This window comes from Oncorhynchus mykiss, chromosome 7, assembly GCF_013265735.2.
Source record: "Oncorhynchus mykiss isolate Arlee chromosome 7, USDA_OmykA_1.1, whole genome shotgun sequence".
NCBI classification, from domain to species: domain Eukaryota; kingdom Metazoa; phylum Chordata; class Actinopteri; order Salmoniformes; family Salmonidae; genus Oncorhynchus; species Oncorhynchus mykiss.
This window is the reverse complement of record NC_048571.1, coordinates 16,060,281-16,130,746: the sequence shown is the minus strand read 5'-3', so window position 1 is coordinate 16,130,746 and position 70,466 is coordinate 16,060,281. Positions and strand designations below refer to the sequence as shown.

The following is a 70,466-nucleotide window of genomic DNA, read 5'->3' as shown; positions in this document are numbered from 1 at the left end:
GAATAAATGAGATCTCCTGGCTAATGACAACCTGAATAAATGAGATCTCCTGGCTAATGACAACCTGAATAAAGGAGATCCGGTTGTTTCCCAGGTGAAGTAGATCCAGACTGGAAAAATTCCAGAAATCTGACTTATAGATCCGCTGGATGAGGTTGCCGCTGAGGTACAGCTTCCGTCCGTTGAGGGGGCGTGGCATGAGCTGGGACACGTTGTTGAAGCCACTCTCCTTACAGTTGACTGTCAATCCTAGGTCTGGAACAATTATACTGAATCAACTTTATTTGTTCAGCTCTTTTCATACAATTCAGCCCAAAGTGTTTTGCATTGAGCACATACAGTATGCAAAGCTAGTCTCAGCAGTATGACATTATCAGACACAGTGGGGCAACTTCCTGTTTACAGACAACCACATAAATCACATTTGTCCCCTGTGCATAGTGCCATGATTGTCCCTGTTAGTTTGTGTCCCTTGTGGCTTGCCCACATTGAGAATAGCACAATAGTAGCAGTCTTGGCAAATTCAAATCTTGCTGTTGTTTATATCTGTTATCAGGAAGTCACCCTGCTGTGTGTGATGTCATACTGCTGAGCCAAAGAAGTCCCATCCAAACTGTACCTGAGATGTGGAGGTTACAGGTGCACCCCAGAGGACATATGATGGGGATGGGGGGGCGAGTCTGGTACCCTGCGATGGGAGGGGGCTGGTTGGGGAGGAGGCTACGCTGGGTGGGGGGCGTCCTGGAGGGCCGGGGACGCTTAGTGGGCCGAGGGGACCTCTCTCTCCCCCTCCGCTCCGCCGATGATGAAGTTGACGAAGATGAGGTATGTGTGTTCTGATGGTGAACCATGGAGGACGGCTTGGTGGGTCTGGGCCTCCCAGAGTTGGGGTTCGCTTTTGGGTTAGAGGGCGGATGCTGAGGAGGCTGTACCCCTCCGTGCTTCTCCCTCTCTCCCTCCTTCTCCCCCTCTCCCTCCACCTCCCCGGCACACAGTTCTTTGCGTGGTATCTCCCTCAGGTCTTTCCCGTGCAGGTGGAAGGGGTATTCGCAGGTGATGTCCCCCACCACTGCGGTGTAGGGGATGTGTCCCAGCCAGGTCTGCAGCTGGACAGCCTCACAGCCACAGATCCAGGGGTTCTCCTCCAGCTGGAGCTCCATCAGGCTGCGGCCCACGTACTCCAGGGTCCCGGCGTAGGCCAGGCTCTTCAGACGGTTCCCCCGCAGGTCCAGGTGGGTCAGAGACACAGATCTGGGGGTGGAAGGGATCATTACGGCTGGGGTCAATTCCATTTCAATTCAGGAATGAAATTTCCACACTGCGAAAAATTGGAATTGGAATTGGTGATCATGTTATTGAAGAATAAGGAACATGACTGATGCATGTTATAGATGTGATTGAAAACAACTTTTTCAGACAGTTACCTTGGTCAGAGCGAGAAACAGACCCATGATGTGGACATAGTGCAGGGTTATTAAGCAGGTAGATACCTGAAGAGGTGAGGAGGCAGAGCAGGGATCAGGTTGTCGTTGAGGATGAGCACTCGTAATTTAAGCAGGTAGCGTAGCGCCCCGCTGTCGATGCGTTTGATGACGTTGTAGTCGGCCTGTAGGTAGAGGGGATAGAGGGAAAGTCAAAGTGTTCAAATGTGACATTTTGACACAAACAGGAACTCATCAGGCTCAGGAGATCACACATAACTTATTGATTATCGTTGTCACAGTAAGTATGGATGTAGACTAATCACAGTGATTATTGATGAGGATTGACCACAGTGTTTATTGATGGTTCTAATGGGTAGTAATGATGTCAGGCCTACCTGCAGGTACTCCAGTGCCTCCAGGCCAGAGAAGGTGTCGTTGCGGAAAACCTCCAGCTTGTTCTCGTGGAGGTAGAGGCGTCTCAGTGTCCCCAGACCATGAAACGCCCCGGCACGGATGTCCTGCAGCGCGTTGTTGCCTAGGTTTATCGCCACGGCATTGCTATGGTGCAGGAAGCCGTTGCTATAGAGACGCCTCAAGGAGTTCCTCTGCAGGTTGAGCTTGAAGGGGCGGAGCCAAGACTGGGACACCTGATTGGTTGATTGATTGGTTGGTTGGTTGACTTTATTTAATCGTATACAAATACACATATGCCAAAACAGAAACAGTACATTTAGTGCAGTAATGCAGTACAGTGCAGAACAGGGTTGTTTATTAATATACTACTGCAGTATGTATATTATAAAATGAGGTACATTAGATTAAGCTAATGCAGTGCAGTCACCTGGCTGGCGTTAGTGAAGCCACGCCCATCACAGTGCACGTGTAACACTCCCTCTTTGACCTCGCACGTGCACGGCTCGAAGCACGGTTCATCCACCTCCTCCTCCGAGCTGTCCACCATAGGGGTGTGTGTGGAGGTGGGCGTCGGGGTGTGTGTGTGAGTGTGTGTCTGGGTCGGGGTCACACAACCCAGGACCACCACAGACAGCAGGGAGAGCCACAGCATCCTACCTCCTCTGCCTTCAGCCCAGCCCAGGGCAGCGGCACACACCCACCCCTCACCACACTGCATACAGAAACACACACATGGCTACTGTTAAATGGGATCCTATCAGACCCAGCAGAGTGATGCTTATGCATGTCCCTTTGTTTGTGAACTACTGGCACCATCGCGTTAACATTACTGTTCCTGGTTGTACTCTGGTTTCACATCCTGGAACCAACACTTGGACTGGTACCAGAATAAACTTGGTTTTCACATGAGTGAAAATATCATTTTATATCGTATATAGATATATGAGTTATAGTGCTATATTTAAGGGGATGTGGTATATGGCCAATATAACACGGCTAAGGGCTGTTCTTAGGCACAACGCAACGCAGAGTAAATATTATTATAAACTGGGTGGTTCGACCCCTAAATGCTGATTGGCTGACAGCCGTGGTATATCAGACCGTATACCACAGGTATGACAAAACATTTATTTTTACTGCTCTAATTACCTTGGTAACCAGTTTATAATAACAATAAAGCACCTCAGGGATATGTGATATATGGCCATTCTACCACGGCTAAAGGCTGTGCGTTGTGTCATGCGTAAAAACAGCCCTTAGCTGGTATATTGGCCATATACCACACCCCCTCTGACCTTATTGCTTAATTATAATATAATTTACATTTATAGTATATATATTTATATAGGGGTTATAGCACGGTTCAGGATACATACCAGACAGTGACGTGGAAAACACCCATTACATTCATCAACAAGGAACAAACAACAGCAATCCAAGGCCATTATAATACATTAGGTTGATTACCATGATAATACAGCAGATAGCATGAGAGAGGATCTGAAGACCTCTTCGGGACATAAGAGGCTGCTTTAAAATCGTAATGACAGTCAGAGCGATGCTGATGATGACAATAAAATAATAGATTATAAACACAGGGCCGGATGGATGAGAGGAGAAGACTGCACTCGAAAACAAGAGATGCAGTATAATTCTATGCTGTCTTTAACCAGGAAAATGACATCAGGAGAAGGAGTCTCTCTTTGCCTGATTCATGTAACTTGGAGGCCACCATGCAGAAGGTAATGGGCTACTAATCAAAAAACAATAACAATCAGAAGCTACTAGCCAGTTCAATTGCTCCTGCATATAGACAGACAGAGAGCCGTCCTCAGGCTCAATTGCTCCTGCATATAGACAGACACAGAGCCGGCTGGCTACTGGACGAGATTAGTTTAGAAGCAGCTAGCACACACTGAAGAAGGCCATGATAATGAAGGTAAAAAAAGAATAATGAATAATGCAATGATAACAACAACAGCAACTACAACAGCGATAATGTAACAACAAGGACAATGTAATAAATATATAATGATAATGTTACAATAAGGATAATGCAATAAAGTGCAGTGGTAATGTAACAACAAGGACCATGTAACAAAATGTAATGATAATGTAACAATAAGGAGAATGTAATAAAAGGTAATGATGTGAATCAGTGGCTGGGAAAATACTGCAGTACGATAAACAGACAACCTGAGATGAGATGTCAGAGAGAGGTGATTATGGAATGAGAGGAAGAGGACAAGAGGAGAGAAGAGGAGAAGGGGAGTGGAAAAGAAAGGGGGAGAGGAGAGGATGATAGATATGAAAAGAAGACTGGAGAGCAGGGAAAGGAAGATGAGAGACGGGGGAAGAGAAGAAAATAGAAGATTGGAGTGAGGGGGAAATGAGCAGAGGAAGAGAGGGAGCAGAAGAGAGAGAAAAGAAAAGAGAGGACCGGGAAGAGGAGAGGAGGAGCAGAATGTTGTGCTGAAGAGAGAGGATTGATTGCGTAACGATGAGAAACCGTGAGTCAGTCAGTCAAGGCTATCGTGTCGCTTTCTCTCTTGCTCTCTTTCTCTCACACACAGACACACACAGGAGAGCTCCAAGTGAAACGGCTCAAATCTATTGATATTGATTGTATCAAAAGCCTTATTTTACCCTGCACACAATATAAGGAGAGAGAGAGAGAGAGAGAGAGAGAGAGAAATAGGAGAGAGCGAGAGAGAAATAGAAGGAGAGAGAGAGAGAGAGAGAGAAATAGAAGGAGAGAGAGAGAGAGAGAGAGAGTAGAGAGGTTTGTAGAGTGAGTGGATAAATACATGCAGGTTTGTATTCAGTAGATAAATACATGCAGGTTTGTATTCAGTGGATAAATACATGCAGGTTTGTATTGAGGGGATAAATACATGCAGGTTTGTATTCAGTAGATAAATACATGCAGGTTTGTATTCAGTAGATTAATACATGCAGGTTTGTATTCAGTAGAGAAATACATGCAGGTTTGTATTCAGTAGATAAATACATGCAGGTTTGTATTCAGTAGATAAATACATGCAGGTTTGTATTCAGTAGATTAATACATGCAGGTTTGTATTCAGTAGAGAAATACATGCAGGTTTGTATTCAGTAGAGAAATACATGCAGGTTTGTATTGAGGGGATAAATACATGCAGGTTTGTATTGAGGGGATAAATACATGCAGGTTTGTATTGAGGGGATAAATACATGCAGGTTTGTATTCAGTAGATAAATACATGCAGGTTTGTATTGAGGGGATAAATACATGCAGGTTTGTATTCAGTGGATAAATACATGCAGGTTTGTATTGAGGGGATAAATACATGCAGGTTTGTATTCAGTGGATAAATACATGCAGGTTTGTATTGAGGGGATAAATACATGCAGGTTTGTATTCAGTAGATAAATACATGCAGGTTTGTATTGAGGGGATAACTACATGCAGGTTTGTATTCAGTAGATAAATACAGGCAGGTTTGTATTGAGGGGATAAATACATGCAGGTTTGTATTCAGTAGATAAATACATGCAGGTTTGTATTGAGGGGATAAATACATGCAGGTTTGTATTCAGTAGATAAATACATGCAGGTTTGTATTCAGTGGACTCTAGTATCCTTTTCACACTATAATTATGAGGTTAAACAAATTGTGCTGGATCAATATTTAAATAGACACTACTGAAGTATTGCAATTTGGTCCTCATTGGATAATGACTGTCTGACCTACAAGACAACACTGTTTACTTCCTCTAGCCACTTGATTGGCTAATAACTCAGGTCCCTCTCTCTCCTGTCACCCTCTCTCATGTTTCATCTCTCCCTCTCACAGAAATCTATTCAATCCATCCATCCACTCATCTATCCATTCATCTATGCATCCAGAACAGGTGTGGTTAGACCTACTTTGATTTTCTTTCGTGACTCTTCCTTCCTTGTTTCCTTCCTTCCTACCTTCCTCCCCCTGTTCTCCATCCCACGGCCCTGCACCCTGGCGCAAACCAACCAGCAATGACCGCGGCAGCTGCTTACTACAACACATATTCATGTCACATAATCCCAGCGTCTACCTTTCCTCACGAACCCACTGTCCAACCAGGGCCGATACATAGCTCTCCCTGCCTGGCGCAATCCGGACCCTCTTCCCTAGAAACACAACCTACCATCCAAAATCAAGACTATGTTAATAGCTACATCCATACAATAATGTCAATTAGTAACATTACAGGGCACAATTGTAATTAGAGAATTACTGCATGTCCAAATAGTCATTAATATAACCTATCAAGGCACTAAATCCTTGGCACTAACGCAAACCATTTATATTCGCCTTTGTCTGACTCCCGCTTCCCCTCCCACTAGCGCTAAGAACCATACAGCGGCAGTGGGGAGACGGGGTCTTTACTCACTCAGGTCCCGCGAAGAAATCCACGAACAGCCGATGGGAGACTTTATGCGTTGGCTGTCGACATGTCTGTTTGCTTTTCAGATGCACTCTTCCTTCCCTCTCTCCTTGCCTCTCCTGGAGCGGTTGAGGCGGATGGGGGGAGCAGAGGGAACGTGACAGGACTGCAATGTGGATGAGAGAGATAGAGAGAGAGAGAGAGAACCGTAGAAAAAGCGCACCGCTTCCCCTCTCCAGCGCTCAACAGTGCTGCCCGCGGGAACTCAGCTGCGGCGCGGGACTGCCACCGAACACGCGCATAATGCTGCGTGGAATATTTTAGGAGGATGACTTGTCTCTCCGTCTTTGATAACCGGGTAGCCTAATTAAAGTAAAGAAAAAGAAGTAGCCTAAAGGACAATAAAAGAAAGGAGGAATGAGTGGAGTGAAGTGGGAAACTGGGGAAGTATTCGAAGAAGAAGCTGGTTTGGATTTAGTGCCATGCTTAATTCTATTTGAATTATACAGGCCTAAAGAAAACCACAGTAGGCCTATAGGGCTACAGGGTAGGTTACCTACAGGGTATGTATTTGTAAATAAGGGTTTAAACGTTAAAAACGGGTAGGTCTGTAAAAGTGGCCAAATATTCTTCGTTTTGAATTATTCCTCAATCGAGGGCTGTTGACAGATGACACCACGCAGACATTAGGTTACCTACACTGTTGGCCTAGCTATCTACTGTATCTTCACATGTACAGATGTAAATCATCCTACCCAGGCCTTTAGCTTTACCGACAATAATTCATCATCTCATTACTTTATTCATCTCTGCTCATGCCCTTAAGCACCAACAACGGATTTCTAGAGAACCGATGTTTTAGTTACCATGGCGACCCGCGCCAGCCGGCATCCTTGCAGCATCCTTGCACACCTCGGTAGACTGACTTATCTTCTGCTCTTCTACTGTACTGTATACACAGAATCTACTGTATAGACCGTTTGTACACACACACACACGCACACACACACACACACACACACATACACACACACACACGTGTTAATAATAAAAAATGGGAATTGGGCTAGAACAATAATGTGATGGAATGTATGGAGAAAGACTGGCCATAATAGCCAACATCGGACACAGTAACTTCAAAGCAGCTCATTGGCAAGTAAGTTACTGTATTTCATATTGCAGTACACCTACTGTAATCTAAATACAGAATCAAAGCAAGAACTGTGTAATGACACAGTACAATACCGTATAATTGACTGTATTATACAGTAACAAAGTAAATGCTACTGTAATCCAAATGACTGAGTGAATTAATTAAATTCATTGAGGGGAGATGGGGATTCTACATTCACAGTATTTTATTGTAATTGGTGCAAGCAGGTTACAGCATGTCAATGAATATATGGTGTTTTTTATTACTTACACTTCTAGAGGCCAGCTTCCAAACTGGCAGCAACTAAAAGGCCGAACAGACCAACATGACATGGCAGAATGCTCAACCATTAATGGTTTAAGATTGCCAATCCAATCTGTCCCCTATACATTTTAAATTGATGGGGCACTACTACCGCACACCAGTTAAATTGGTACAGCACTCCCACTAACAGGTGCAACAAACATAGCCTCTGACAAGGCACGCCTCAAAATATGTTACTGAGCCAGAACAAAATACCATGTACCCACTAGTGTTCCCCCCAAAAAATTGCGCTCCAAAAATATGGAAATATACTATGAACCGTATTTTACTGTTGATAATGCCAAAAATGACTGTATAAATTACCGTTTTATCTTACAGTATGGGCCTAACAGCACATCACAACATGTACATGCAGGCCTGGCCTACATACCATTATAACCATTTCCAGTTCAATTTCACATTGATCTCAGCTTACATTAATGTGAATTACCTACGGGTAATGGAGTAGTACTTACATCTACCTCTCTCTCTCTCTCTCTCTCTCTCTCTCTCTCTCTCTCTCTCTCTCTCTCTCTCTCTCTCTCTCTCTCTCTCTCTCTCTCTCTGTATATACATATATATATATATATATACAGTGGGGCAAAAAAGTATTTAGTCAGCCACCAATTGTGCAAGTTCTCCCACTTAAAAAGAGGAGAGAGGCCAGTAATTTTCATCATAGGTACACTTCAACTATGACAGACAAAAAGAGGATAAAACATCCAGAAAATCACATTGTAGGATTTTTAATGAATTTATTTGCAAATTATGGTGGAAAATAAGTATTTGGTCACCTACAAACAAGAAAGATTTCTGGCTCTCACAGACTTCTTCTTTAAGAGGCTCCTATGTCCTCCACTCGTTACCTGTATTAATGGCACCTGTTTGAACTTGTTATCAGTATAAAAGACACCTGTCCACAACCTCAAACAGTCACACTCCAAACTCCACTATGGCCAAGACCAAAGAGCTGTCAAAGGACATCAGAAACAAAATTGTAAACCTGCACCAGGCTGGGAAGACTGAATCTGCAATAGGTAAGCAGCTTGGTTTGAAGAAATCAACTGTGGGAGCAATTATTAGGAAATGGAAGACATACAAGACCACTGATAATCTCCCTCGATCTGGGGCTCCACGCAAGATCTCACCCCGTGGGGTCAAAATGATCACAAGAACGGTGAGCAAAAATCCCAGAACCACAAGGGGGGACCTAGTGAATGACCTGCAGAGAGCTGGGACCAAAGTAACAAAGCCTACCATCAGTAACACACTACGCCGCCAGGGACTCAAATCCTGCAGTGCCAGACATGTCACCCTGCTTAAGCCAGTACATGTCCAGGCCCGTCTGAAGTTTGCTAGAGAGCGTTTGGATGATCCAGAAGAAGATTGGGAGAATGTCATATGGTCAGATGAAACCAAAATATAACTTTTTGGTAAAAACTCAACTCGTCGTGTTTGGAGGACAAAGAATGCTGAGTTGCATCCAAAGAACACCATACCTACTGTGAAGCAGTAGGGGGGCTGGAAACATCATGCTTTGGGGCTGTTTTTCTGCAAAGGGACCAGGACGACTGATCCGTGTAAAGGAAAGAATGAATGGGGCCATGTATCATGAGATTTTGAGTGAAAACCTCCTTCCATCAGCAAGGGCATTGAAGATGAAACGTGGCTGGGTCTTTCAGTATGACAATGATCCCAAACACACTGCCCAGGCAACGAAGGAGTGGCTTCGTAAGAAGCATTTCAAGGTCCTGGAGTGGCCTAGCCAGTCTCCAGATCTCAACCCCATAGAACATCTTTGGAGGGAGTTGAAAGTAGAGTCCGTGTTGCCCAGCAACAGCCCCAAAACATCACTGCTCTAGAGGAGATCTGCATGGAGGAATGGGCCAAAATACCAGCAACAGTGTGTGAAAACCTTGTGAAGACTTACAGAAAACGTTTGACCTCTGTCATTGCCAACAAAGGGTATATAACAAAGTATTGAGATAAACTTTTGTTATTGACCAAATACTTATTTTCCACCATAATTTGCAAATAAATTCATTAAAAATCCTACAATGTGATTTTCTGGATTTTTCCTCATTTTGTCTGTCATAGTTGAAGTGTACCTATGATGAAAATTACAGGCCTCTCTCATCATTTTAAGTGGGAGAACTTGCACAATTGGTGGCTGACTAAATAGTTTTCCCCCCACTGTATGTATATATATATATATATATATATATATATATATATATATATATATATATATATAAAGAGAGAGAGAGAGAAAGATCGATAGATAGATAGATGTAAGTACTACTCCATTACCCGTAGGTAATATCTATATATATATGTCTCGCTCTCTCTGTCTCTCTCTCTTGTCTGTCTCTCTCGCTCTCTCTCTCACTATGTCTCTCTCAATCTCTCTCTCTCTCCTGACAGAGATAAAAAAAAATGAGAATCTTTCCTCGTAGATGTTTATCAGAGAGGGAGAGACTGAGGCACTTCCAGTAATGTCAATGTGTGTGTGTGTGTTTGTTTGTGTGTGTGTGTTAGATGATGGTTATAGATTTCAGAGCTCTCAGGTGCATTAGTGTATGATAACAGTTTTCCCACAAAGCTATAATGCACAAACAATGGAAACACACACAAAAACACGTACGCGCACACGCACTTGTACGCATACACATGGTATAGGACCAGATACAGTGCCTTCGGAAAGTATCCAGACCTCTTGACTTTTTCCACATTTTGTTACATTACAGCCTTACTATAAAATTGATTGAATACTTTTTTCCCTCATCAATCTACATACACCCCATAATAACAAAGCGAAAACAAGTTTTTAGAAAAATCTTATTTACATAAGTGTTCAGACCCTTTGCTATGAGACTCGAAATTGAGCTCAGATGCATCCTGTTTCCATTGATCATCCTTGAGATGTTTCTACTTGATTGGAATCCACCATAGGCAAATTCAATTGATTGGACATTATTTGGAAAATAACACACCTGTCTATATAAGGTCCCACAGTTGACAGTGCATGTCAGAGCGAAAACCAAGCCATGAAGTCGAAAGAATTGTCCGTAGAGCTCCAAGACAGGATTGTTTTGATGCACAGATCTGGGGAAGGGTATCAAAACCTTTCTACAGCATTGAAGGTCCCCAACAACACAGTGGCCTCCATCATTCTTAAATGGAAAAAGTTTGGAACCACCAAGACTTTTCCTAGAGCTGGCCGCCCGGCCAAACTGAGCAATCGGGGGAAAAGGGCCTTGGTCAGGGAGGTGACCAAAAAAAATTGTCCATCAAGGAAAACGCTGTCTTGCGCACACCCAACACCTCTCATCACTCCAAGAACATCATCCCCACAGGGAAGCATGGTGTTGGCAGCATCATGCTGTGGGGATGTTTTTCATCAGCAGGGACTGGGAAACTAGTCAGAATGGAAGGAATGATGGATGGAGCTAAATACAGGGAAATTATTGAGGGAAACCTGTTTCAGTCTTCCAGGGATTTGAGACTGGGACAAAGGTTCTGTTTCTGTTTTTTTGTCTTATTTCTTGTTTGTTTCACAATAAAAAATATTTTGCATCTTCATAGTGGTAGGCATGTTGTGTAAATAAAATGATACATTTTAATTCCAGGTTGTAAGGCAAAAAATATGAAGAATGCCAAAGTGGGTGAGTACTTTCGCAAGCCACTGTATTTCTCTGTGAACAATTTAACAACAGACTTTCAGCATTCTTATTTGTATTAGTATTTATTATGGATCCTCATTAGCTGATACGAAGGCAGCAGATACCCTTCCTGGTGTCCAGCAAAAAATTAAGGCAGTAGTATACACTTGTAAGGAACAGATGCTGTGAGACGAAAAGCAGGTACAGGAAGTGAACATTTAATAAATCATGGACATGAAACATACCAGAACAGTGTCTGGACAGGGGAAAAATAAAATAACAATATGATAATAATGCGGACAAAGGGAACAAACTAAGGAACAGACAGATATAGAGGGGGCAATCAACAAAGTGAAGGAGTCCAGGTGAGGCCAATGAGCGCTGATGCACGTAATGATGTTGATAGGTGTGCGTAATGACGGGTAGCCTGGCGCCCTCGAGCGCCAGGGAGGGGAAGCGGTAGCAGGGACAACATTATAATAAAAATGTTAAACATTAAAATACATTTTACAACAGATTTCACAATACATTAAGTCTGTGCCCTCCGGCCACTACTCTACTACGTCACAGAGCACTCAACATGAGAAGGGCACTCAACATGTACTGCACTGACACAAATGACTGATAATTGGCTGAAAGAAATTGTCATGGCTTTACATCTATCATATCATGGGTTGAGAGCTATCTATCCAAAAGAACACAGAGGGGCTTCTTTAATGGAAGCTTCTCTAATGTAAAACATGTAAAGTGTGGTATTCCGCAAGGCAGCTGTCTTGTTCCTTTACTGTTTTCTATTTTTACTAATAATCTACCTCTGGCATTTAACAAAACCTGTGGGTCTATGTTTGCTGATGATTCAACATTATATTGTCAGGAACCACAGCTAGTGAAATCACTGCAACCCTAAACAAAGAGTTAGACTGTAATTTGTCATTGTCAAGGCATATTGGTTCAATTGTTGTATAGATGTTGAGAGGTATGTCTGTGATAAAGAGATTATCAGCATTTTTAGCCACAGTCAACCACAAGTTCTGCAGGCTCTCGTTTGATCTCATTTTTACTATTGTCCGGTGAGGTGGTCAAATGCTGCAAAGAAGGACCTAGAAAAGCTGCAGCTGGCCCAGAACAGAGCAGCATGTCATACCCTTCAATGTACCCAGAGGTCAATGTCAACAATATCCATGGCGGTCTTTTTTGGCTCAAAGCAGAGGAGAGATTTACTGCATCAATAGTTTTTTGTCATATAGGTCAACTGAACAGCAAACCTGATTTAAAAAAACAAATAAAGCAACTCCTCACGGCACAACACCTCTCCCCATGTGACCTAATTTGTATGTGTATGTACTGACATAACTGATAGACACACACACACACACTTTAGTTGTAGTTTTAAAAACATTTGTTTATAAATAAGTCTGTAATGTGTATGTTAATTTTTTAAATATATGTAAATTCTAAAGTATTTTTTTGTTATGTGTTAGACCCCAGGAAGACTAGCTATCGCCGTTGGCGTCACCTAATGGGGATCCTAATAAAAAATAATAAATCATAAAGGGAGCCAACAGAGATGCTAATCAGATACCTCTGTCTATTCTCTGGGGGTAGAGTTGTGCACTGTGTGTGTGAGTGTACTTTTTAGACTGTTGGAGGAGCCTCTAAAATAGGTAGTCTATTTATACTCAGGTACTATCTATGTTAAGAGCTGTCCAGCGCTGAAATTGACTGCATTACCTCTCTTCTCTTCCTCTTTTTTGTTCATTCCTCTGCACCGTTAAACCTGACAAATACCTCTTCTTTCTTTCTTTCTTTCTTTCTTTCTTTCTTTCTTTCTTTCTTTCTTTCTTTCTTTCTTTCTTTCTTTCTTTCTTTCTTTCTTTCTTTCTTTCTTTCTTTTTTTCCCTACTCTCCTCTTCCGTGGACTCCACCCAGCCAGAGACGAGACACTCTGCTCTGGCTTCTACTCACCTCTAGTCTCTTGCATTTGGTTCTGGAAAATAAAAAAACAAACAAACAAACACACACACACACACATACACACACACACACACACACACACACACACACACACACACACACACACACACACAAACACACACACACACACACACACATACACACACACACACACACAAACACACACACACACACACACACACACACACACACACACACACACACACACACACACACACACACACACACACACGCACACACACGCACACACACACACACCAGCTAATGAATTAAACCCCCTGCTTAAATTAGGGTTTTAATCAGTTGCCATGGGAACCTCGGCCCTTTAGAATCTAAAGTCAGACGAAGTACACACATACGCACACATATACACACAGGTAGAAACACACACACACAAAGACAGAGAGACAAATATAATATAAATAAATTGCATAGAATTACATAGACTGTATTTTTGTAAGTATTGTTGAATCTTCCCTGGCCTGGTCCTGCATTAAACAGACTGAAGTCTGTGGTTTCATTAGTCATTATCAGGATATCCAGCACATTATCATTGGTCTTCAGTTTGTTCAGGAGAATGAGAGTCTAATCTGTGTCTCTGCAAACGGCCCAAAAGCAAGGTCATGCCTTAATAAGCAGTCGCTCGTTCAACTGTAGGCCTACAGACGATCAACAGACAAACTCTATCAATATCTGCCCTGTTGTCGCCTACCCCCTAGCGGCTCAACACTGCCACAAGAAGGTTTGGAATTTAGGAAGCAATTCAATAGAACGTATCACTTGTATTCTACTGTATCTGCATCACAATGTACAGTTGCCTACCTCAAGCCTATCCATGGACAAACCAACAAGCGACTGTAACTACCTCGATGCTGATTTTATTACGGTGCAATGAATGAGTGCTGGGAAATATAAACTCATTATGGACTGCTGTAACGCGGGACTGTGGTAAGTATAGGTCCTGCCAGACAACTTGTCGACACTGTCCATTTTGTTGTCGCTGCTAGTGTTACAGTACTTGTTAGTTACAATGTAATAAACAGTCTCGTGTTGCTGCTACAATGTAACCACAATGTGAAGAGTAGAGAAGTTCCCACGTGTGGCGTATTTTTGCCCAATCACGGTCGTTTAAAGTTTCCGTAATCACGCCCCTGGGTGTGTCTGCCTTATTCCGGAGCAATCAAATGTTGCAATGTTGAAATGCTCTTAGCGTTCGACGAATCAAGGCGCTCCTTATAGCAAAATAATCATCCTACCATATGCAGGGGAAACGCTAGGTTCCATCCCTGTGATATCAAGAAGCAAGGTATGGAAACATCGCCGGGACCAACGCTACTTCGTTAGCTGTCAAACTTGACCAAATATAAGATTAATTTCTAGGACATAGAACCAATTTGAAGTATACGTTCCCGTAGTAGAAAAGTTGGGTGGGGTTTGACATGTATTGTGTGAGTCGCTAGCCTAGAAAAGTCTGAGGCTTTTTGACAGACTTGTCGGTCGATCATGGTGAAGTAGCCTATATCTGTGTTACTGTATCTTTCATATTATTGCCATGTTGTAACCGGTGACTCGCTTGCTACAGTTTGCTGCTAGCGATATAAGTTGGCTGACTTGCGGTGCTGACTGAGCCCACATAAAGCCCGCAGTGAGGCGAGTGTATGGCACTTGGGGACTAGGGTTGTTTTTTTTGTAGCTGACACAGCTGAATACGGGGGAACAAACCAGACAGGCGTTGGGTGAATAGATCTATTGTCGCCTCATCACCCCCCCCCCCCCCCCCCCCCCCCATCGCATCTATTGACTGTGTCTGGCATGATAATACTTTTTTGACAGCTGATCAAACTAATACATAGTTGTTTGCTTCGTAGAGTCTTACTTTCAATCACTGTCACTTCTTGACAGATCTGTCATTAAAATTAAATATTTACTCAGTAGCCTAGCTTAAGCAATCATTTTAAATTAAATTAAATCCAGCCCATCACCATTGCTGTCCTTAGAGTGACACGCTGTGTCACAGTGTTGGCCAGTAGAGCAGGGCCATTCAGTTCCAGACCTGCAGGACCCAAACCCCTGTGGTTGTCATCCTTCCCTGCTAATCAGGGACTGACTCAGACCTGGCACACAAGGTGAATGGACTCTCTGCCCGATCAGTGACAAGAATGAACTTCCAAGTAGAGAAGAGTCCCTCCAGACCTGGAGTTGAATAACATGTCTATTGGTTTCCCTGTGTCCTATTCACTGTGGCCCGCTGTTGTCGCCTCACAGTGCCAAAGTGTCTTCGCTATTCAGAATGCCACAGACCAACAAGTCCAGAAGTGCCTCAGCCAGTGGCTCTAGTACCGGACCGGACCGAGGGGAGGAAAGAGAAGAAGAAAGAGAGGAAGCTGAGCCAGGGCCAAAGGTCCAAGTCCAGGAAGCAGGGGATGGAGGAGGAGAGAACACTGGAGACCCAGACATCATCAAGTCCCCTAGTGACCCCAAACAGTACAGGTAACATCAATGTTTACCTTACACACCAATGTGTGTGTGTGAGAGAGAGAAAGAGAATGTGTGTGTGTGTGTGAGAGGGCGACAGAGAGAGACTGTGTGTGTGTGAGAGAGAGAGAGAGAGACCTTTTCTTTCTTTCCATCTGTCTGTTTGTCTGCGAGACTCTGCAGGGTGTCTGGGAGCGTAACAGGTCACACATGTTTACACCACTCCTTGGCCAACAAGACATCCTGCTGTCATTTTAAGCCAACTGAAGCATGCAGTTTCGGAGGGCCAAACTGTGTGTGTGGTTGTGTCAGCATCTTAGAATAAGAAAATAGTGTTTACCTCTGTCTAACCCCTCCCACAGGTACATCGAGCTGACCAATGGGCTTCGAGTTCTGCTAATTTCAGACTTCACTGGTCCCGCCTCTTCTGGAGATGACGAATCAGAGGAGGAGGAGGAACTGGGGGAGGAGGAAGAGGAGGAAGAAGACTCAGGAGAGGAAACAGAGGAAGAGTCTGAAGAAGAGGAGGATGACAAGGACAGTGACTTTGAGGATGACGAGGATGGAGGGAAGAGGAAGAAGGGACACTCAGAGAAACAGGTGAGACCTGAAGAGGAAATAACAGCACATTAGCAGCAATAGTAATAAGGGTGTTGATGATTGTGTGTTTGTTTATGTGTGTGTGTCAGTCTGCAGCAGCGCTGTGTGTGGGTATTGGCAGCTTCAGTGACCCCAATGACCTCCCAGGCCTCGCCCACTTCCTGGAACACAGTGAGTATGATGGCCCTTAAGGATGAGATTGTTTTGTTGTGATAAATCTGGTGCAATGCTGTGTTTGTGACACAAGGGGATATAAAACAGACTCTCCTCTCCCTCTCCTCTCTCTCCTCCCTCTCTTCTCTCCCTCTCCTCTCTCTCCTCTCCCTCTCCTCTCCCTCTCCTCCCTCTCTCCTCTCTCTCCTCCCTCTCTCATCTCCCTCTCCTCTCCTCCCTATCTCCTCTCCTCCCTCTCCTCTCCCTCTCCTCCCTCTCTCCTCCCTCTCTTCTCTCCCTCTCCTCTCTCTCCTCCCTCTCCCTCTCTCCTCTCCCTCTCCTCTCCCTCTCCTCCCTCTCTCCTCTCTCATCTCCCTCTCCTCTCCTCCCTATCTCCTCTCTCTCCTCTCCCTCTCCTCCCTCTCTCCTCTCCCTCTCCTCCCTCTCTCCTCCCCCTCTCCTCCCTCTCTTTTCTCCTCTCCTCCTCTTCTCCTGTAGTGGTGTTCATGGGCAGTGAGAAGTACCCATCAGAGAATGGTTTCGATGCCTTCCTGAAGAAACATGGGGGCAGTGACAACGCCTCCACGGACTGTGAGAGAACCGTCTTCCAGTTTGACATCCAGAGAAAGAAATTCAGAGAGGCTCTAGACAGGTCAGCAACACACCACCATTATAGTCTCTGTGCATTGTCTCTTGATTCGGATTAGTCCATCTGACTCTGTACCTGTCTGTGATTGGCTCTCTCCAGATGGGCCCAGTTTTTCATCTGTCCTCTGATGATCCGAGACGCCATCGACAGGGAGGTGGAAGCTGTCGACTCCGGTGAGAGGCATTCTGGGGGAAAAAAATGTTGACTTTATTCAGACCTTATGCACTGGCTATGTAGTGACCTGCTCTCCCTTCTCTCTTTTATCAGAGTACCAACTGGCCAAGCCGTCTGACTCTCACAGGAAAGAGATGTTGTTTGGGAGTCTAGCGAAGCCAGGTCACCCCATGGGCAAGTTCGGCTGGGGTGAGGACACGCACGTATGCACGCACACACACACACACACAAAAACTACTCTGTGTACTGTGTTGTCATGTGTAAATGAGAGACAGATGTTGTGTTATTGTGGTATGTGACTGGGCTGTTGTCATGGTTTCACCCGGTGGTTGTCATGGTTTCCCCAGGTAATGCCCAGACTCTGAAGACAGAGCCCAGGAAAAAGAAGATCAACGTTTACAAGAGGCTCCGCTCCTTCTGGAAGAGACATTACTCTGCCCACTACATGACCCTGACTGTGCAGTCTAAAGGTGACGCGCACTCACACACACACATACACACACACACGACCTTGCCGCGCAGTCACACATGTAACTCTGTTGTCCTCCTCTGTCGGTGTGTGTGTGTGTGTCTGTGTGTGTGTGTGTGTCTCTGTGTGTGTGTCTGTGTGTGTGTGTGTGTAGAGAAGCTGGACACTCTAGAGGAGTGGGTGAAGGAGATCTTCAGTGGAGTGCCCAACAAGTGAGTCTCAGCTGTACATACAGTGGGGCAAAAAAGTATTTAGTCAGCCACCAATTGTGCAAGTTCTCCCACTTAAAAAGATGAGAGAGGCTTATTTTCCACCATAATTTGCAAATAAATTCATAAAAAATCCTACAATGTGATTTTCTGGACTTTTTTTCTCATTTTGTCTGTCATAGTTGAAGTGTACCTATGATGAAAATTACAGGCCTCTCTCACCTTTTTAAGTGAGAGAACTTGCACAATTGGTGGCTGACTAAATACTTTTTTGCCCCACTGTAAATCCCTCACCTTTCAAATATTATATGGTCATTTAGCGAACACTTACTGAACCCTGTTCCTCAGTGCTCAGCCCAAGCCGGACTTCTCTGAGCTGCTGGATCCCTTTGATACTCCAGCCTTCAACAAGCTGTACAGAGGTAGTAACACCTGCTCTATTGAGCTGACCTGCACAGCCTTCTCTCCTGATCTCCATTAGAGCCATACTGCTTCAGTTCAGCTCACTGAAAACAGGATTTTAAATGGGAATCAATTGTTGGTTCCCAAAAAGATATGCTCACAAGTGTAGTAAGACATAGCTGTGTGTTTCAGTTGTTCCTGTGAGGAAGGTCCATGCTCTGACCATCACATGGTCCCTGCCTCCTCAGGAGAAACACTACAGGTAAGAAACACAACTACATATAATACAGCTACTCCAGATAGTACAGCTATTACAGATAGTACAGCTATTACAGATAGTACAGCTATTACAGATAGTACAGCTATTACAGATAATACAGATCGTACAGCTACTACAGATAATACAGCTATTACAGCTACTACAGATAATACAGCTATTACAGATAATACAGCTACTACAGATAATACAGCTATTACAGATAATACAGCTATTATAGATAATACAGATTGTACAGCTACTCCAGATAATACAGCTACTACAGATAATACAGCTACTACAGATAATACAGCTATTACAGATAATACAGCTATTACAGATAATACAGCTACTACAGATAATACAGCTATTTCAGATAGTACAGCTACTCCAGATAATATAGCTACTACAGATAATACACCTACTACAGATAATACAGCTACTACAGATAGTACAGCTACTACAGATAATACAGCTACTCCAGACAATACAGATAATACAGCTACTACAGTTAATACAGCTACTATAGATAATACAGCTACTACAGATAGTACAGCTACTCCAGATAGTACAGCTACAACATATAATACAGCTATTACAGATAATACAGCGACTCCAGATAATTCAGCGACTCCAGATAATACAGCGACTCCAGATAATACAGCGACTCCAGATAATACAGCTACTACAGATAATACAGCTACTACAGATAATACAGCAACTACAGATAATACAGGTACTACAGATAATACAGCGACTCCAGATGATACAGCGACTCCAGATGATACAGCGACTCCAGATAATACAGCGACTCCAGATAATACAGCTACTACAGATAATACAGCTACTACAGATAATACAGCAACTACAGATAATACAGCTACTACAGATAATACAGCTACTACAGATAATACAGCGACTCCAGATAATATAGCGACTCCAGATAATACAGCGACTCCAGCTATTACAGATAATACAGCTATTACAGATAATACAGCGATTCCAGATAATACAGCGACTCCAGATAATACAGCTACTACAGATAATACAGCGACTCTAGATAATACAGCTATTACAGGTAATACAGCTATTACAGATAATACAGCTATTACAGATAATACAGCTACTCCAGATAATACAGATAATACAGCTACTCCAGATAATACAGCTATTACAGATAATACAGCTACTCCAATTTGTCCAACTGAATGTAGTCAACTGGAATGTGTTTTCCGCATTTAACCCAACCCCTCTGAATCATAGAGGTGAGGGGGGCTACCTTAATCGACATCCACTTCTTCGGCGCCCGGGGAACTGATTTTTCCCATGTCAGCTCAGCGATTCGATCCAGCAACCTTCTGGTTACTGGCCCAACGCTCTAACCTCTAGTATAATAGAGCTACTACAGATAATACAGCTACTACAGATAATACAGCTTCTACAGATAAAACAGCTGCTACAAATAATACAGGTACTACTTATAATACAGATAATACAGCTACTACAGATAATACAGCTTCTACAGATAAAACAGCTGCTACAAATAATACAGGTACTACTTATAATACAGATAATACAGCTACTACAGATAATACAGCTACTACAGATATTACAGGTACTACAGGTAATACAGCTACTCCAGATAATACAGCTATTACAGATAATACAGCTATTACAGATAATACAGGCATTACAGATATTACATATAATACAGCTACTCCAGATAATACAGCTATTACAGATAATACAGCTACTACAGATAATACAGCTACTACAGGTAATACAGCTACTCCAGATAATAGTTATTACAGGTAATACAGCTACTCCAGATAATACAGCTATTACAGCTATTACAGATAATACAGGCATTACAGATATTACATATAATACAGCTACTCCAGACAATACAGGCATTACAGCTATTACAGATAATACAGCTACTCCAGATAATACAGGCATTACAGATATTACATATAATACAGCTACTCCAGATAATACAGCTATTACAGATAATACAGCTATTACAGATAATACAGCTACTCCAGATAATACAGGCATTACAGATATTACATATAATACAGCTACTCCAGATAATACAGCTATTACAGATAATACAGCTATTACAGATAATACAGCTACTGCAGATAGTACAGATATTACAGATAATACAGCTACTATAGATAATACAGATATTACAGATAATACAGCTATTACAGATAATACAGCTACTACAGATAATACAGCTACTACAGATAATACAGCTACTACATATAATACAGCTAATACAGCTACTACAGATAATACAGATATTACAGATAATACAGCTATTACAGATAATACAGGTACTCCAGATAATACAGCTACTCCAGACAATACAGCTATTACAGATAATACAGCTACTCCAGATAATACAGGCATTACAGATATTACATATAATACAGCTACTCCAGATAATACAGCTATTACAGATAATACAGCTACTACATATAATACAGCTACTACAGATAATACAGCTACTACAGATAATACAGCTGCTACAGATAATACAGCTGCTACAGATAATACAGCTGCTACAGATAATACAGCTACTATAGATAGTACAGCTATTACAGATAATACAGCTACTATAGATAATACAGATATTACAGATAATACAGCTATTACAGATAATACAGCTACTACAGATAATACAGCTACTACATATAATACAGCTAATACAGCTACTACAGATAATACAGCTTCTACAGATAAAACAGCTGCTACAAATAATACAGGTACTACTTATAATACAGATAATACAGCTACTACAGATAATACAGCTTCTACAGATAAAACAGCTGCTACAAATAATACAGGTACTACTTATAATACAGATAATACAGCTACTACAGATAATACAGCTACTACAGATATTACAGGTACTACAGGTAATACAGCTACTCCAGATAATACAGCTATTACAGATAATACAGCTATTACAGATAATACAGGCATTACAGATATTACATATAATACAGCTACTCCAGATAATACAGCTATTACAGATAATACAGCTACTACAGATAATACAGCTACTACAGGTAATACAGCTACTCCAGATAATAGTTATTACAGGTAATACAGCTACTCCAGATAATACAGCTATTACAGCTATTACAGATAATACAGGCATTACAGATATTACATATAATACAGCTACTCCAGACAATACAGGCATTACAGCTATTACAGATAATACAGCTACTCCAGATAATACAGGCATTACAGATATTACATATAATACAGCTACTCCAGATAATACAGCTATTACAGATAATACAGCTATTACAGATAATACAGCTACTCCAGATAATACAGGCATTACAGATATTACATATAATACAGCTACTCCAGATAATACAGCTATTACAGATAATACAGCTATTACAGATAATACAGCTACTGCAGATAGTACAGATATTACAGATAATACAGCTACTATAGATAATACAGATATTACAGATAATACAGCTATTACAGATAATACAGCTACTACAGATAATACAGCTACTACAGATAATACAGCTACTACATATAATACAGCTAATACAGCTACTACAGATAATACAGATATTACAGATAATACAGCTATTACAGATAATACAGGTACTCCAGATAATACAGCTACTCCAGACAATACAGCTACTACAGATAATACAGCTACTCCAGATAATACAGGCATTACAGATATTACATATAATACAGCTACTCCAGATAATACAGCTATTACAGATAATACAGCTACTACATATAATACAGCTACTACAGATAATACAGCTACTACAGATAATACAGCTGCTACAGATAATACAGCTGCTACAGATAATACAGCTGCTACAGATAATACAGCTACTATAGATAGTACAGCTATTACAGATAATACAGCTACTATAGATAATACAGATATTACAGATAATACAGCTATTACAGATAATACAGCTACTACAGATAATACAGCTACTACATATAATACAGCTAATACAGCTACTACAGATAATACAGATATTACAGATAATACAGCTATTACAGAAAATACAGGTACTCCAGATAATACAGCTACTCCAGACAATACAGCTACTACAGATAATACAGGCATTACAGATATTACATATAATACAGCTACTCCAGATAATACAGCTATTACATATAATACAGCTACTACAGATAATACAGCTACTACAAATAATACAGCTACTACAGATAATACAGCTGCTACAGATAATACAGCTGCTACAGATAATACAGCTGCTACAGATAATACAGCTGCTACAGATAATACAGCTACTACAGATAATACAGCTACTATAGATAATACAGCTATTACAGATAATACAGATAATACAGCTATTACAGATAATACAGCTACTACAGATAGTACAGCTACTCCAGATAATACAGCTACTCCAGATAATACAGGAATTACAGATATTACAGATAATACAGCTATTACAGATAATACAGCTACTACAGATAATACAGCTACTCCGGATAATACAGCTACTGCAGATAATACAGGAATTACAGCTACAACATATAATACAGCTATTACAGATAGTACAGCTACTACAGATAATACAGCTACTACAGATAATACAGCTACTACAGATATTACATGTAATACAGCTACTACAGACAGTACAGCTACTACAGATAATACAGCTTTATAACAGAGGAACTACAGGAGAGATACTACAGTTGATGATGCACCTCTCTCTCTGCCTCACTCTTTCTGCCTCTCTTCGTCCCCCCACCCCGTTCTCGCTCCACCTCTCTCTCTCTTTCTCAGGGTGAAGCCTCTCCACTACATCTCTTGGCTGATTGGTCATGAGGGCACAGGCAGCATCCTATCAATTCTCAGGAGGAAGTGAGTCAGAACTACAGCATACAGGACTACATAACCCACAATGCACCGTTTTATAGCAATGTTTATGTGGCAACTGTACTTAGGTGCTGAGGTGTGTGTGTGTGTGTGTGTGTGTGTGTGTAGGTGCTGGGCCATGGCTCTGTTTGGAGGGAACAGTGAAACAGGCTTTGACCAGAACTCTACCTACTCCATCTTCTCCATCTCCATCACACTCACTGACCAAGGATTCCAGAACTTCTACCAGGTTGGTACACAGTCATTGACCAAGGATTCCAGAACTTCTACCAGGTTGGTCCACACTCACTGACCAATGATTCCAGAACTTCTACCAGGTTGGTACACAGTCATTGACCAAGGATTCCAGAACTTCTACCAGGTTGGTCCACACTCACTGACCAAGGATTCCAGAACTTCTACCAGGTTGGTCCACACTCACTGACCAAGGATTCCAGAACTTCTACCAGTTTGGTACACACTCACTGACCAAGGATTCCAGAACTTCTACCAGGTTGGTCCACACTCACTGACCAAGGATTCCAGAACTTCTACCAGTTTGGTACACACTCACTGACCAAGGATTCCAGAACTTCTACCAGTTTGGTACACACTCACTGACCAAGGATTCCAGAACTTCTACCAGTTTGGTACACACTCACTGACCAAGGATTCCAGAACTTCTACCAGTTTGGTACACACTCACTGACCAAGGATTCCAGAACTTCTACCAGTTTGGTACACACTCACTCACACATCCATTCAAAGTCCTATTTTCCTGAACCCTAGTTATAACCCTAACCCTAGTTATAACCCTAACCCTAGTTATAACCCTAACCCTAGTTATAACCCTAACCCTAGTTATAAACCTAACCCTAATTATAACCCTAACCCTAGTTATAAACCTAACCCTAGTTATAAACCTAACCCTAAGTATAACCCTAACCCTAGTTATAACCCTAACCCTAGTTATAAACCTAACCCTAGTTATAACCCTAACCCTAGTTATAACCCTAACCCTAGTTATAACCCTAACCCTAGTTATAAACCTAACCCTAGTTATAAACCTAACCCTAATTATAACCCTAACCTTAGTTATAACCCTAACCCTAACCCTAGTTATAAACCTAACCCTAGTTATAACCCTAACCCTAGTTATAAACCTAACCCTAGTTATAACCCTAACCCTAGTTATAAACCTAACCTTGAAGCCTAAAATAGTATTTTTACAAGTGAGGACTGGCACAATTTCCTCACTTCTCTGAATTTTAGTTGGTTTACTATTCTTGTGAGCACTTTTGGTACTCAACAGTATAGTAAAACGTTTGGTACACAGACTATTGGTACACAGTACACACATTATATGTGTTTCTCTACAGGTGGCTCACCTGGTCTTCCAGTACCTCAAGATGCTACAGAGCCTGGGCCCCCAACAAAGGTAGTGTCTGTGTGATTAGGGCTTCGTTATAGGCATGTGAAATGCAGAATATGTGCTTTATTTATACAGTATCTCTCTCTCTCTCTCTATCTCGCTCACTCTCTCTTTCTCTCTCTCCATCTCGCTCGCTCTCTGTCTCTCTCTCTCTCTATCTCTCCCTCTGCCTCTCTCTCTCTCTCTCTCTCTCTCTCTCTCTCTCTCTCTCTCCCTCTCTCTGTGTTTGTAGGATCTATGAGGAGATTCAAAAGATTGAAGCCAATGAGTTTCACTACCAGGAACAGGTAATACTACTAGCATTCTCCTTCTATCTACAAGTACAGGAATGAATGCCAACCAAATGATGCACCCCTGTGTGTTTCAGACGGACCCTATAGAGTATGTGGAGGATATCTGTGAGAACATGCAGCTGTTTCCTAAAGAACACTTCCTCACCGGAGACCAGCTCATGTTCCAGTATTCACCTGAGGTACCGACTGTGTGTGTGTGTTTAGGTGATCGTTGCGGCCCTTTCCTTGCTTACGAAGCTAACCTGGTGTGTGTGTGTATGTGCTGTTTGGAGAAGGTGCTTTCTGTATCCTTAAGTGTCCATGCATACAAATAAATGTTTGAAACCTTCTTGAATGTAATTTGTTGATTCAAATAAAGTATTTCTTGTGTGTGTGTGTGTAGGTGATCAGTGCGGCCCTGTCCTTGCTGACTCCAGACAGATCCAACCTGTTGCTGCTCTCTCCAGAACACGAAGGCCACTGTCCCCTCAGGGAGAAATGGTTTGGGACGCATTACAGCGTAGAAGGTGAGACACACACACACACACACGGGCCTACTACAGTGGCTTCAGAAAGTCTTCATACCCCTTGACTTGTTTCAGCCTGAGTTCAAAAGGGACTAAATATACACTACCGTTCAAAAGTTTGGGGTCACTAGGAAATGTCCTTGTTTTTGAAAGAAAAGCGCATTTTTTGTCCATTATAATAACATCAAATTGATCAGAAATACAGTGTAGACATTGTTAATGTTGTAAATTACTATTGTAGCTGGAAACGGCAGAATTTTTATGGGATATTTACATTGGCGTACAGAGGCCCATAATCAGCAACCGTCACTCATGTGTTCCAATGGCACGTTGTGTTAGCTAATCCAAGTTTATCATTTTAAAAGGCTAATTGATCATTAGAAAACCCTTTTGCAATTATGCTAGCACAGCTGAAAACTGTTGTGATGGTTAAAGAAGTAATAAAACTGTCCTTCTTTAGACTAGTTGAGTATCTGGAGTATCAGCAATTGTGGGTTCGATAACAGGCTTAAAATGGACAGAAACAAAGACCTTTCTTCTGAAACTTGTCAGTCTATTCTTGCTCTGAGAAATTAAGGCTATTCAGAGCTTTGTACACCTGGATTGTACAATATTTACACATGATTCTTTTTAAAGCTCTGTCAAGGTCATTGTTGATCATTGATAGACAGCCATTTTCAGGTCTTGCCATAGATTTTCAAGCCGAGTTAAGTCAAAACTGTAACTAGGCCACTCAGGAAGATTCAATACCGTCTTGGTAAACAACTGTAGTGTATATTTGGCCTTGTGTTTTAGGTTATTGTCCTGCAGAAAGGTGAATTTGTCTCCCGGTATCTGTTGGAAAGCAGACTGAACCAGGTTCCTCTTTGCTTGTGCTTAGATATATTCAGTTTCTTTTTATCCTAGTCATGCCAATGACAAGCATACCAATAACATGATGCAGCCATCACCATGCTTGAAAATATGAAGAGTGGTACTCAGTGATGTGTTGTGTTGGATTTGGCTCAAACATAACACTTTGTGTTCAGGACATAAAGTTTATTTCTTTGCCACATGTTTTTCAGTTTTACTTTAATGCCTTAATGGAAACAGGTAGGCATGTTTTGGATCATTTTTTATTCTGTACAGGCTAGTGTTGTGAAGTAACTACAATGTTGTTTATACATCCTCAGTTTTCTCCTATCACAGCCATTAAACTCTGTAACTGGTTTCCTTCCTCTCTGGCAACTGAGTTAAGAAGGACGCCTGTATCTTTGTAGTGACTGGGTGTATTGATGCACCATTCAAAGTGTAATTAATAACTTCACCATGCTTAAATATATTTAGATATTCAATCTGTTTTTTTTAGTTGTTTTTTTTATCCATTTAACCAGCCCTTCTTTGCTGGGCATTGGAAAACCTCCCTGGTCTTTGTGGTTGAATCTGTGCTTGAAATGTACTGCTCGACTGAGGGACCTTGCAGACCATTGTATGTGTGGGGTACAGAGATGAGGTAGTCATTCAAAAATCATGTTAAACACTATTATTACACACAGACTGAGTCCATGCAACTTATTATGTGACACGTTAAGCACATGTTTACTCTTGATCGTATTTAGGCTTTTAGGGGCCAAATAAGTATTTACTCAAGACATTTCAGCTTTTCATTATTAATTCATTTGTAAAAATGTCTAAAAACATAATTCCACTTTGACGTTATGGGGTATTGTGTGTCGACCAGTGACACAAAATCTCAATGGAATCCATTTTAAATTCAGGCTGTAACACAACAAATCTTGGAAAAGGTCAAGAGGTGTGAATACTTTCAGAAGGCTCTGTATCTGTTTACATTATTAGAGGACCAGATCATGTCAACATGGTCCCAATATGTAGAGAAAGAGAGAGGGTATCCTGATCGTTGTCTCTTCTCTGTCCAGATATCCAGCAGGAGTGGAGAGAGCGCTGGAACGGAGACTTTGAGCACAGCTCTGACCTGCACCTCCCTGTCGAGAACAAGTTCATCGGTTAGTGTGTGTGTGTCTGTGTGTTTCTGTGTTGTGAACATTCCTAATGTGTTTATATTTCGTGTCTTCCTTGTAGCGACTGATTTCAGCCTGAAGCTGTCTGACTGTCCTGATACTGAGCTGCCAGTCAGAGTAACTGCCAACGACCGAGGATGTCTCTGGTACAAGAAGGACAACAAGTTCAACATACCCAAAGGTGTGTGTGTGTGTGTGTGTGTGTTAGGGCTATGACGGTCATGGAATTTTGGATGACGGTAAATTGGCCAGCCAAAGCAATCTCTGTAATAACCGTTTGAATAGTAATACCAGAAATAGAATGGGCGTCCCCATTCAATTCAAAGATGGCATAATGGATGGACTGGCACCCACTGCGAGTGTACCCACAGGAGGGTTTACTCCGCCCAAAATCTGTCTGCGAAAATAAGACCACGAAGTGAGGCATTTTTGGAAAGGAGATCAATGAGAGAGTGTTGAATTTGGTGAACAAACAATGTAATTGCTAAATTGCTACGTGAGGCTTATTTGATCTGATAGACTTTCAGGAATGGTTAGGTTGTTACAAATGCACTGATATAAGTGGACGCATTTGACCAACTTTGAAAAAAAACGACTTTATGTCAGAGTTGTGCCTGTTGTTCAGGTGGGACCATTCTGCCCTCTCATTGGCAAGAATGGTCCCGCCTTCCATCTTTAAGGACATGTATTTCCATTGTTAGAACGGTCACTCCACTATCTTGTCAATATAATTGAAAATCTTTGATTCAACTCAAATGACATTACAAAAAAATACATTTCATTACAAGAGCCACATCAGTTAACATAATGAACATTCTACATTACCATGGATGTTATTGCATCACAATACCATGCAGCCAACCATGAGTTTACCAGTCAAATTGCCAGGGTAAGAGGTTCCAAGCATATAGATCCTCTTAAATGATTATTCTAGTTGATAATTCTATGGTTCCAAGCCCGTTCTTTTCATGTGTGCTGCTGTTTCCTAGGCAACCTGAAGACTGGTTTGCTTCAGCACCTTGCTTGTTTCAACTAGGAGCAACAAAGTTTCATCATGTTGTTTAGAGTACATGTTACTGCAGAAACGGACTCAATTGCACAAATTCCAGGCCGTCCTGTTCGTACCCCAAAAAACAATAATTATGACAGTTATTTTCCCTTCATAATGGTTTTCATCCACACAGTAATTGTGCCAGCCCTAGTGTGTGTGTGTGTGTGTGTGTGTTTCAAAGTAACTTCTTTATAAAACACACAATCTGGCCTCAATGTTCACATATTCTCTTAAAGGAAAATTCCACCCAAAAAACTATTTTGGTATTTGTTTCATTAGTCCATAGTTGATATAGTCACAGTTTATCATTTGCATCATACTGGGTGTGTTTCTGTATTTTGAAAGTTATATATCTTGAAAACATGATTGCTGACATGCAACACATTTTGGGACTATATCAACAAAGGACTAGTGAAACAAATACCAAAATCTTGTTTTTGGGTGGAGTTTTGTCTTAACCTCTATCTGGTACAGCCAGTAGAAAACGGTTCACCCCTCTGAGCCTGGTTCCTCTCTAGGTTTCGTCATAGGTTCCTTCCTTCTAGGGAGTTTTTCCTGGCAACTGTTCTTCTGCTGATCATTTCTTTTTTTGAACCTTTATTTAATGTATAAAGGGCTTTATAAAACATTTGATTTGAGTTACGACAACAGTGAACAATTAAAATGGTCAATAGCTATACTCTTTCATTGATCTGTCATTTCTACTCTCTCTCCGTTGATCTGACATTTCCTCTCTCTTCTTTGCTGATCTGTTGTTTCTACTCTCTCTCCGTTGATCTGATGTTTCCTCTCTCTCCTTTGCTGATCTGTTTCTACTCTCTCTCCTTCAGCGTACATCCGCTTCCATCTCATCTCTCCGGTCATCCAGCAGTCAGCCAAGAAGTAAGTCCAGGGTTTAGTGAGCCATTAGCCAACAATTGTTTCACAGGTAGAGATTGTGCTAAAACTGCTAGCCTCTCGAGAATGCAGCCATAGCTAGGAACTGTTTTACACATTATTTTAATCCTGTTTCTCTCTGCTTATATCCCTCTCTCCAATCTCTCATCCCCAACACCCCTTCCCCCCTCTCTCACTCACTCCCTCCCACCCCTCTCCACCCACCCCTTCCTCTAATTCTCTGCTCTCTCTCCCCCTCCCTAGCCTGGTGTTATTTGACCTGCTAGTGAACATACTGGGTCATAACCTAGCAGAGCCAGCCTACGAGGCTGACGTGGCCCAGCTGGACTACAAGCTGTCAGTAGGAGAACACGGACTGGTTATCAAGGTCAAGGGCTTCAACCACAAACTGCCTGTGAGTTAGACCCAGACACACTGCACCGCGCCACACACACCCCACTCACACATGATGATGATGGTGTTCCCTCCTCTGTAGCTCCTGTTCCATCTGATCCTGGACCATCTGGCTGACTTCTCTGCCTGTCAAGATGTCTTCAATATGTTCTCTGAGCAGCTCAAAAAGGCCTATTTCAACATCCTCATACGACCTGAGAAACTGGGCAAGTACGTCACGCGCGTGTGTGTGTGGGTCTGTTTGTTGGTGTGTGTCCAACCTCACCATTTTCTTCTCTCTCTCTCACCAAACACACACTCTCAGGGACGTGCGGTTGTTGATCCTGGAGCATGGTCGCTGGTCCATGGTAGAGAAGTACCAGGCGCTGGCAGACGGTGGTCTGACTGTAGAACAACTGATGGAGTTCAGCAGAACCTTCAAGACCCAGCTCTATGCAGAGGGACTGGTGCAGGGGAACTTCACTAGCCAGGTGACTGGACCATGAAAACACACACACACACCGTTTCCACCAAACCCTCTTGTATGATTTCTGCCATTTATTAAAGTGGTTTCTGTTTTCCCTGCAGGAGTCAATCCAGTTCCTGCAGTACGTCACTGAGTAAGTTTATACACACACACACACACACACACACACACACACACACACACACACACACACATAACTTTCTTTGCTGTCTGTCTGTCAGTAAGCTGCAGTTCTCCAAGTTGCCAGCAGAGGTCTCTGTGTTGTTCAGAGTGGTGGAGCTGCCTCTGAAACAGCACCTCTGTAAGGTCAAAGCACTAAACAAGGGAGATGCCAACTCAGAGGTCACAGTCTACTACCAGGTACACACACACTGGTACAATTCATCTGTTCATGACTGATTGACTCGCCTCTGACATTCATTCACTCTCTTCCTTTCTCTCTCTCCAGTCTGGTCTGAAAAACCTCAGAGAACACACACTGATGGAGCTGCTGGTGGTGAGTACACCAACAACCATTCATCCTTTAATCCCCTAACCCCTCATCCCTTCTTCCTCTGACCTCTGTGTTGTTGATATTGTTGTGGTTCCAGATGCACATGGAGGAGCCCTGCTTTGACTTCCTCAGGACAAAAGAGACTCTGGGGTCAGTGTCTGTGTTTCACACTTCTCTGTCTCTCTGGTGACTAAATAGACCATGGAACCTCTGGAAAGAGTAGGAGTGTTAACCAGTGTCCCATCCTTCCTCAGTGTCCCAAACCTTCTCCAGTGTCCCAAACCTCCAGCTTCTAATTGGCTCAGTCAACTTAAACCCCTCTCTCAATCTCTCTCCTCCAGGTATCATGTTTATCCAACCTGCAGAAACACATCTGGAGTCCTGGGCTTCTCTGTCACGGTGGAAACACAGGCCACCAAGTTCAAGTGAGATCCTCATACTGACTGTATTGTGCACTGCAGTGATTTTGATGTGGCCTTCCTGAGGCTAGAAGTACTCTCTCTTATGACCTGTAAACGCCTCATAGTAATGACAGTGGGCTCTCTCTCTCTCTCCTCTTTCTTTCCATCTCTTTCAGTACTGAGCTGGTAGAGTTGAAGATAGAGGAGTTTCTGTCTTCCTTTGGAGAGAAGTTGAGTGCTCTGACTGAGAGTGCCTTCAACACACAGGTATGTGTGTGTCTGACTATATATCCAAGTGTACTGAAGTTTACTTGTTAAGCTGAAGGTGTGTGTGTGTGTACAGGTGACTGCGCTGGTCAAGCTAAAGGAGTGTGAGGACACACACCTGGGAGAGGAGGTGGACAGGAACTGGGCTGAGGTCGTTACACAGCAGTATGTCTTCAACAGGCTTCACAGAGAGGTGAGACACACACAGGACAATTCAGTTTTTCTGGTGTGTGCAGAATTTTACATTGCTTGCTGTAGTTTCTGCAGACGTTTCATGTGTGACTGTGTGTGAGTAGATTGAGGCCCTGAAGCAGATGACGAGAGCAGAGCTGGTATCCTGGTATCTGGAGCACCGCGGACACAACTGCAGAAAACTCAGTGTACATGTAAGTGTGTGTGTATAGTTGAGCAGTGTAATCAATGTTTAAGAGCTGTGTGCTCTAACATCGACCTCCCTGCCTAGGTGGTGGGTTTTGGGCCGGAGGAGGGCGACCCCCCAGGAGATGGCAACGGAGAGAGGGATGAGGAAGAGTGTGGCACTTCATCCTATGGTGAAGTGTCCAAACTGACCTTCCTCCCCGCCTCACCCAAGATGGCCGCCGCTACATCCATCATGGACATTCCTTCATTTACCCAGAGCCTTACCCTCTTCCCATACCACAAGATCATCCAATAGACTACCAGTATCTATTTTCTCAATATTTATTTCAAACTCTCTCTCCTTCATTGCCTGACCATAACATCATCTGAATAAACTCAATGATACACAACTTCTTGCTCATTATTATAATATCTCCTACGGCTTTAGACCTGCACCTCTATAAGGTACTACGCATGTTAAGGCAATACAACACTTTCTATAAATACAGTATGGAGAATGCTTTATGGGATGTCCTATCTCTGCATAGTGTATAGCTTATGTAGACTTGCTACAAGTGTTCATAACAGCTTATTGGCAGTCAGCAAGCAGCTCCCTGCAACATTCAGGTAAGGGTCAAACATCATCGAGTCCTGGCCTGTCATATTCAACATGTCTCACTGCAGTCACCCTCCTCTCACACAGCACACGCGGAATCAAAGATGGTATACACACAGTTAAACTAGATTTTTATTCCAACAAACAAACTATTTGCGGCATTTAGAGTTTTGGAATGCCACCGGTAAATCAGTTGGTGCTAGTGACTCATGTGAGTACGCTTTTTAAGCTTCCTGACTGTCACACGGCCTCTCTCCTGTGTGAATACGCTGGTGTGTCTTTAAATTTCCTGACACACTGAACCTCTTCCCACACTGGGAACAGTGATATGGCTTTTCTCCTGTGTGAGTATGTTGGTGCACCTTTAAGTCTACTGATCGATGGAAACTCTTCCCACACTGAGAGCAGGGATACAGCCTCTCTCCTGTGTGAATACGCTGGTGTGTCTTTAAATTTCCTGACACACTGAACCTCTTCCCACACTGGGAACAGTGATATGGCTTTTCTCCTGTGTGAGTACGTTGGTGCACCTTTAAGTCTGATCGATGGAAACTCTTCCCACACTGAGAGCAGGGATACGGCCTCTCTCCTGTGTGAATACGCTGGTGTGTCTTTAAATTTCCTGACACACTGAACCTCTTCCCACACTGGGAACAGTGGTATGGCCTTTCTCCTGTGTGAGTACGTTGGTGCACCTTTAAGTCTCCTGATCGATGGAAACTCTTCCCACACTGAGAGCAGTGGTGAGGTCTTGGCTTCCCTGTGTCTTGGTGTTTCTGGGTGAGGAGTGTGATTGGGGTGCGATCTGGAGTTGTTGAACACCGCTGAGAGCCACTGGGTGGTGCTAGTGTCTCTGATCTAATCCCTCCACTCCTCGGCAGCCTGACGTACTCTTCCCTGTGGCATCTCTTTGCGTGCTTGTAGAGGTAGATCTGAGCCGTGAAGGAGAACGGACAACCAGAGCAGGAAAAGATCTGAGACTGGGACGACTCATTCACACCTGAAAGGAAAGGAGGGAAGGGAGGAGAGAAACGGAAGGGGTGTTCAGAGAGGTCAAAGAGAATAGCAAGCTGGATAGAGAAGCAAATACTGAAAGAAAAAGTCTAATATCATTATATTCCACTTCACTTGAATATAGAGATGGAAAGAGGGGGAATTAAACCGGTAGTTCTAAAGCAGTGGTAGTCTAATATTTCTGGGGGAGACACGTGAAAACACTCACTGGGTGAGCCACCGTAGCCTTCCCAAATTGATTCATATTCATGCTATTTGAAATACTATTAACAAGGAACATGAAGCTATTTGATTCACAATGTTTGGACACTTGGGGGAATCATCTCAATAATTGCACAAAATATGTCAAATCAGATAATGCCAAATTTCAGTCTGAAGGAAGCAGTGGAAGGTACTTAAGTAAAAATACTTTAAAGTACTACTTAAGTAGTTTTGGGGGGTATCTGTACTTTATTTTCCTACTTATATTGTTGACAACTTTTACTTCACTACATTCCTAATGAAAATAATGTACGTTTTACTCCTTATAATTTCCCCTGACACCCAAAAGTACTAGTTACATTTTAAATGCTTAGAAGGACAGGAAAATTGTCTAATTCACACACTTATCAAGAGAACGTCCCTGGTCATCCCTAATAGCTCTGATCTAGCAGACTCACTAAACACACAACACACTTAGTTTGTAAATGATGTTTGAGTGTTGAAGTGTGCCCCTGGCTCTCCATAAAAACATTTCAAAAACAAGGATATCCTGCAGTCTGGTTTGCTTAATATAAAGACTTTTAAATGATTTATACTTTTACTTTACATACTTAAGTATATTTTAGCAATTACATTTACGGTTGATACTTATGTATATTTAAAACCAAATACTTTTTGACTTTTACTCAAGTAGTAATTTACTGGGTGACTTTCACTTTTACTTTAGTCATTTTTTACTTTTACTCAAGTATGACAATTGGGTACTTTTTCCACAGCTGGAAGGAAGTATGTTTTGGGGTGATTGAAATGCATCAAAGGTATTGGAAAGTTCAGGAAAACATTAGGGTTGATCATTAAGCAATCTGTGGAGAACCCATTTATTTCCACTAGTCAATCTGTGCAGATACGTTCACATCACTCCACCTTCTTACAAGGCCTGCACAGCCTGTGTGTGCCATAGATGGAAACAGACGATACGTGTTGCTGAGAATCTTAGCTTTCAGGCATGGGGTCATAGTTGCTAATAGCGGCAACCATTAAAAAGCAAGAGACAAATTTGTAGGAAGAAAACTACGTTACCTCTGTTTGACCCAGCCACTATAGCGGATATAGAAGATTACTCACGTAACCACAGTTCTATGAAGTAAGCTGTGCATTCAGCTGACTGAGGGAAATACATTCATTACTGCACAATGACTGCCTGTTCTAGAGGGAAGAGGAAAGGGAATAGGGAGAGAACAATGACTGCCTGTTCTAGAGGGAAGAGGAAAGGGAATAGGGAGAGAACAATGACTGCCTGTTCTAGAGGGAAGAGGAAAGGGAATAGGGAGAGAGAAAGCCCAAAAGTACCTCTAGCGGAGCTCTTTCTGTCCCAGAGGAAGTCGAAGATGATGCCCAGGTCTCTGGCGTACTCCTCTCCGTACCAAACCAACAGCTCCTCTCCAACAGCTATAGGCTTACAGCAGCGGTACAGAATCCCTCCTCTGTACTGGAAAGCCACCAGATTCTGCTCTTCCTCATTACGGGCACAGTTCACATACCTGACAGAGAGAGGAGGAGTCGTAAGAGAGAGGGAAGGTGTTTTATTAGGATCCCCATTAACTGTTGCAAAAGCAGCAGCTACTCTTCCTGGGGTCCACACAAAACATGATACAGAACATTAATAGACAACAGCTCAAGGACAGAACTACATACATACATTTTTTAAAGTGGGAGACAATAAGAATTAAATCAATTCAGGCCAACTCAACATCATCAAACCAGATGAAAACACAGGAGGATAGAAAGATGGAGAGAGAGAGAGAGAGAGGGGTGGATGGAGAGAGAGAGAGAGAGAGGGGTGGATGGAGAGAGAGAGAGAGAGAGGGGTGGATGGAGAGAGAGAGAGAGAGAGGGGTGGATGGAGAGAGAGAGAGAGAGAGGGGTGGATGGAGAGAGAGAGAGAGAGAGAGGGGTGGATGGAGAGAGAGAGAGAGAGAGAGGGGTGGATGGAGAGAGAGAGAGAGAGAGAGGGGTGGATGGAGAGAGAGAGAGAGAGAGAGGGGTGGATGGAGAGAGAGAGAGAGAGAGAGGGGTGGATGGAGAGAGAGAGAGAGAGAGGGGTGGATGGAGAGAGAGAGGTGGATGGAGAGAGAGAGAGAGAGAGGGGTGGATGGAGAGAGAGAGGTGGATGGAGAGAGAGAGAGAGAGAGGGGTGGATGGAGAGAGAGAGAGAGAGAGAGGGGTGGATGGAGAGAGAGAGAGAGAGAGAGAGGGGTGGATGGAGAGAGAGAGAGAGAGAGAGAGGGGTGGATGGAGAGAGAGAGAGAGAGAGAGAGGGGTGGATGGAGAGAGAGAGAGAGAGAGAGGGGTGGATGGAGAGAGAGAGAGAGAGAGAGAGGGGTGGATGGAGAGAGAGAGAGAGAGAGGGGTGGATGGAGAGAGAGAGAGAGAGAGAGAGGGGTGGATGGAGAGAGAGAGAGGTGGATGGAGAGAGAGAGAGAGGTGGATGGAGAGAGAGAGAGAGAGGGGTGGATGGAGAGAGAGAGAGAGGGGTGGATGGAGAGAGAGAGAGAGGGGTGGATGGAGAGAGAGAGAGGGGTGGATGGAGAGAGAGAGAGAGGGGTGGATGGAGAGAGAGAGAGGGGTGGATGGAGAGAGAGAGAGAGAGAGGGGTGGATGGAGAGAGAGAGAGAGAGAGGGGTGGATGGAGAGAGAGAGAGAGAGAGGGGTGGATGGAGAGAGAGAGAGAGGGGTGGATGGAGAGAGAGAGAGGGGTGGATAGAGAGAGAGAGAGAGAGAGGTGGATGGAGAGAGAGAGAGAGAGAGGGGTGGATGGAGAGAGAGAGAGAGAGAGGGGTGGATGGAGAGAGAGAGAGAGAGAGAGAGGGGTGGATGGAGAGAGAGAGAGAGAGAGAGGGGTGGATGGAGAGAGAGAGAGAGAGAGAGGGGTGGATGGAGAGAGAGAGAGAGAGGGGTGGATGGAGAGAGAGAGAGAGAGGGGTGGATGGAGAGAGAGAGAGAGAGGGGTGGATGGAGAGAGAGAGAGAGAGGGGTGGATGGAGAGAGAGAGAGAGAGGGGTGGATGGAGAGAGAGAGAGAGAGGGGTGGATGGAGAGAGAGAGAGAGAGGGGTGGATGGAGAGAGAGAGAGAGAGGGGTGGATGGAGAGAGAGAGAGAGAGGGGTGGATGGAGAGAGAGAGAGAGGGGTGGATGGAGAGAGAGAGAGAGAGAGAGAGGGGTGGATGGAGAGAGAGAGAGAGAGAGAGAGAGGGGTGGATGGAGAGAGAGAGAGGTGGATGGAGAGAGAGAGAGAGAGGGGTGGATGGAGAGAGAGAGAGAGGGGTGGATGGAGAGAGAGAGAGAGAGAGAGGGGTGGATGGAGAGAGAGAGAGAGAGAGGTGGATGGAGAGAGAGAGCGAGAGAGAGGGGTGGATGGAGAGAGAGAGAGAGGGGTGGATGGAGAGAGAGAGAGGGGTGGATGGAGAGAGAGAGAGAGAGAGGGGTGGATGGAGAGAGAGAGAGAGAGAGAGAGGGGTGGATGGAGAGAGAGAGAGAGAGAGAGAGAGGGGTGGATGGAGAGAGAGAGAGAGAGAGAGGGGTGGATGGAGAGAGAGAGAGAGAGAGAGGGGTGGATGGAGAGAGAGAGAGAGAGAGGGGTGGATGGAGAGAGAGAGATGGGTGGATGGAGAGAGAGAGATGGGTGGATGGAGAGAGAGATGGATGGAGAGAGAGATGGATGGAGAGAGAGAGCGAGGTGGATGGAGAGAGAGAATGGAGAGAGAGAGAGAGAGGGGTGGATGGAGAGAGGGAGAGAGGGGGGTGGATGGAGAGAGGGAGAGAGGGGGGTGGATGGAGAGAGAGAGAGAGAGGGGGGTGGATGGAGAGAGAGAGAGAGGGGGGTGGATGGAGAGAGAGAGGGGGGGTGGATGGAGAGAGAGAGGGGGGGTGGATGGAGAGAGAGAGAGAGAGGGGGATGGATGGAGAGAGAGAGAGAGAGAGAGATGGATGGAGAGAGAGAGAGATGGATGGAGAGAGAGAGAGGGGTGGATGGAGAGAGAGAGAGAGGTGGATGGAGAGAGAGAGAGAGAGAGGGGTGGAGAGAGAGAGAGAGAGGGGTGGATGGAGAGAGAGGGGTGGATAGAGAGAGAGAGAGGGGTGGATGGAGAGAGAGAGAGGTGGATGGAGAGAGAGAGAGAGAGGTGGATGGAGAGAGAGAGAGAGAGGTGGATGGAGAGAGAGAGAGAGGGGTGGATGGAGAGAGAGAGAGAGAGAGAGGGGTGGATGGAGAGAGAGAGGGGTGGATGGAGAGAGAGAGAGAGGGGTGGATGGAGAGAGAGAGAGAGGGGTGGATGGAGAGAGAGAGAGAGGGGTGGATGGAGAGAGAGAGAGAGGGGTGGATGGAGAGAGAGAGAGAGGGGTGGATGGAGAGAGAGAGAGAGGGGTGGATGGAGAGAGAGAGGGGTGGATGGAGAGAGAGAGGGGTGGATGGAGAGAGAGAGAGAGGGGTGGATGGGGAGAGAGAGAGAGAGAGAGGGGTGGATGGAGAGAGAGAGAGAGAGAGAGGGGTGGATGAGAGAGAGAGAGGGGTGGATGAGAGAGAGAGAGAGAGAGAGAGATGGGTGGATGGAGAGAGAGATGGATGGAGAGAGAGAGAGAGAGATGGGTGGATGGAGAGAGAGATGGATGGAGAGAGAGAGAGAGCGAGGTGGATGGAGAGAGAGAGCGAGGTGGATGGAGAGAGAGAGAGCGAGGTGGATGGAGAGAGAGAGAGCGAGGTGGATGGAGAGAGAGAGAGCGAGGTGGATGGAGAGAGAGAGAGCGAGGTGGATGGAGAGAGAGAGAGAGGTGGATGGAGAGAGAGAGAGAGGTGGATGGAGAGAGAGAGAGAGGTGGATGGAGAGAGAGAGAGAGGTGGATGGAGAAGGAGAGAGAGGTGGATGGAGAGAGAGAGAGAGGTGGATGGAGAGAGAGAGAGGTGGATGGAGAGAGAGAGAGAGGTGGATGGAGAGAGAGGTGGATGGAGAGAGAGAGAGGTGGACAGTTCCGGAGTTCCAAATTGAGCAGCTGCTGAAAAATGAGCTCCTGTATATATTGAGATTTAAATGGTTTTTTAGAGTGAAGTACATCGAAAAAATCAAAAGAAAACTGCAAGACTCAATAGAAGACAATACAAGCAACAAACCAAAAAGACAGGATTTTGAAAAAGTAACTATTTTTCATAAAATTATACAGTTATCTTAGCTAGCTGAATTGTTAGCTGAATTGTTTACATGTTGCTAAGCAGTTGCTAGGGACTCTCCTGGAAGAAGCTAGCTAGCTTACAAAGAATAACAAAAAAAATATCTAGTTAACAGAAGAAAGGAAGACAAAATAAGGACAAAATAAGGACAGAAGAGAAAGGAAAAGAAAAAAGGACAACAAAGTGAAACAGTCCTCTGAAGAAACAAGAGAGCATTATACAAGAAACAGCACTTCTATTGCAACATTGTAGCCAACATCACCAGCGTTGCTATGGAAATTGTTTACCCACCAGACATCCAAACAGAGAAAGCTAAGAAAAGTTTCAAAGGTTTGTTGATGGGACAGAACCATGAATGCCTGTTTGCAGATCTTACCAGTTACAAAACAAGAGCAAATTTAATTTTTAATACCAATCGAGGGAACATATGGAAAAAGGTTATTTGCAACCATTTCCCTTTCTCAAAAAAGAGGGGCATCAGCCAAGGATGTCAGATCAGCATTTTTGAAGAAGCTGACCAGAGCAACACATATCAAACAGTAAACTTATATAATAATGGAACTGTATTGATACAAGGCAATGATTCAAGCCTCCAGGCTTTTGAGAATAGGTTTGCTACCCTAAAAGAAGACGCTGACATCATCTCAGAAAATGAGGAAAAAGTCAAGGAGGGAGATGGAGAAAAGCAGACCCCAATGGTCTCTGTGACCCAGCAGGAAGCCCTCAACGTCCCTTTACCTACCTCACCTGCAGCAGACAGAGTCAAGGACATGACAATTTCAATAAGAACACCTGCTATGCAACGTTTCCACAACACCCTCTCTCTAGTCGAAGCAGAGGTCATAGAACTCAGAGAGAAGAAGCTTCAAGAGGAGGACACTGTCCAGAAACTCAAAGAAGAGATGAAACAGTTCAGGGAGGAGAGCAGAGCATCCATAGCTAAATTAGAAAGCAGAATGGACAAGCTGAGTCAGACAAATGATGACCTCAGAGACCATCTGAGCACAACTAGAAAGGAGCTCGAACAAAAAGAGAGGTACATTGACACCCTCAACCGGCAGAGAGTCATTGTGTCCTCTGCATCTAGAAAACATGTCCACCAGCTTGGTACAACACAAGCAGAACCTGAGACCAGCATGGCCTCCACTACACAGCCGGATGACACTGCACCAGCCTACCAGTCTGCTCCAGCCCAGGTCAACCTACCAGCCTCTCAGTCTGCTCCAGCCCAGGTCAACCTACCAGCCTCCCAGTCTGCTCCAGCCCAGGTCAGAATACCAGCCTCCCAGTCTGCTCCAGCCCAGGTTAACCTACCAGCCTCCCAGTCTGCTCCAGCCCAGGTCAACCTACCAGCCTCCCAGTCTGCTCCAGCCCAGGTCAGAATACCAGCCTCCCAGTCTGCTCCAGCCCAGGTTAACCTACCAGCCTCCCAGTCTGCTCCAGCCCAGGTCAGAATACCAGCCTCCCAGTCTGCTCCACCCAGACAATCACCCACAACTGCAATTCTAATTGATTCAAATGGGAAGTTCTTAGTCCAGGAAAGATTATTCCCTAGACACCAGGTGTATAAGTTCTGGTGTCCTACAACTGAGAGTGCAATGCAGCTACTCAGTCAGACCAGGATTGACACCCCTGACAACATCATCATCCACACTGGCACAAACGACCTTCATGCCAAAGGTGAAAATGTATCTGGGGCAGTGAGAAGAGTGGCAGAACGGGCACAGGCTATGTTCCCAACAACCAATATAGTTGTGTCCACCCTCCTACCAAGAAAAGACTTCCCAGAAAAGTTGATCGACAAAATAAATCAACAGATCACTGTGGACTGTGCCTCACTGCTCAACGTCAGAACGGCTCACCACCCCACTCTAACATGTCAACACTTATATGATAATATACATCTTGATCAGGACAGTATCAGAACCTTTGCCAAGGACCTAAAAGATGCAACACTTGGCAGGGACCCACACACCCATCACCCCAGCAACAAAGGTCCCACGCCCCACCTTCTGAAACAACAGTACCTCCACCATCCCGAGGAGAAAAGAGCCAGACATGGCTTATTACAGCACAGCTCTACTAGACCAGGCCCAACACAGCACAGCTCTACTAGACCAGGCCCAACACAGCACAGCTCTACTAGACCCGGCCCATCACAACACAGCTCTACTAGACCTGGCCCATCACAACAAAGCTCTACTAGACCTGGCCCATCACAACACAGCTCTACTAGACCTGGCCCATCACAACACAGCTCTACTAGACCTGGCCCATCACAACAAAGCTCTACTAGACCCGGCCCATCACAACACAGCTCTACTAGACCCGGCCCATCACAACACAGCTCTACTAGACCCGGCCCATCACAACGCAGCTCTACTAGACCCGGCCCATCACAACACAGCTCTACTAGACCTGTCCCATCACAACACAGCTCTACTAGACCCAGCCCATCACAACACAGCTCTGACCACTACTCCAGGGTCGGTCAGAACACTGCCCTTCAGGGAAGTAGACCACATGATGCAGTCCACACCATGTATCAATTAGATCGTCAGCCTACATATGCTGAGGTAACCTCTGGCAGAAGACCCCTAGAACAATCAGAGATAGGAGAGGTGCGCCAACTACTGCAACTAATATGCAGACTACTGAGCTAGACAGTCCCTTTAATTCACACACGGGCACGCGCGCGCACACACACACACACACAAACACACAGGGTTGCAGATTGCACATAACATAAGTACAATGCAATCTTATTCCATTCTTATTCATTTGTTTACAAATATTCCTAAATGTATTGACACCGGTATTATAATAATTATTATATGTAATGGTGTGTGTGTGTGTGTGTGTGTGTGTGCGTGTGTGTGTATGTATGTATGTATGTGTATGTGCATGTATATATATATATGTATGTGTATGTGTATATGTATGTATATATATATATATGTATGTATGTATGTGTGTGTGTGTGTATGTATGTGTGTGTGTGTGTGTGTATGTATGTATGTATGTATGTGTGTATATGTATGTGTATGTATATATGTGTATGTATGTGTATGTGTATGTATATATATATGTATATATATATATGTATGTGTATGTATATATGTATGTATATGTGTATGTATGTATGTATATATATATGTATATGTGTATATATGTGTGTATATATATATATATATACATATTTTATTTTTTTTGTTTTTTTCGATGTACTTTACTCAAACCAGTGAATATCACTTATTATAAATGAGATCATTAACTATCAGCTCTTGGAATATCCAGGGCCTATACTCTTCACATTTTGGTTATAAAACAACTAATCCAGAATTGATTAAAAACATCAAGGGACAGGACATCATAATCCTACTGGAAACATGGTGTCGTGGAGACATAGATACTCAGTGTCCCTCAGGCTATAGAGAAAGTTTACTACCATCAATCAAACATAAAAATGTTAAACGGGGCCGAGACTCAGGTGGAATCATCATTTGGCATAAGCAGGACTTAGCACTGAATGAAATGAAAAAAGGTACCACTCACATTTGGCTAAAACTTAACAAAGGTACAATCTATTGTGACAATGATGTATACATATGTGCAGCTTATGCTCCTCCTTCAGATTCATCATATTATGATGATCAGTTTTTTGACAATCTCCAGACAGAAATCATTACATTTCAGGCGCAGGGTAAAGTGCTTCTTTGTGGAGATTTCAATGCAAGAACAGGTTCTGAGCCTGACTACACTGATGCGGGAGGTAACCACCACATATTTGGACACCCCTCCTTGTACAGTAGCCCTATTATAAATAATAGAAACAGTCCTGACCAAATACTGAACAAAAATGGAAAAGAGTTAGTACATCTCTGTCGAGCCTTAGGCCTGTACATGCTTAATGGTAGAATCAGAGGGGACTCTTTAGGTCAGTTTACTTACTGCTCAGCTCTTGGGACAAGTGTAGTCGATTATGCCATCACTGACATTGACCCCTCCTCCATTAGTGCATTCACTGTCAGACCACAGACACCATTGTCAGATCACAGTCAGATCAACGTGTTTCTGAAGAAATTAACCGGCAATATTCATTCAAAAAAACAGCCCAATAAACTTTACAACATAAACCAATCGTTCAGATGGGCTCCAAACAGTGCAGAGGCATTCATTGAAACATTGAACTCAAATGAAATGATGAACTCTATACAGTTTTTCAATAACTCACAGTCCCAAAACAATAAAGATGGTGTCAATTCAGCTACCCAAAACATCAACTGCATATTCCAAAAAGCAGCATCGAAAGCAAATTTGAGAAAACCAAAGCAATGCAACATCAGAAGCAAAAATCAAAATGTTACTGACAAATGGTTTGATAATGAATGTAAAACAATTAGAAAACACCTAAGACAAATGTCAAACAAAAAACATAAGCAGCAAAACAACCCAGAGCTACGATATGAATACTTTGAAACTCTGAAACAGTATAAACAAACACTGAAATGCAAGAAATTGAATTATACCAACAAGACACTTGATGAAATTGAAAACGCAATTGACCAAAATCAGTTCTGGGACATGTGGAACAATTTAAGCACATCAAAGCCACAAGAATTAGCCATACAAGATGTAGGAATTTGGAAAACTTACTTTGATAATCTATACAAAAACATCCCACAAAAAGACTTAAACCAGAACCAATTAGAAATTAAAGAAAAATTGAACATCCTTGAATCAGTCATTAAAAACAACCAAAATCCATTAGATTACCCAATAACCCAACAAGAACTAAATGAAAAGCTAAAATCTATTAAATCAAAAAAGGCTTGTGGTGTAGACAACATCAGAAATGAAATGCTGAAAAACAGCACACCTGAGTTGCAAAATGCTGTGCTTAAATTGTTCAACATGGTTTTAACTTCTGGCTGCTTCCCTGATGTCTGGAACCAGGGGCTCATCTCCCCTATCCACAAAAGTGGAGACAAATCAGACCCCAATAATTACAGGGGAATTTGCGTCAACAGTAACTTGGGAAAGATTTTCTGTAGCATTTTGAATTCAAGAATTCAAACCTTTCTTCAAGAAAAAAATGTAATAAGTAAATGTCAAATTGGCTTTCTCCCTAACCATCGCACTACTGACCATATATACACCTTACACACACTAATTAATAAACACGTCCACCAAAAAAAAGAGGGCAAAATCTTTGCTTGCTTTATTGACTTTAAAAAAGCATTTGATTCGATTTGGCACGAAGGGCTATTCTACAAAATTCTACAAAGTGGGCTTGGTGGTAAGGTGTATGACTTAATAAAATGTATGTACACAGAAAATAAGTGTGCAATAAAAATCAAAAACCAAAGAACAGAATTTTTTTCACAATGTCGAGGTGTGAGACAAGGCTGCAATTTGAGTCCAAATCTTTTCAACATTTATATCAATGAATTAGCAGACATGTTGGACCAATCTCCAGCCCCAGGACTCACACTATTTGACACAGAGGTGAAATACCTGCTATATGCTGATGACTTGGTACTTCTATCACCAACCAAAGAAGGTCTTCAACAAAACATTAATATTCTGGAGCAATATTGCCATAATTGGGCCCTGGCAGTAAATTTCCAAAAAACTAAAATCATGATTTTCCAAAAAAAAACCCAGATGTCAGAAACAAAAATGTAAATTCACCCTGAACAACACCTTAATTGAACACACAAAAAATTACACCTACCTTGGTCTGACCATATCTGCATCGGGAAACTTTAATATGGCAGTGAATGCACTCAAAGAAAAAGCCCGCAGAGCAATGTATGCAATAAAAATGAAATTATTCAAAATCAACATCCCAATTAGAATTTGGACTAAAATATTTGACAGTGTAATCCTACCAATAGCACTTTATGGAAGTGAGGTTTGGGGGCCACTCAATAAACTGGATTTTAAAATGTGGGACAAACATCCAATTGAAACCCTACATGCAGAATTCTGTCGGAAAATTCTACAAGTCCAGAGAAATACACCAACTAATGCATGTAGGGCAGAATTGGGCCGTTTTCCAGTAATAATGAAAATACAGAAAAGATCATTAAAATTTTGGCTACATCTAAATTCAAGTCCAAATTCGAGTCTGCAATTTAAAGCACTTCAAGCCCAAGAGCTGAGCCCAGAAACGAGCCCTCTCAGTCAGATGGTGTTGGACCTCACCAACCAAGCTGACACCAGCACTGCTTCAAAAGAAAGAATTCCAATAAACAAAATCATGAACCAATCAAAGGAATCATATTTACAATACTGGAAAAACGAAACAAAATCCCAAAGCCGACTAAATTGCTATCTGACCCTAAACAGAGAATATGAATTGGCTGATTATCTCTACTCTGTCAGAGATACGAAGCAGAGACAGATCCTTACCAAGTACAGGCTGAGTGACCACCGATTGGCAATAGAAACCGGCAGACATAAAAAGACATGGCTACCCAAAGAGGAGCGTGTATGTGGTCACTGCATGACAGGGGAGGTAGAGACAGAGATGCACTTTCTCCTTTACTGTGATAAATATTCCTCACAAAGAGATTCATTATTCACAGAAATGACTACATATATTCCAAATTTTTACAAATTGAACCCAGAGGAAAAACTAAGAATACTCATGGGCGAAGGAGCAATGGCTCCTCTTGCAGCCAAATATGTATTTTCCTGCCATAGCCTGAGGGACACTGAATAATAACATCTGCATAGTAAACAGTAACTTACTTATTATTACTATTATTGATATTACTATAATTATTAATGTTTACTGTAGACTGTTACCATTTTATTGTATTTATTTTTGTATTATTATTTACTACCATTTTATATTATTATTTGCTATCATTTACAATTTTGTTACAATGTATATTGTATACATTGTTGCTTTGGCAATATTGACACAATGTTTTTCATGCCAATAAAGCAGCTTGAATTTGAATTTGAATTTGAGAGGTGGATGGAGAGAGAGAGAGAGAGAGAGAGGGGTGGATGGAGAGAGAGAGAGAGGGGTGGATGGAGAGAGAGAGAGGGGTGGATGGAGAGAGAGAGAGGGGTGGATGGAGAGAGAGAGAGGGGTGAATGGAGAGAGAGAGAGGGGTAGATGGAGAGAGAGAGAGAGGGGTGGATGGAGAGAGAGATGGATGGAGAGAGATGGATGGATGGAGAGAGAGGGGTGGATGGAGAGAGAGAGAGGGGTGGATGGAGAGAGAGAGAGGGGTGGATGGAGAGAGAGAGAGAGAGAGGTGGATGGAGAGAGAGATGGATGGAGAGAGAGATGGATGGAGAGAGAGAGAGAGGGGTGGATGGAGAGAGAGAGAGGGGTGGATGGAGAGAGAGAGAGAGGGGTGGATGGAGAGAGAGATGGATGGAGAGAGAGATGGATGGAGAGAGAGATGGATGGAGAGAGAGGGGTGGATGGAGAGATGGATGGAGAGAGAGGGGTGGGTGGAGAGAGAGAGAGAGGGGTGGATGGAGAGAGAGAGAGAGAGAGGGGGGTGGATGGAGAGAGAGAGAGAGAGAGGGGGGTGGATGGAGAGAGAGAGAGAGAGGGGGGTGGATGGAGAGAGAGAGAGAGAGAGGGGGGTGGATGGAGAGAGAGAGAGAGAGGGATGGAGAGAGAGAGAGAGAGGGATGGAGAGAGAGAGAGAGAGGGATGGAGAGAGAGAGAGAGAGGGATGGAGAGAGAGAGAGAGAGGGATGGAGAGAGAGAGAGAGAGGGATGGAGAGAGAGAGATGGATGGAGAGAGAGAGATGGATGGAGAGAGAGAGATGGATGGAGAGAGAGAGATGGATGGAGAGAGAGAGATGGATGGAGAGAGAGAGATGGATGGAGAGAGAGAGATGGATGGAGAGAGAGATGGATGGAGAGAGAGATGGATGGAGAGAGAGAGAGATGGATGGAGAGAGAGAGAGAGATGGATGGAGAGAGAGAGAGAGATGGATGGAGAGAGAGAGAGATAGATGGAGAGAGAGATAGATGGAGAGAGAGATAGATGGAGAGAGAGAGAGAGAGAGAGAGAGAGGAGAGAGAGAGAGAGGAGAGAGAGAGATGGAGAGAGAGATGGATGAGAGAGAGAGAGATGGATGGAGAGAGAGATGGATGGAGAGAGAGAGATGGATGGAGAGAGAGAGAGAGAGAGAGAGAGGGGTGGATGGAGAGAGAGAGAGAGGGGTGGATGGAGAGAGAGATGGATGGAGAGAGAGATGGATGGAGAGAGAGAGATGGATGGAGAGAGAGAGAGATGGATGGAGAGAGAGGGGTGGATGGAGAGAGAGAGAGAGAGGGGTGGATGGAGAGAGAGAGAGGGGGGTGGATGGAGAGAGAGAGAGAGAGAGGGGGGTGGATGGAGAGAGAGAGATGGATGGAGAGAGAGAGATGGATGGAGAGAGAGAGATGGATGGAGAGAGAGAGATGGATGGAGAGAGAGAGATGGATGGAGAGAGAGAGATGGATGGAGAGAGAGAGATGGATGGAGAGAGAGAGATGGATGGAGAGAGATGGATGGAGAGAGATGGATGGAGAGAGATGGATGAGAGAGATGGATGGAGAGAGAGAGAGAGAGAGATGGAGAGAGAGAGAGAGAGAGAGGAGAGAGAGAGAGAGGAGAGAGAGAGATGGAGAGAGAGATGGATGAGAGAGAGAGAGATGGATGGAGAGAGAGAGAGATGGATGGAGAGAGAGAGAGATGGATGGAGAGAGAGAGAGATGGATGGAGAGAGAGAGAGATGGATGGAGAGAGAGAGAGATGGATGGAGAGAGAAAGAGATCGATGGAGAGAGAGAGATAGAGAGAGATAGATGAGAGAGATATATAGATGGAGAGAGAGAGAGAGGGATAGATGGAGAGAGAGAGAGAGAGGGGGATGGATGGAGAGAGAGAGGGGGATGGATGGAGAGAGAGAGATGGATGGAGAGAGAGATGGATGGAGAGAGAGAGAGATGGATGGAGAGAGAGAGAGATGGATGGAGAGAGAGATGGAGAGAGAGAGAGAGAGATGGAGAGAGAGAGAGATGGAGAGAGAAGAGAGAGAGAGAGAGATGGAGAGAGAGATGGATGAGAGATGGAGAGATGGATGAGAGAGAGAGAGATGGATGAGAGAGAGAGAGATGGATGGAGAGAGAGAGAGATGGATGGAGAGAGAGAGATGGATGGAGAGAGAGAGATGGATGGAGAGAGAGAGATGGATGGAGAGAGAGAGATGGATGGAGAGAGAGAGATGGATGGAGAGAGAGAGATGGATGGAGAGAGAGAGATGGATGGAGAGAGAGATGGATGGAGAGAGAGAGATGGATGGAGAGAGAAAGAGATGGATGGAGAGAGAAAGAGATGGATGGAGAGAGGGATAGATAGAGAGATGGATAGATAGAGAGATAGATGGAGAGAGAGAGAGGGATAGATGGAGAGAGAGAGAGGGATAGATGGAGAGAGAGAGAGGGATAGATGGAGAGAGAGAGAGGGATAGATGGAGAGAGAGAGAGGGATAGATGGAGAGAGAGAGAGAGAGGGATAGATGGAGAGAGAGAGAGAGAGGGATAGATGGAGAGAGAGAGAGAGGGATAGATGGAGAGAGAGAGAGAGAGGGATAGATGGAGAGAGAGAGAGAGGGATAGATGGAGAGAGAGAGAGAGGGATAGATGGAGAGAGAGAGAGAGGGATAGATGGAGAGAGAGAGAGAGGGATAGATGGAGAGAGAGAGATAGATGGAGAGAGAGAGAGAGGGATAGATAGCTGGAGAAAAGACACACCTCATCCAGTTGGAGTGAGTCTCTCTCTTGGCATCAATGTACTCGTCACTCTGCTTGCTTTTGTAGATCTGAGGACCAATTGCATCTCAGCAGTTATCTCACTCAGCCAATCAGAACTTGGTGTTACACTTTAATCAGACAGACAGACACACACGCTCCTCTCACCACCCAGGAGTATCCACTCTCCATGGCCAGCTCCGTGTCTGTGAGTTCTCCTTCATACGGTCCGTAGTGCGTCCCTTGGGTCACACTGTGTCCGTAGTTGAAGACCCCCAGCCCAGCTCCAGGGATGGCTGATGTCCTGACCTCCAGGCCGGGCGGCAGGGTGAGTCTGGCCCTGTCTGGGGCCCCCAGGGGGGCAGGGGTGTCTTGGATGAAGAGGGGGGGACCGTGGAGCTCACACTCCTCAATGAAGAAAGACTTGCACTCCTCACAGACTGAAAGAGAGATGAGAAACAGCAGATTCTCTACACAATATACAAACTATCATAAACAAGACATTAGAGGCAATTTAACCAAATAACAAAAATACTGTATCTATAAAGACCTTAAAAACAGGTTCATGACGGTTTCACATAGAGATACACTGTATTTAGATGGAGACTCACAGAAGTAATCTTCCTCTCTCAGCTCCTCTTCCTCAGTATAGCCGACTCTGACTCTGCTGCAGAGGTTCACCTGCTTTAGCCACGCCCTCTTCCTCTGCTCTGACACACACACTGGGTCCTGTAAGGAGGAGAGGAGGAAATGGTTCCACAGAGTAGCAACAGTGGTGTGGCTCACACCTGAGTAGAGTTATTACTCAGAGACATGTATTACTACTGACTACTAAATACTTGCGAGGATATGTTCATGGAATTAATCAACATGAATAAAATAGCCTCTCTCCTTCGCTCTCGCTCTCCCTCCTCACTCACCCTGTGAGAGCTGCTGGGTGTGCTCTCTCCTTCACTCCCGCTCTCCTCCTGTCCCCCACTCGTCCACTCTGATTCCATCCCTCCTTTGCTTGCTCTCTCCTTTTCTCCGTCTCTCTCTTCGTTCAGCAGCTCCTGTTTCTCCTCTTCTCTCGCTCTCTCCTTTTCTCTGTCTCTCTCTTCGTTCAGCAGCTCCTGTTTCTCCTCTTCTCTCGCTCTCTCCTTTTCTCTGTCTCTCTCTTCGTTCAGCAGCTCCTGTTTCTCCTCTTCTCTCGCTCTTTCCTTCTCTTTCTTCCGCTCCGTCTCGTCCCTACTCTCTCTCGCCTCTAATTCTCTCTCGCCAGTCAGCTCATCCAGGTGAGGTTGTCTTGAAGGTTCTCTTCCCATTTTGTGACTGCACCAGTCAGTCCACATCCAGGTGTAAATACGTGTCACCACTGGTCCTCTGCTCAGCTGTGGTCTGGCTGGGGTCGAGGGGTCAGTCCTTGTGATTACCTGTGTAGCAGTGGACGTGGCTGAGGTCACCTCTGAGCTTGTCGAGGTTTTAGGTGTGGCTGTGGTGTCAGAACGTTTGGTTCTGGTTGGGGACGAGGTTAAGGTCTGTGAATCAGTAGGAGTTAAGGTCGCTGTGTTGAGGGTTTTGGTTGAGGCTGAGGTAGCAGGTGAAGTATTGGACCCTGTAGTCAATGATGTTTCAGTTGTTATGGACTGAGAGAGTTTAGAAGTGGTTTCTGTTGAAGATGTTCTGGACTGAGAGAGTTTAGAAGTGGTTTCTGTTGAAGGGGTTCTGGACTGAGGGGGTTTAGATGTGGAGGCTGTAGAAGGTGTTCTGAACTGAGGGGGTTTAGATGTGGAGGCTGTAGAAGGTGTTCTGGACTGAGGGGGTTTAGATGTGGAGGCTGTAGGTGTTCTGAACTGAGGGGGTTTAGATGTGGAGGCTGTAGAAGGTGTTCTGGACTGAGAGGGGTTAGATGTGGAGGCTGTAGAATGTGTTCTGGACTTATTCTCCCTCCTCCTTTGAGTTTTACCCTGGTATTTTCTCTCCAGGTGAGGGGTCCATTCTTCCTCCACTGTGTCACTAGGTCTTTGTGGGGGCGATCTACGCCCTCTCTCCTTCCCCTCCCGGCCATGCATCATAAATACAGGGACCAGCGGCTGCAGACCTGGGGTGTATTCAGAGGTGGCACAATCCGAACTTTCCACATAGAAATATAACGAATAGAGAGGTCACGATTCCCTGATCAACCTGACAGACAATTATATCTGTTCTACACAACACTTTTTCTATCTGAGGCTAATGTCCTGAAACAGGCCACTGAGGAACAACAGAGAGCATTATCCTTCATCAATGCCTCAGAGATATATAGTACCTATAGCCAACATGGCCAAGTGGTTCCTCTTCATGTTTCTGTAGCGCTTTTTCTCCCATTCCGCCAAACTGGTCCATTTGCTCTGGGAAAAATACACATTCATCTCCTCACAGTCATCCTAAGAGTTAGCACAATACAGGTGTGCACACAGACACAAATAGCATCGGCCTAGTTGACTTTTAATAAGCACCAAAACATCTGAGACGTAATAGATGCTAGAAAACACATTTGACATTGGTGCTACATGCTAAAGTTAGGCCTACTGTTTACTGTTGTCCATGTTGAACCTCACGTCATCACTAGAACTCCTCTCTCTGCTGGTGTAGCACGTGTTCGCCTTTCGGTCCTCCGCCAGTGTTGCCAATTTAGCGACGTTATCGCTATATTTAGCGAGTATTCAGACCCCTCTAGCGCACAGTTTCAAAAAAGAGACTAGCGACTTTTTCTGGTGTTATTGGAGACTTTTGGAGACTCTGACGTGAAGCACGTATCGTTCTTACTCTTCTCAATGAGCCGCGTGTTGCCAACTCATTTTCAGGGTAAGTTGCTAGAGGCAGGTTGACGACTTGCTAAAAGTTGCTAAATGACGTTGTCATGTCTTGCGTGATAACGTAAAACTGCGTCATTACGTTGGATACACAATAACGTTACTCAAATTGACTGGCCATCTCGGCAAAAAAATATGATTTGACATTTGTTCAGGTACAGACACCAACTCTTTTCTGTACATGTTTCATTGAAGCATGTTGATCGATGTTGTAAGTTCTGTTCAAGATCAAACATTCGTGACCAACTATATTCATTGGGTTTGGCTCGTCGAACCCTGACTGCTGCTGCAGTCAGCCAACAATTTGTCATTTGCTGAAATTGCTGCTGGCTGTGCACAAGCCGAGCGCCTGCTGCCGAAGTCCCTCACAATGCACTTTTGCAGCCAGGCACGTGTGTTGTGACTGAGTGTGTGACAGAGAAAATCGTTTTTGTTTAAATTTAGAGGGAAAATGCGTGCATTTTAGCGTTTGAGTCACCTTTCAAAAGTTGCTAAAAGTTCCAAATTATTATAATTTTTTGTTGCTAGGTGCTGTTTGAAAAAAAAGTTGCCAGGGTAGTCTGAAAAGTTGCTAAATCTAGCAACAAAATTGCTAAATTGGTATCACTAGTCCCACCCCGTCCCAAAGCACTCACAAGTGGCCCAGTCCTCGCGCAGCAGTCCCGCCCAGCTGCAGTCAGAGCAGATGTTCACCCCTCCGCGTCCAGACTGCAAATGAATCGCGCATGCGGGCAGCCGCCGCTGGCTGATCCATTGCCAGTTTTTTCTATTGTCTCTTTTTGGTCCATTTAGATTGTTAATTAATGTAGATTGTATACAAAAAAAATGTTATGGCTAAAAATGTTCATATTTTACTGTGACTTGTGTGTTGTGACTGAGTGTGTGACATGCCTACCCATGTAAGAGACGCAAACTTGGTCTCAACCTTTAAGTCTTTACTGAAGACTCATCTCTTCAGTGGGTCATATGATTGAGTGTAGTCTGGCCCAGGAGTGGGAAGGTGAACGGAAAGGCTCTGGAGCAACGAACCGCCCTTGCTGTCTCTGCCTGGCCGGTTCCCCTCTTTCCACTGGGATTCTCTGCCTCTAACCTGATTACAGGGGCTGAGTCACTGGCTTACTGGGGCTCTTTCATACCGTCCCTAGGAGGGGTGCGTCACTTGAGTTTGAGGTTGAGTCACCTAGGAGGTTGAGTCACTGATGTGATCTTCCTGTCTGGGTTGGCACCCCCCCCTTGGGTTGTGCTGTGGCGGAGATCTTTGTGGGCTATACTCGGCCTTGTCTCAGGATGGTAAGTTGGTGGTTGAAGATATCCCTCTAGTGGTGTGGGGGCTGTGCTCTGGCAACGTGGGTGGGGTTATATCCTTCCTTAATGGCCCTGTCCGGGGGTGTTCTCGGATGGGGCCACAGTGTCTCCTGACCCCTCCTGTCTCCACCTCCAGTATTTATGCTGCAGTAGTTTATGTGTCGGGGGGCTAGGGTCAGTTTGTTATATCTGGAGTACTTCTCCTGTCCTATTCGGTGTCCTGTGTGAATTTAAGTGTCCTCTCTCTAATTCTCTCTTTCTCTCTCTCGGAGGACCTGAGCCCTAGGACCATGCCTCAGGACTACCTGACATGATGACTCCTTGCTGTCCCCAGTCCACCTGGCCGTGCTGCTGCTCCAGTTTCAACTGTTCTGCCTTATTATTATTTGACCATGTTGGTCATTTATGAACATTTGAACAGCTTGGCCATGTTCTGTTATAATCTCCACCCGGCACAGCCAGAAGAGGACTGGCCACCCCACAGAGCCTGGTTCCTCTCTAGGTTTCTTCCTAGGTTTTGGCCTTTCTAGGGAGTTTTTCCTAGCCACCGTGCTTCTACACCTGCATTGCTTGCTGTTTGGGGTTTTAGGCTGGGTTTCTGTACAGCACTTTGAGATATCAGCTGATGTACGAAGGGCTATATAAATAAATTTGATTTGACTTGTAATTTTCACAAAGTTTGCTGCTTCACTGTCTTTATATATTTTTGTCAGATGTTACTATAAATACAAGCATTTCATAAGTGTCATAGGCTTTTATTGAAAATTACATGAAGTTGATGCAAAGAGTCAATATTTGCACTGTTTACCCTTCTTTTTCAAGACCTCTGCAATCCGCCCTGGCATGCTGTCAAATAACTTCTGGGCCACATCCTGACTGATGGACTTTCTTGGGTGCCCTGAAGCATTCTTCACAACAATTGAACCGCTCTCCTTGAAGTTCTTGATGATCCGATAAATGGTTGATTTAGGTGCAATCTTACTGGCAGCAATATCCTTGCCTGTGAAGCCCTTTTTGTGCAAAGCAATGATGACGGCACGTGTTTCCTTCCAGGTAACCATGGTTGACAGGAAGAACAATGATTCCAAGCACCACCCTCCTTTTGAAGCTTCCAGTCTGTTATTCGAACTCAATCAGCATGACAGAGTGATCTCCAGCCTTGTCCTCGTCAACACTCACACCTGTGTTAACGAGAGAATCACTGGCATGATGTCAGCTGGTCCTTTTGTGGCAGGGCTGAAATGCAGTGGAAATGTTTTTTGGTGATTCAGTTCATTTGCATGGCAAAGAGGGACTTTGCAATTAATTGCAATTCATCTGATCACTCTTCATAACATTCTGGAGTATATGCAAATTGCCATCATACAAACTGAGGCAGCAGACTTTGTGAAAATGAATATTTGTGTCATTCTCAAAACGTTTGGCCACGTCTGTAGGCTCCTAAGTGGACCATAAGGTTAAAAACCAAACCAAATCAAGAAAACTAAACTAAATAACAAAAAAATGTAATTCAATTTAAAAAAAAATAATAATAAGTGACTCCGCCAGAGGGTCACTTTTGCAGGTCCCAAGCCCGGATAAGAGAGGAGGGTTGGAATTGTGACATTTAAAAAAAACAAGAATCGACAGAAGAAAGTTCATTTGTAGTTCAAAACATATTTAGGGTGTTTTTTACTCACTTTTTGTCCATCACAATTCCTCTCTCCTACAGCGTCCATCACAATTCCGCTCTCCTACAGCGTCCACAATTGCATGCACATGGCCAATTATGCAAATGAGGCGATGACGTCATTTAGCGACTTCTAGCGACTTTTGGGACAGCTAATAGCTACTTTCCTTACTGAGGAGTTGGCAACACTGTCCTCCGCTGCCTAATAAAGTCAAAACAAATGCAAGTTGAAGCTGCTATTTTACCCGTTGCATTGAATGTCTAAAATCACGTAAAACAAAAAGCATACATAGACCTACTACTGTTGGTCTACCAACCCAGCCCAGGCAAGCATTTGGGATTTTTTTTCTCCCCAACGTTCTGAGGGACATTGCCCACATTTCTGTGGATAAGGCCTAGGACTAGATAACTAGTGCATGCAGTTAGATATTTCGAATTGAAAGTTATCGTTGACTGTCTTTCTAACACTGTAACAACATACCTTACTAACCTAATATGTTTGGGTCATGGGTGCCAAGGGATGGTGGTCCAACAGACGTTTTCTTAATATTGTCTTTTTTGGGCAATACAATTGAGCCCTGCAGGTCAGTGACGTAAGCCTAGTTTATGATTTAACGTTTTCCATAGCGGGCTTTAACCCGCTATGTATGATAGTGTATGATAGATGTGGTTGTCCCTGGAAGCTGATCTGAGGCCAGTTTGAAGTTAGAACGAGCGGTTTAAGGTTAAAATGAGAGGTTTGGTCATCTGATCCTACATCAGCAGAATCCACCCAGGGCGCCGTTGGATACCCATACAAGTAACATATCGCATATCGCAGGCTGTTGCGTATTCTCGGAGGGAGTAGCTCTACGCGTAACAGTATCCATTCTCCCCAATCCCCCAGTCTCAGCGGTGTGATGGATAAAGCCTCTCCGACCACAGACAATCTCTGCCCGTATCAATGCCTGTGTGTCCCTACCGACACCATCTGGGAGATGCCATGAGATGTCAGCTGGGTTGTTTCTCACGCCGTCTCAGTACAAGTGAGAGTGTGGAAACAAGGGACAACGGAAAAGAAGGATACCATGAGAGTTCGGTTATAGCGCGAATTGACTACAAGCTGCTGGAGCGAACAGGGCAAATGACTTGTGCTGTCGAAGTAAAGCATCTGTCAACGGTGTAATACAGTATTCTAGTTAGTGCACCATTGACCATCACACCGAAAGTGTTTTAGTGAATATCCCAATCACAGGTTTGTGAAATACCAGGATACGGGCTTATCTGACAGGTACGTTTTTTAAAATACAATAATTGGTCCTGTGTTTCCCGCGGTGTGTGATTACACTATTAATATCACTATTACTAGTTGCTATTAATGCCTTTCCTATAATGTCACTGTAGCCGATGTTATGTTTAAGAATACACTGGCATTGCTTACCCCACTCTCAGTTATGTCCTTAGATGAGTGCCAGAAGGGCTATCAGTTTAAAGGTAGTGTAGATCAATTTCCAGGAAACTATTACATCTACATGATGGCATTGTGTGTGGGGTACAATTCATGTTATAGGAAGGGAAGAACTGCACAGAAACACTGTTTTGAATGCGTCCTTAATTCAAAGGCAAAGTTTCAAGACTGTTGAAGACCAGTAGTGTTCCAGTATGTCTGTGCTCATGTCTCAACCGTTCTGACAATGTTTACATTGACCTGTGCTGTGCTGATGATGTCATGTCTCTCTTCCCAGGGGACTGTGAGGTGCCGTCCACTCCTGACCTACAGGATGCCATCCTCCTGGTGCTGATTTACACAGGTGAGATCTGTGTGTGTGTGTGTGTGTGTGTGTGTGTGTGTGTGTGTATGTGTGTGTGTAATGTTGAAAACAGTTCAAAAGCAGTGTATACACTTCCAGTGACTTTCAGGTCCAGGTTGCAAAATCAAAAGTCATGAATGGATACCCAGTGTTGAATGGATACCCAGTGTTGAATGGATACCCAGTGTTGAATGGATACCCAGTGTTGAATGGATACCCAGTGTTGAATGGATACCCAGTGTTGAATGGATACCCAGTGTTGAATGGATACCCAGTATTGAATGGATACCCAGTGTTGAATGGATACCCAGTGTTGAATGGATCGACTTCTGTTTAGTGCAACTTTTCAACCCAAAGATCTCCGTCAGGTAGACAACATAAAGAGTAGAACACTATGACTCTGCAACATATGTTTTTGGATTATGACAAAGTAAGGAAGATGTACTGAGCTAGTTCAGGTATTTCTCAGTTGTATTCATATCACTAAATTGTTACATATAGCACCTTTAATGCAATAAAGTATAAACTCGAAACACTGGGACATATAGTTATAGTCTATTGGCAGCCACAGAAGACCAAGTATGACTGAATTCCCTGTAGACTTTTCTCTCTCCACACCTCCTCTTCTGCCATTGTTCATTTCTGCAAGTGGTGCGTCTGTCCTAGACACACACACACACACACACACACACGCACACAGAGAGATTAGGAATGAGTGTGTATCTCTATTTACACGGAGAAGAGTGCTTTCAGAAGAGGGGAGAAGAGAGGGAGAGAGCAGAGAGGAAAGGGAGAGTCTCGCCTTGACTACCTGGCTAAATTGTCCCCTGATGGAAAAATATTGTTGCAGGAATGATTTTTGAATAATTGAACGTCCAGGGCTTTAAAATTGCAGGCTCACCGAGATTTATTCCTGTGAAAAGTTAGAAGCCACACACACACCACAACGAAATATTAATATCATTATATTTAACAGAAGATATATTGAGGATCTACGATGATAAGTCTCTTCTCCTCTTTTCTCCTCTCCTCTCCTCTCTTCTCCGCTCTTCTTTTCTCCTCTCCTCTCCTCTCCTCTCCTCTTCTCTTCTATTCTCTTCTCTTCTCTTCTCTTCTCTTCTCTTCTCTTCTCTTCTCTTCTCTTCTCTTCTCTTCTCTTCTCTACTCTTCTCTTCTCTCCTCTCCTGAATTCCCTGTAGACTATTTTACATAGGTAATATAGTGATCCTGTTTTTCTCCTCTCCTCCATTGTCTCTCTCTTTCCTCCTGGTTAATAGTTAATGGCGTTTTTTGCAGATCCCTCCTGGAACCACAGGTTCCTTTTAGGTCATACAGTACAGGAGTGTGTGTGTGTGTCCACAGTCAAATCCCACAGCATTTTCTGACACAGTGTGTGCTCTGATGGTCAGGAAAGGTAGAGGGGTGACTCTTCAACCCTATATTTTATTCCAGGCTTTAACTCTCTGCCTCTTCCTTTCCTCCCTCTGTCTCTCTCGCCATTGTAATCAGCCCCTGTTGTGTGATGAACTGCTTGGACATGGTCCATAGAGAGAGAAGGAGGTGAGGAGAAGAGGAGGAGTAGAGAGGGGTAGAAGGTTGGGAGAAGGATAGAGAGAGAGGGGGGGGGGGAAGAGAAAGGCAGAGAGAGAAAGAGAGTTGGAGATTTCACATTGCTTTTAACGGCATCAACCTGCCCAAGCTGTATATAATTTAGAGCAGTGGTGACATAGAGGAGCTGTCTGATGGACACAGATGCACGCACACAGATTTGTGGAATGCTCCTTCTCTCTCTCTCTCAATTAAATTCAATTCAAGGGGCTTTATTGGCATGGGAAACATATGTTAACATTGCCAAAGCAAGTGAGGTAGATAATATACAAAAGTGAAATAAACAATTAAAATTAACAGTAAACATTTAATATACAGAAGTTTCAAAAGAATAAAGACATTACAAATGTCACATTATGTATATACACAGTCTTGTAATGATGTACAAATGGTTAATGTACAAAAGTTTACAATGGTGTTTGTTCTTCACTGGTTGACCTTTTCTTGTTGCAACAGGTCACACATCTTGCTGCTGTGATGGCACACTGTGGTATTTCACCCAGTAGATAAGGGAGTTTATCAAAATCAGGCTTGTTTTCAAATTCTTTGTGGATCTGTGTAATCTGAGGGAAATATGTGTCTCTAATATGGTCATACATTGGGCAGGAGGATAGGAAGTGCAGCTCAGTCATCACCTAATTTTGTGGGCAGTGTGCACATAGCCTGTCTTATCATTAAGAGAGCCAGGTCTGCCTACGGCGGCCTTTCTCAATAGCAAGGCTATGCTCACTGAGTCTGTACATAGTCAAAGCTTTCCTTAAGTTTGGGTCAGTCACAGTGGTCAGGTATTCTGCCACTGTGTACTCTCTGTTTGGGGCCAAGTAGCATTCTACTTTGCTCTGTTTTTTTGTAAATTCTTTCTAATGTGTCAAGTAATTATCTTTTTGTTTTCTCATGATTTGGTTGGGACTAATTGTGTTGCTGTCCTGGGGCTCTGTGGGGTGTGTTTGTGTTTGTGAAAAGAGCCCCAGGACCAGCGTGCTTAGGGGACTCTTCTCCAGGTTCATTTCTCTGTATGTGATGACTTTGTTATGGAAGGTTTGGGAGTCACTTACTTTTAGGTGGTTGTAGAATTTAACGTCTCTTTTCTAGATTTTGATAATTAGTGGGTATCGGCCTAATTCTGCTCTGCGTGCATTATTTGGTGTTCTACTTTGTTCACGGAGGATATTTTTGCAGAATTCTGCATGCAGAGTCTCAATTTGGTATTTGTCCCATTTTGTGAATTCTTGGTTGGTGAGCGGACCCCAGACCTCACAGCCATAAAGGGCAATTGGTTCTATAACTGATTCAAGTATTTTTAACCAGATCCTAATTGGTATGTTGAATTTGATGTTTCTTTTGATGGCATAGAATGCCCATCTTGCCTTGTCTCTCAGATCGTTCACAGCTTTGTGGAAGTTACCTGTGGCGCTGATGTTTAGGCCAAGGTATGTATAGTTTTTTGTATTCTCTTGGGCAATGGTGTCTAGATGGAATTTGTATTTGTGATCCTGGCGACTGTACCTTTTTTGGAACACCATTATATTGATCTTACTGAGATTTACTCTCTCTCTCTCTCTCTCTCTCTCTCTCTCTCTCTCTCTCTCTCTCTCTCTCTCTCTCTCTCTCTCTCTCTCTCTCCTGCTGATCGGAGACTGATGTAGATATAATGGATGAAGAGATCCATGTTTTATCTTCTAACTCATCTTTCTGAAGGAGATCCAACCAGATGAGGTTTTGAGGCCGCCACCCCCAAGACCTCGCAGGACCCCGCCCCGATCTCTGCCTCCTCCCCCTCTCCACTACATGTCTCCTGATGTGAGTTCTGGGCCTGTATCCACAAAAAAGCGTCTCGGAGGAGTGCTGATCTAGCATCAGTTTAGCATTTTATTTCATGATGAATAAGTTTGTATGGACAGATCCTAGATCAGCTATCATATCCTGAGGCACATGGTAGACACGGGCCCTGGCCTTAGTTCATTTAGATCATAGTTCTATCCCAACCAAACTAATTTAGGTCCTTTTATTGTCTTTGTCCTTGCAGGTATAGAACCCATTGCTGAACGTAAGTATTACACTCCTTTAATGTGCTATAGTTAAGAACATAGAGTATAACTAACTACTTCTCTCTCTCTCCCCTCCCTCTCTCTCTCTCTCCAGGGTTTGATGGAGACTTGTAACCAGTTTAATGTCAGCAGGAACAGTAGTAATAAGTGGAGGACTTCTCGCCACAGTCATCCTGCTCTGCATTGTAGCAGTGCTGTGCTACTGCAGGCTCCAGGTAACCTGTGTGTGTGTGTCCATGTGACTGTGTGTATGTTTGTGTGTGCGTGTGCCTGTGTGTGTGTTTTATCTGCACAGTCTTTCATGAACAATAACTGATTGGCAACAAAACCTCCCCTCCTTCTCCAATTCCAGTACTACTGCTGTAAGAAAAATGAGTCGGAGGTGGACTTTGCTTCCATGGCTGGAGGAGGTGACAGAACGGGAGGAGGAGAAGGGGATGCTCAAGGGGAGGTTCAGGCTCACTTTGCCTGCAATGCCTGCAGCGCCCCTGGGATGGACAGCCTGGCTGTCACCCCTCTCTGCCTGGAGCCCCTGGAGGTTAGAGTACAGGACTAACACAAAACCCTAGACCTAAACCTAGAGCTACAGTAGGCAGTTGATCCATACATAGAATTCGAATGACTCATTCTATTTCAATCATTCTATTTCTATGGTGATTGTGTGTGTTCCAGGTGGGCCCTCCCCCCAACTACTGCCCCACCTGCTCCCCCTTCTGGCTACGCCCAGAACTTAGTGACGAGCTGCACAACGGAACCGAGCGGCTGGGATTCCATACGTATCACTATGACAACCCCGGACTGTGTCAATCACTGCCCCCGTCAGACACGCCGCAGGCGCCCTTCTTTTTGACCCAGCCCGGCCAATCCCCTTTGAGCTACTATAGCCCCGTTGACATCCACCCTAACACACCCTGCAGTAACAGACGCCCCTACAGCACACCGGTTTGACACACATGGACACACACACACACACACTGACGTAACACACGTACTCATACAAACACTCCTTCTCCCAGGGGAAAGAGACCCAGAGACATCCAGATTATCACCCATCCAGGGGAGAGAGACACACACTGAACCCACAGATGGAGCCTCCTGATCGGGATAGAACTACATACGGACCCTTGTCTGGTGCAGCGGTGTGGAGGTCTGGTCATCTGGTAACCCCTACAGTGGAGGAGATGTTGGCTTTGACTATGGGAGAGTACTACAGATGATGGGAGAAGATAGACGAGAGCAGCAACACACTGTTGTTTCTCTCTCTTTCTCTCGATCTGTCTTTCTCTCCCTCCTTTTCCATCATTTTCCATCATCTCTCTCCTCTGCCTGAAACCTGATAATGTGAATGAGGTGACTGACATGAGGGCTATATGTGTTTTCATTGTAAGTTTGTAAGATTTTTTTTTCTTCCAGAGTTTAAAGGAGCAGTATGTCCCTGGTTGACCCTTAGAAAAAAAAAACATTTGCAGTTTTACATGTGATTTAAAAAATATATATTATTGTAAGAGGATATCCGGATGCATTATATATAATCCTGGCTAAAACAATACAAACACACAAACATTTTAGCCAACGAGGGCATCTGTTTGTCTAATTCTAGGATGTTTCATTTAGCCCTTACCCTTCAGTCCTTCAAAACAGATTCTGTACACTCACTAAAAGATGTTCATCATGACACTGTTGATAATATAGACTAGTATTGATAAAAGAGATTTGACTGTTTTCACACAATGCACTTTTCTCACAGGGTGCGTCCCAAATTGCATTGTATTCCCTATATAGTACACTAGTTTTGACCAGGACCCATATGGGTCTGGTCAAAAGTAGTGCACTATCTAGGGAACAGGATGCCATTTTCGACAAAGCCATAGTCTTCACATCTTAGTCTTTCTCACTTCTCGTCCTTTTGTGATTCTTTGTTAGAGAGTTGATGGGAAAATGGACATCTGTCTGTTCATGTGTTGATTTACTGAAAAAAAACACTCAAAGTTTGTGTTCACTGCTATGTAGTCACACACTCACACAAAGACACTTTGCTTGCTGCTTGTAGTCTGCCAATGAAGGTAACTTTAATATTGAATTCACTAATTCTATACTATATTTATTTTTTCTATTAAAGGTGGACTATTTCTATTAAAAATGACATCATCATACACAGCAGGGAAACTTCCTGCTTACAGACTATTTGCACTGTTCATTGACACATGCCCATATTGGGAAGAGCCAGTGACAGATTAGAATTTTGTTGTTGATGATGTCTCTCAACAGGAAGTTGACCCGTGGTGTACGATGATGTCATGTAGCTGAGTCTCCCTTTAAAATGAACTCTGAAGATGAATTCCACGTTTAGCACACAATGTTCCTTTTTGAAGATAAATGAATATGTATATCTGCCTGAACTCGTCTGTGTTTCTTCACTAACAATGAATCAAATAATATATACCATTTAGCAGACACTTTTATCCAAAGCGACTTGGGTGCATTCATTTATGGTTTTATAACGTATGGGTGGTCCCAGGAATCAAACCAACTCCTCTGCCGTTGCAAGGACCATGCTCTACCAACTGAGCCCCGCAAATTAAAAGCAGACTCAGAAATTTGACAAATACATATAAATAAGAAACAACACAATGTCAATCTAGACGCTAGTGTTATGATGCTTTGACACAACCTGGTTGTCCTGTGGGCCTTCTCTAAAAGGTAGTTGTATGGTGTTGTGTCTGTGAGTTGTGTGAACAAGACTTGTTCAGGATCACCTGTCTCACTCTGCTGTTGGCAGATAGAATTTAAAATAAATATATATATTTCACCTTTATTTAACCAGTTAGGCAAGTTGAAAACAAGTTCTGATTTACAATTGCCACCTGGCCAAGATAAAGCAAAGCAGTTCGACACAACACAGAGTTACACATGGAGTAAAACAAACATACAGTCAATAATACAGTAGAAAAATAAGTCTATATACAATTTGAGCAAGTGAGGTGAGATAAGGGAGGTAAAGGCAAAAAAAGGCTATGGTGGCAAAGTAAATACAATATCGCAAGTAAAACACTGGAATGGTTGGTTTGCAGTGGAAGAATGTGCAAAGTAGAGATCGAAATAATGGGATGCAAAGGAGCAAAATAAATACAGTAGGGGAAGAGGTAGTTGTTTGGGCTAAATTATAGATGGGCTATGTACAGGTGCAGTAATCTGTGAGCTGCTCTGACAGCTGGTGCTTAAAGCTCGTGAGGGAGATAAGTGTTTCCAGTTTCAGAGATGTTTGTAGTTTGTTCCAGTCATTGGCAGCAGAAAACTGGAAGGAGAGGCGGCCAAAGGAAGAATTGGTTTTGGGGGTGACCAGAGAGATTTACCTGCTGGAGCGCGTGCTACAGGTGGGTACTGCTATGGTGACCAGCGAGCTGAGATAAGGGGGGACTTTACCTAGCAGGGTCTTGTAGATGACCTGGAGCCAGTGGGTTTGGCGACGAGTATGAAGCGAGGGCCAGCCAACGAGAGCGTACAGGTCGCAGTGGTGGGTAGTATATGGGGCTTTGGTGACAAAACGGATGGCACTGTGATAGACTGCATCCAATTTATTGAGTAGGGTATTGGAGGCTATTTTGTAAATGACATCGCCGAAGTCGAGGATTGGTAGGATGGTCAGTTTGGCATAGTGAAGGATGCTCTGTTGCAGAATAGGAAGCCAATTCTAGATTTAACTTTGGATTGGAGATGTTTGATATGGGTCTGGAAGGAGAGTTTACAGTCTAACCAGACACCTAAGTATTTGTAGTTGTCCACATATTCTACGTCAGAGCCGTCCAGAGTAGTGAGGTTGGACAGGCGGGCAGGTGCAGGTAGCGATCGGTTGAAGAGCATGCATTTAGTTTTACTTGTATTTAAGAGCAATTGGAGGCCACAGAAGGAGAGTTGTATGGCATTGAAGCTCGTCTGGAGGGTTGTTAACACAGTGTCCAAAGAAGGGCCAGAAGTATACAGAATGGTGTCGTCTGCGTAGAGGTGGATCAGAGACTCACCAGCAGCAAGAGCGACATCATTGATGTATACAGAGAAGAGAGTCGGTCCAAGAATTGAACCCTGTGGCACCCCCATAGACTGCCAGAGGCCCGGACAACAGGCCCTCCGATTTGACACACTGGACTCTATCGGAGAAGTAGTTGGTGAACCATCCGAGGCAATCATTTGAGAAACCAAGGCTGTCGAGTCTGCCGATGAGGATGTGGTGATTGACAGAGTCGAAAGCCTTGGCCAGGTCAATGAATAATGCTGCACAGTATTGTTTCTTATCGATTGCGGTTAAGATATCGTTTAGGACCTTGAGCGTGGCTGAGGTGCACCCATGACCAGCTCTGAAACCAGATTGCATAGCGGAGAAGGTATGGTGGGATTCAAAATGGTCGGTAATCTGTTTGTTGACTTGGCTTTCGAAGACCTTCGAAAGGCAGGGTAGGATAGATATAGGTCTGTAGCAGTTTGGGTCAAGAGTGTCCCCCCCTTTGAAGAGGGTGATGACCGCAGCTGCTTTCCAATCTTTGGGAATCTCAGACGACACCAAAGAGAGGTTGAACAGGCAACAATTTCAGCAGATAATTTTAGATAGAAAGGGTCCAGATTATCTAGCCCGTCTGATTTGTACGGGTCTAGATTTTGCAGCTCTTTCAGAACATCAGCTGACTGAATTTGGGAGAAGGAGAAATGGGGAAGGCTTGGGAGAGTAGCTGTGGGGGGTGCAGTGCTGTTGACCGGGGTAGGGGTAGCCAGGTGAAAAGCATGGCCAGCCGTAGAAAAATGCTTATTGAAATTCTCAATTATAGTGGATTTATCTGTGGTGACAGTGTTTCCTATCTTCAGTACAGTGGGCAGCTGGGAGCAGGTGTTCTTATTCTCCATGGACTTTACAGTGTCCCAGAACTTTTTTGAGTTTGTGTTGCAGGAAGCAAATTTCTGCTTGAAAAAGCTAGCCTTGGCTTTTCTAACTGCCTGTGTATATTGGTTTCAAGCTTCCCTGAAAAGTTACATATCACGGGGGCTGTTCGATGCTAATGCAGAACACCATAGGATGTTGTTGTGTTGGTTAAGGGCAGTCAGGTCTGGAGAGAACCAAGGGCTATATCTGTTCCTGGTTCTAAATTTCTTGAATGGGGCATGCTTATGAATAACATACGCATGCCCCATGCAACCTGGAGTCAGATGAGGCCGTTTTAAAACAGTAATATTAGAACAAATAGTAAGAGTAAAGGATCATAAATGGTCACATATAAGTAAAGACAGTTTCATGTGTTTGTCTTTGTTTCCCTTCTGTTAATTAGAGGCTCCTGGTTCATCTGGAGAGCCGTCCCTGTGTTGTAGTTCAGAGATGTGATCAATCTATACAAAGCTCTGTGGGACCACAAGTCGCTTACTGTCGCTGAGATATCGTGAGTAAGAGACAACGTGTGTAGAATTGAGAGAGAGAGAGAGAGAGAGAGACAGCTTTTGGGTTGCATCTTCTGTGTTGTGTTCAGATGTATTGTAAGTATTACTGTAGTGGCAGGACCAGTTTAAACTCCTGACAAACCCCTTTCAGCCCTGGCCTTCTGGAGACAATAGCACTGTGAGGAGAGGCACCCACACACCACACACATGCACGCACACACACACATACCACACACGCGCATACACACACACACACACACACACACACACACACACACACGCATGCACGCACACACACACACACACACACATACACACACACATATCCTAAATACCAGGCATAGAACAGCATGAACCTTCTTACCTCTCAGTTGAGAGGGCATCATTAATATGCGTGTTCTACGTGTGTGTGTGTGTGTGTGTGTGTGTGTGTGTGTGTGTGTTGACTGGGTTGGGGGGTTTCAGAGTGGAGGAGTGTGAATCTCTTTACAGGGAAGCAATAGAGAGGGAATGAGAGGAGGGTGAAGAGAATAAGAAAGGGGAGGACAGCAGTAGGTGTGTCTGTGTCACACACCTCGTATATATAAACCCGTCAAACCTGTACTTCTTCATTTGTATGTGTTTCTGTGTGTGTTTCGTCCACTGCTGTATCTGCCTGCTAGCTGGAGTGTGTCTGTGTGTTTCATGCACATGTTGGACTATGCCCTTGGACTTTACCTTTGGACTACCTGAGTTAGTTTACCTGGCTTTCAGCTGTTGTTTTTCACAAGTACCGCCTCTGACCTGCTGAAGTTCACCTGTCAGGGTGTTGACCTGTGTATATCTGACTGACTGGGAGTTACTACCTCTGTTGGAATTCACCTGTTAGAGGGAGCTCAGCTGTGTATCAACACGTGCCTCTCTGCTACTGGAGTTTATTTGTGTGAAAGAGTTTACCTGTGTGAAGGAGTTTACCTGTGTGAAGGAGTTTACCTGTGTGAAGGAGTTTACCTGTGTAAAGGAGGTTTACCTGTGTGAAGGAGGTTTACCTGTGTGAAGGAGTATGAAGGAGGTTTACCTGTGTAAAGGAGTTTACCTGTGTGAAGGAGGTTTACCTGTGTGAAGGAGTTTACCTATGTGAAGGAGTTTACCAGTGTGAAGGAGGTTTACCTGTGTGAAGGAGTTTACCTGTGTGAAGGAGGTTTACCTGTGTGAGAAGGAGGTTTACCTGTGTGAAGGAGGTTTACCTGTGTGAAGGAGTTTATTTACCTGTGTGAAGGAGGTTTACCTGTGTGAAGGAGGTTTACCTGTCTGACTAGAACACCTGTTGGAATTCTGACCAACTAATTCTTTGGAGCTTCTCTCTCCTACTGGGGTTCACGTACCTGAGAGTAGAGGCCTGCATCCTCCAGCTGTGTGTGTGTGTGTGTGTGTGTGTGTGTGTGTGTGTGTGTCAGGATGATGGAAGAAGTGTCTATCAGGGTGGCATATGACTCCCACATGGCGGAGGAGAAGATACTGGCCTGCCTGATGGCCGAGTCTATACCCAAACACACGGTGAGAGCACAACCATGACACAACCATACCCAAACCCACAGTGAGACCACAACCATTATACAACCATGACACAACCATACCCAAACACACAGTAAGACCACAACCACTACACAACCATGACACAACCATACCGAAACACACGGTGAGACCACAACCATTATACAACCATGACACAACCATACCCAAACACACGGTAAGACCACAACCATTATACAACCATGACACAACCATACCCAAACACACGGTAAGACCACAACCATTATACAACCATAACACAATTGCTGCTGTGTCATAGAGCATGTGGTCATACAACAGCAACAACCCCCAACTACAGTATTATAGGACAGCCATCTAGTGAACATGCAGACTAACCTCTTGTACCATCTCCCCTGCTCTAAGGCAAACAACAACAACAGCAACACCCTCCTCTAGTGGCCATGCAGACTAAACTCCTGTACCATCTCCCCTGCTCTAAGGCAAACAACAACAACAGCAACACCCCCCTCTAGTGGCCATGCAGACTAAACTCCTGTACCATCTCCCTGCTCTAAGGCAAACAACAACAACAGCAACACCCCCCTCTAGTGCCCGTGCAGACTAAACTCCTGTACCATCTCCCCTGCTCTAAGGCAAACAACAACAACAGCAACACCCCCCTCTAGTGGCCGTGCAGACTAAACTCCTGTACCATCTCCCCTGCTCTAAGGTAAACAACAACAACAGCAACACCCCCCTCTAGTGGCCATGCAGACTAAACTCCTGTACCATCTCCCCTGCTCTAAGGCAAACAACAACAACAGCAACACCCCACTCTAGTGGCCGTGCAGACTAAACTCCTGTACCATCTCCCCTGCTCTAAGGCAAACAACAACAACAGCAACACCCCCCTCTAGTGGCCATGCAGACTAAACTCCTGTACCATCTCCCTGCTCTAAGGCAAACAACAACAACAGCAACACCCCCCTCTAGTGCCCGTGCAGACTAAACTCCTGTACCATCTCCCCTGCTCTAAGGCAAACAACAACAACAGCAACACCCCCCTCTAGTGGCCGTGCAGACTAAACTCCTGTACCATCTCCCCTGCTCTAAGGTAAACAACAACAACAGCAACACCCCCCTCTAGTGGCCGTGCAGACTAAATTCCTGTACCATCTCCCCTGCTCTAAGGCAAACAACAACAACAGCAACACCCCCCTCTTGTGGCCATGCAGACTAAACTCCTGTACCATCTCCCCTGCTCTAAGGCAAACAACAACAACAGAAACACCCCCCTCTAGTGGCCGTGCAGACTAAACTCCTGTACCATCTCCCCTGCTCTAAGGCAAACAACAACAACAGCAACAACCCCCTCTAGTGGCCATGAAGACTAAACTCCTGTACCATCTCCCCTGCTCTAAGGCAAACAACAACAACAGCAACAACCCCCTCTAGTGGCCATGCAGACTAAACTCCTGTACCATCTCCCCTGCTCTAGGGCAAACAACAACAACAGAAACACCCCCCTCTAGTGGCCGTGCAGACTAAACTCCTGTACCATCTCCCCTGCTCTAAGGCAAACAACAACAACAGCAACAACCCCCTCTAGTGGCCATGCAGACTAAACTCCTGTACCATCTCCCCTGCTCTAGGGCAAACAACAACAACAGAAACACCCCCCTCTAGTGGCCGTGCAGACTAAACTCCTGTACCATCTCCCCTGCTCTAAGGCAAACAACAACAACAGCAACAACCCCCTCTAGTGGCCATGCAGACTAAACTCCTGTACCATCTCCCCTGCTCTAGGGCATGACATTCACAACAAGGACCAGGGTTACTAAGCATTTGCACCAGATGTAAAGGTTGAACTTCTTGTTATCTTTTTAGGAGGTTTGACTGTTACATGTGAAGACTATTATCTTCCGTGCGTTGCAAAATGTGCTCTCTCTCTCTCTCTCTCTCTCTCTCTCTCTCTCTCTCTCTCTCTCTCTCTCTCTCTCTCTCTCTATTCAATTCAATTCAATTCAATTCAATTCAATTTTTCAATTGAAGGGGCTTTATTGGCATGGGAAACATACAGTTGAAGTCGGAAGTGTACATACAACTTTGCCAAATACATTTAAACTCAGTTTTCACAATTCCTGACATTTAATTCTAGTAACAATTCCGTCTTAGGTCAGTTTGTCACGCTCTGACCTCTACAATTTTTCTCAATTGCTAAAACACAATTTCTGAAACCTTGCTCCATTTCCTAATTACATTCAACCCAAAACCTCATCTTCAAGCACTATTTACATAACCTCTGACTCCTCTTGCAAAATGTTCTATCATAGTAGCTCAAAATTGATCAGAAATTACTCCTCTGCTTTGCTCTTTGCAATTTCGTTTTTTGTTCTTCCTCCTTTTTGTACTCCTATTTTTACAGTACTGTACCCTGCATCTCACAAACCTGTCCTTTGTCTCTGTCATACTGTAATTCTTGTTCTTTGTTGATATGAACCTGCAACCAGTCAAAATCTATTGAGCAGTCAGTACTGTTAATAAATGGAAAGCACAATGTTCAGGGCCAGACAATTTGTCCATTGTACAGTATACAGCCTACAATGCACTGTACTACAGTATCCATTCTCAGACTTTCTCCTTCCCACCTTCAACAACCTGTTTGCTCTCTGAACTGGCTTATATTGGTTGTGTCGCATCATTTGAAACAGGTTAAATCAATTTTGAGTGGTTGTTTTCAATCAATTACATATGTTCTCTATTTGTATTTGATTGTTGCCCCTTGTGTTTACCAGTATGGATGACATGTGCAATAGAGTGCAGAATGTGTTTTGAGAATGAGAATGTGTTTAGAGTTTTGTTGAAAAGTCTAAGTGAGATCTGCAAATGGTGTTTTACCATGTGAAATGGTTTAAGGTATTGACAACAGACTGAATAATTAGCTAAATGAGTCCAGGCAACTGAGAACTTTGTTCAGCCAATGGGTTTTAGTGTTTTAGCAATTGAGAAAAACAGTAATATCTCTGTTTTCTTTATGTTTTGGTTAGGTCAGGGTGTGATGAGGGTGGGTATGCTAGTTTTGTATTGTCTAGGGTTTTTGTATATCTAGGGGTTTTGTAGGTCTAGGTATATGTATGTCTATGGTGGCCTGATATGGTTCCCAATCAGAGGCAGCTGTTTATCGTTGTCTATGATTGGGGACCATATTTAGGTAGCCATTTCCCTTGGGTATTTGTGGGTTCTTGTTCTATGTTT

At 43.9% G+C, this 70,466-nt stretch overlaps 5 protein-coding genes across 13 annotated transcripts in view; 3 read left to right on the top strand and 2 right to left on the bottom strand.

Moving 5' to 3' along the window:
* The window catches only part of LOC110528863 (SLIT and NTRK-like protein 3), a 17,917-nt gene extending 11,445 nt beyond the window's left edge, over nt 1-6,472 (bottom strand). The window contains exons 1-6 of the mRNA XM_021611023.2: nt 6,252-6,472; nt 2,266-2,550; nt 1,820-2,071; nt 1,491-1,606; nt 620-1,251; nt 65-255 (exon numbers count right to left, since the gene is read on the bottom strand). Of these exons, the coding sequence (XP_021466698.2) occupies nt 65-255; nt 620-1,251; nt 1,491-1,606; nt 1,820-2,071; nt 2,266-2,490 (1,416 nt within the window). The 5' untranslated portion in view covers nt 2,491-2,550; nt 6,252-6,472. The remainder of the gene's footprint in view (nt 1-64; nt 256-619; nt 1,252-1,490; nt 1,607-1,819; nt 2,072-2,265; nt 2,551-6,251) is intronic.
* Nucleotides 6,473-14,244: 7,772 nt separating this feature from the next.
* Nucleotides 14,245-32,608, top strand: LOC110528861 (nardilysin). Of its 3 annotated transcripts, none has more exons than XM_036982742.1 (32): nt 14,245-14,285; nt 15,603-15,827; nt 16,175-16,412; nt 16,502-16,583; nt 17,064-17,217; nt 17,314-17,387; nt 17,482-17,577; nt 17,736-17,858; nt 18,012-18,069; nt 18,415-18,488; nt 18,661-18,730; nt 23,550-23,627; nt 23,751-23,871; nt 25,001-25,059; nt 25,286-25,340; nt 25,421-25,525; nt 25,729-25,852; nt 27,769-27,855; nt 27,932-28,051; nt 29,752-29,803; nt 30,062-30,212; nt 30,294-30,421; nt 30,516-30,681; nt 30,779-30,810; nt 30,899-31,037; nt 31,126-31,173; nt 31,268-31,320; nt 31,512-31,595; nt 31,748-31,838; nt 31,915-32,031; nt 32,135-32,224; nt 32,302-32,608. In XM_036982742.1, the coding sequence occupies exons 1-32, from the start codon at nt 14,260-14,262 to the stop codon at nt 32,512-32,514; spliced, it is 3,333 nt and encodes a 1,110-aa protein (XP_036838637.1). In that variant the 5' UTR covers nt 14,245-14,259; the 3' UTR covers nt 32,515-32,608. The 3 variants fall into 3 exon arrangements, with proteins under 3 accessions (XP_036838637.1, XP_036838638.1, XP_036838639.1); XM_036982743.1 differs by lacking the exon at nt 14,245-14,285 and adding an exon at nt 14,517-14,643; XM_036982744.1 differs by lacking the exon at nt 14,245-14,285 and adding an exon at nt 14,652-15,463.
* A 320-nt stretch (nt 32,609-32,928) lies between these two features.
* LOC110528868 (histone-lysine N-methyltransferase PRDM9-like) lies at nt 32,929-51,908 on the bottom strand. Of its 6 annotated transcripts, none has more exons than XM_036982750.1 (8): nt 51,315-51,908; nt 49,948-51,107; nt 49,639-49,756; nt 49,196-49,467; nt 49,031-49,098; nt 35,380-35,570; nt 33,232-33,814; nt 32,929-33,063 (listed from the first exon to the last, which is right to left on the bottom strand). In XM_036982750.1, the coding sequence occupies exons 1-8, from the start codon at nt 51,415-51,417 to the stop codon at nt 33,039-33,041; spliced, it is 2,520 nt and encodes an 839-aa protein (XP_036838645.1). In that variant the 5' UTR covers nt 51,418-51,908; the 3' UTR covers nt 32,929-33,038. The 6 variants fall into 6 exon arrangements, with proteins under 6 accessions (XP_036838645.1, XP_036838644.1, XP_036838641.1 ...); XM_036982749.1 differs by having other exon boundaries at nt 32,929-33,814; nt 49,948-50,778; nt 50,860-51,107; XM_036982746.1 differs by having other exon boundaries at nt 32,929-33,814; nt 51,315-51,396; nt 51,578-51,907.
* Nucleotides 51,909-59,831: 7,923 nt separating this feature from the next.
* Nucleotides 59,832-62,865, top strand: LOC110528908 (protein FAM163A-like). Of its 2 annotated transcripts, XM_021611094.2 has the most exons (5): nt 59,832-60,033; nt 60,260-60,280; nt 60,376-60,496; nt 60,634-60,819; nt 60,954-62,865. In XM_021611094.2, the coding sequence occupies exons 3-5, from the start codon at nt 60,404-60,406 to the stop codon at nt 61,227-61,229; spliced, it is 555 nt and encodes a 184-aa protein (XP_021466769.1). In that variant the 5' UTR covers nt 59,832-60,033; nt 60,260-60,280; nt 60,376-60,403; the 3' UTR covers nt 61,230-62,865. The 2 variants fall into 2 exon arrangements, with proteins under 2 accessions (XP_021466769.1, XP_036838655.1); XM_036982760.1 differs by having other exon boundaries at nt 60,260-60,496.
* Nucleotides 62,866-66,269: 3,404 nt separating this feature from the next.
* The window catches only part of LOC110528781 (rab GTPase-activating protein 1-like), a 16,459-nt gene continuing 12,262 nt past the window's right edge, over nt 66,270-70,466 (top strand). The window contains exon 1 of the mRNA XM_036982757.1: nt 66,270-67,235. Coding sequence (XP_036838652.1) covers nt 67,137-67,235 — 99 coding nt within the window. The 5' untranslated portion in view covers nt 66,270-67,136. The remainder of the gene's footprint in view (nt 67,236-70,466) is intronic.

What these genes read in the sequence shown, in the direction of transcription:
- LOC110528861 (XM_036982742.1), top strand. Translation starts at nt 14,260, where the DNA reads ATGGACTGCTGTAACGCGGGACTGTG. An exon ending in GATTCCAGAACTTCTACCAG is followed by an intron (nt 23,872 to 25,000) that starts GTTGGTACACAG and finishes GTTTCTCTACAG; the next exon opens with GTGGCTCACCTGGTCTTCCA. An exon ending in CAAGTTCAACATACCCAAAG is followed by an intron (nt 28,052 to 29,751) that starts GTGTGTGTGTGT and finishes TCTCTCCTTCAG; the next exon opens with CGTACATCCGCTTCCATCTC.
- LOC110528868 (XM_036982745.1), bottom strand. Translation starts at nt 51,417, where the DNA reads ATGAATGTGTATTTTTCCCAGAGCAAATGGACCAGTTTGGCGGAATGG. An exon ending in AGAGTGGATACTCCTGGGTG is followed by an intron (nt 49,099 to 49,195) that starts GTGAGAGGAGCG and finishes ATTGGTCCTCAG; the next exon opens with ATCTACAAAAGCAAGCAGAG. An exon ending in ACTCACTCCAACTGGATGAG is followed by an intron (nt 35,571 to 49,030) that starts GTGTGTCTTTTC and finishes TCTCTCTGTCAG; the next exon opens with GTATGTGAACTGTGCCCGTA.
- LOC110528908 (XM_021611094.2), top strand. Translation starts at nt 60,404, where the DNA reads ATGTCAGCAGGAACAGTAGTAATAAGTGGAGGACTTCTCGCCACAGTC. An exon ending in TGTGCTACTGCAGGCTCCAG is followed by an intron (nt 60,497 to 60,633) that starts GTAACCTGTGTG and finishes CTCCAATTCCAG; the next exon opens with TACTACTGCTGTAAGAAAAA. An exon ending in TCTGCCTGGAGCCCCTGGAG is followed by an intron (nt 60,820 to 60,953) that starts GTTAGAGTACAG and finishes TGTGTGTTCCAG; the next exon opens with GTGGGCCCTCCCCCCAACTA.